Source organism: Meles meles, chromosome 6 (assembly GCF_922984935.1).
Source record: "Meles meles chromosome 6, mMelMel3.1 paternal haplotype, whole genome shotgun sequence".
Classification (NCBI taxonomy): Eukaryota; Metazoa; Chordata; class Mammalia; order Carnivora; family Mustelidae; genus Meles; species Meles meles.
This window is the reverse complement of record NC_060071.1, coordinates 111,502,252-111,574,340: the sequence shown is the minus strand read 5'-3', so window position 1 is coordinate 111,574,340 and position 72,089 is coordinate 111,502,252. Positions and strand designations below refer to the sequence as shown.

Below are 72,089 nucleotides of genomic sequence, written 5' to 3'. Positions count from 1 at the left end.
CAGATTCGAGAACCCAAAGGAAGAAGCAAAACACAGATTGTTTGAGATGAGATGCCTCAAGATCTTGTATTTTGGTCCTCACAGGCCATCTGGAGCTCGTGTGGGAAGATGGACAAAGAGATCTGAGATGAGGAAAAAACACAGATCACAAAAAGAAAGGCAAGGTGAGAAGAAAAGGTGGAGGGGCAAGGCTGGGCTGGGCGAACATACAGAGTGTCCCAGGCTGCCTGCTTCTCAGCCCCCCAGCGCTCTCAAAACCCTCCCAAGCCGTCTGCACACCCAGCTGTATTTGGGCTGCCCTCATCCCTTCTTTCCTCCCCGTCCAAGCCTGTAATTATTGACACCAGGTGCACTGCTTCCCCCCATCTCCTTTATCGTTCACAGAGCTGCGAGTGGTAATTTGCCAACCTCCGTGGAAGTTTCTTTTTGAAAGCAGAATACACTGGGTATAACGTTACATCACCAAGAATCCTTAGACAATAGAAAAGGAAATAGAATTTACCCAGGGAACAAAGGAGTCTGCAGCTCACTTCTCTTTAGGCCTCCACGACACTGGGGGGTTTACAGCAGGGCTCTGGGAGAACGGAGACTGCTCAGAACAGGAAGGGGTTTGTGGCAGGAGGAGCTCCTGGGGTTGGTGCTGAGTAACTCTGAGATGCCAAATCGAGATTAAGGCAAGGAAGTCAAACCCTGTGGTTTATCCACTCAACAGATCGCCAGGGAAGGCCACAGAGTGGTTAGGAGGCTTGACTGAAAGGCAGACTTCCCGGCCTCCAGCCCTGGCTTGACCAGTTAGCAGTGGGCCACCCCGGTACAAGTCAGGCACCCTCTCTAAGCCTCAGCTGTTCGCTGGAGTGAGAGGACAATTATCGTGCCTCTGTCATGTGTTGTTTCAAGGACTGAAAGGAGCTGTGGCCCGGGAAGCACTGAGGCCGCTACCTGACAGAATCCGCACACAGTCGTGTCAGCCATGTGGTGCTGCTAGTTTGATGTGCTTTGTCCAGCTCCATGCAGAGTAGTCCCCAGACAGAGGCCACGTTTTGGGGGGTCATCTGCCTCCAAGCCTGGCATGTTCTGTATCTTAAAGAAGAGAGTGATGCACGCAGCTGGTCTCTGGCTTCTACGGACCTCTGTGTAAGGAAGGCAGACTGACAGAGAATCCTTCCTCCTCTCAGCCCTTTACCTGGCTCAGGAGACTGACTGCTCCAAACTGAGAGGTTGGGGCATGGGCTCCAGTGAACTAAAAGAGATAAGAAAAAGAGCCATTAGTAAATAACTTCCATCTTGGATGACAGAGGGAGGAAGGAATTACAGATTGTGACTCAAATACAAGGGACTCTAAGCTGTGTGTTCAGTGTGCCTCCCTGCTTTGGGGTTTCCCAGGGGCGGGAGAAGGAGGTACAAACCCCAAGGGTCTCGGGTAGCATCTCCAGCCTTTTCCAGACCAATGCATTTTCTAAGGAGCCCATTCTGCAAGATTTTAAAATCTTACTTTGGTAACCAGGTTCCCTTACCACCCCTCCCCGTCAGCTTTTCTGTGAACTAGGTTGTCTTTGAGGGGTCTATGGGAATACCCGTTCTCCAGGCATCTTCATTCCTCTGAGAGAGACTCAGGAAGAGTTTAGCAAGATAAGGATTTAGGAATAAGGTGGAGTAGTGAGGTGGGACATGTGGGAAGGAGCAGCCGAGAGGAAGGAGGAGACGCCGGCTCCCAGAGGAGAAGCAGGGTGGTCACCAGCCCCACCCCTGTTCCTGAACTAGCCTGTGAGACTTCATCTGAACCCCTGGCAACAACCGGAAAGACTGCCTGCCTTCCATTTAAAAAAACAAATGATCCTGGCTCACAAGTTAGAAATTAGGCCAAATTTAGTCACAGGGATACAATTTGTACTCACAGCCCTTGAAGAACTGCCTACAGGGGCAGTCACTTTGGATGGCTGCTAGCCCACCTCCCCTCCCCCGTACCCCCTCACCCCAACCTTCCAGTTCCATCACAGCCGGAGACCACAGTGCTGGCTTCTGTGCTTCCCAAAGGCTGGAACCTGCCAAAATACATTTCGAAGGTGATTTTTCAAAAGTCGTGCTTATGTAGTGATCTTGAGTTTTTGTAGTGAAAGCATTAATACTTGGCCAATTTAAATGTAAGACCCAAATGGACTTTACGAGCAGTGGCTGCCGTGCTCCATAAAATGTTCCTTCTTATTCATTCAACTCAACTCACACCGACCTGGGAAGCATGCATCTAAAACCCAGAGCAAGTCCCGCCTGCGAAGCAGTAGATGGGAACTCCCATGTCAGCCTTCGTCCTGCCAGTGGGGAACCACAGGGCTGGCTCTGTGAGGGCAGGGGACACCCAGGGAGACACAGGCACTTGCTGTTCAGAAGGAACCTCCAGCCAGCTGCTGTGGTTTATGGCTTTGAGGAAGTTGAATGTGGCCCAACAAACCTGGCAGAAATTTATCCCAATACACAAACTCCAAGACAGACCTCGGAGCCGTGCCCACAAGAGGAGGGTGCCCGCTATCGTGCCGACAAACCAGGGGTAGGGTGTGGGGACTACAGAACCGTATGCACTCGAAGCTTCCTCAACTCCCAGGTAAGCATCTCCCATTAGCCCTGTCCAGTGTTCCCCCACCTCAGGACAGCCCTGAGGCAAGAGTTAGGAGCTTTCTGGAACAAGAGTGGCAGCCCCTGTGCTCTCTGCCCCTGTCCAGTTCTCTCCCACATGCAAAAGCAGCTGCGCCCCCACAGACTGCCTGTGCCTGCTCCCCAGCCGTTCCTGGCCCAGCAGAACGGGGTGGGACACAAGAACATGCCCGGGAGGCTCCAGGATAGGGCTGCATCTGCTGGTTCCCTAGTAACAGCTGTCACTTACCAAATTGTCATTGACCTGTGTACCCAGAGATGGCCAACATCACACACCCACGGAATGCTGCATCCTTTCCCTCCCCCCATTCATTCATAAATGTGAGCAGCCTCCATTGCTGTTTCTCAATGACAAGAAGCAAGTCTTTCTCCCATCCTTCTCTCCCACAGAGATCAGCTCAGGGACTGGCATGTACCATTGGAAAGGTTATGTAAAATCCTCCCCTTGTATACTGGATGTCATCTCCTGGGTGCCTGCCGTACTCACAGAAGATCTTGCCTTACCCCCACTCTGCTGCCCTAGGTCAGGGGTTGGCACTGAGTGGAAGGCCTCTAACTCGCAGGCTGGCCGAGGTCTTGGAGGGGCTGGCCCAGAGAAGGGGGGGCCAGCGCGCCCCATCCCTTGAGAACGGATGCTGACTAGCTGCCCATCAGTGCCTCTCCTGGGGAATCTGGAGGAAAGGTCTGTGGAGTTCATCAGTTGGTGGTGGCAAGAGCAGTCGAAATAAGTTGAGTCCCATGTGCGGCGGAATCCTGGAAGGGAATGAGGACGGCTGCCCACGTGTCAGGGGCTGGGGCTGGGATGTCATCGGATGGTGTAACCCTGAGGCTTGGTCTAGCTAAAATTGAATTCCACGCCTGGGAACATGTTGACTCTTCCAGAACCACCATCCCAACGTATAAATACTATAAAAGAGTTTGGGACTATAAGCTGAAATGAAAAATAACCCGAGAGTTTCTTAGCCGAGCCCAATTTCTAGAAATTCAGGATGAGCCCATGCACTGTCCAGTGCCACAGCACCTGCTCTCTTCCTGCCCTTCCTCACACAGCTCCGTGGTCTCACGTGGCTTACTGGAATGGGATTTCTGGGCACACAGGCCACTGTACCCAGACTGTGGGTCACCGCCTTGTTCTCCAGAGGGGCTGTGGGCTGAAAAGTCCAACTGCCTGACTGTTGTATTTCTGGTTGGCCAGGGAGCAGCAGTCCCAGGGTGGGGTAGGTCTAGCTTGGGGTCTACTGTTCCCATGTAGTGCCAAACAATAGGTGCCTTCCAACTGGTAGGTGTTTTTTGTCAATTTCTAGGTGATAATTTTCTCCCAGTGTGCATTGCTTTTTTCTATCCTCATTATAGTGTACTTCTCTCTGGATTAACAGGGGAAATATTATCCATATACATCCACATAGAATGAAACATGTTTACATGATGGGCATTACCAACAAATAGGACATGATAACCAACAATAATAACCACATTCTCAAAAAATAAGCATTGGGTTCAGCTAATAACATGACCAGTTAATAACATAACATGATTTTTTTTTTTGCCATGAAGTGAAATATATTGGTCCAAACACATTGCAAACATGTATTGCCAAATGTCCACAGAAATCATGGCCGTATTAATCTACATTCGAGAGTGTATAAGTTCATATGTTCTCATACACTGACCAACACAGGATCTTATTCTTTCTTGTTTTTGACCATCTGAGAGATGACAAAGAGCACCTGTGTAGCAGCCATTAAGTTGTCCTTTTCTTAATGGGTAGTAGTTTTATCAGTCATTGTCTAGTCAGGAAAACAGAAAATTTACTCCAGCTTTCCAGTCCATCTCCTATAATCAGTATGAAGTAGCATAAAAAGGAAACAAAATCTGCTGACAAAGGAGAAACGTAGTCGAAGGGATTGGAGGCCTAGCATCACAAGGTGGAGTTGGAAAGAACAGATCTGGAGCCGAGACTTGACTTTAGCTTCAAGATCAGCATATTTCTGGGGTGCCTGGGTGGCTCAGTGGGTTAAAGCCTTTGCCTTCGGCTCAGGTCATGATCCCAGGGTCCTGGGATCGAGCCCCAAATTGGACTCTCTGCTCAGCAGGGAGCCTACTTCCTCCTCTCTCTCTGCTTGCCTCTCTGCCTACTTGTGATCTCTGTCTGTCAAAAAAAAAAAAAAATCGGCATTTTCCATCATCACTGGAAGTTCATATTTCTCCTGTGAATATCCTATCCATAGACAATGCATCTATTGCTTTTGCATTGTCTTTTATTTAAAATTCATGTATAATTGACATGCAACATTACGTTAGTTTCAGGAGTACAACACAGGGATTTGGTTATCTATAAAATCTCCTTTCCCAACTCCCTGTGGATCTAAGGACATCCTGCCTGAATGCAGTTAGAGGAAATAAAGTGTCATAGAAGTTCTATTAGGATTTTTTATATAAATATTGCTCAGATGCTCAGTGGTTCCTGAAAGTTCTGATCACAGGTTGATGCATACAGGCTAGGACTCTGAAGTGTCGGGTTGCCAAGAAGCAAAGGACTGCAGGTTCTAGTCAAGATGGAGTATTGGTGACCAGATTTATCGTTCCACGTGAAACAATTAAGGACACTGACAAAATACACGCAACAAAGGTTTTCAGGACATTGGACAATCAGGCAGTAAGTCACGGGGATCCCTGAGAGAAGGGAAACAAAACATGAGCCGTGAACGCCAACTCCAGCTCGTTGCCTGGGCAGAGGGTTCCTCATGCAGAGGGGGATTGGGGCGGAGCCTGGTGATCCCTTCGCATTGGGCAGACAGAGTTTGGGGTCTGGGAACTCAGGCTCCAGAGAACTCTGAGAAAGCTAACAAGAAAGGGCTCTAGAGAGCAGCAGAGGCTCCTGCAAGTCTCCAACCTCCAGTCTCCTGCGAGTCTCACAGACATATAAGGAAAGCACACACAGCACCCAGCACCCCACATTGTGTAAGTGTTCCGCATATCCCACATTTCAGGAACCACTGTCTTCTGAGCAACTGAATTTGACTTCGGTGTAGAGAATTTAAAAAGTATCACCCTCTATTTGATGAATGGAGATGACTAGATCATGATAAAACTCTCTTTTGCACGGGCTTCTAGAAAGTCCCAATCAGAGCAAAGTCCCCATGCCACACATTCTATATAATAGCCTGACTCCAGGCTTCGTCTTATTTTGCTGTTCTTGCTTCCTGTCTTAGTTGGGACCACCATACAAACATACCACACATTGAGGGGCTGATACAGAACAGAACCGTATTGCTCACTGTTGTGGAGCTTGGAAGTCCGAAGCCAAGGTGCCAGTGGTTGGGTTCTGCCAAGGGCCCTCTTGTGGGGTGCAAACTGCCAACTTCCTGTATCTTCACACGGTGGAAAGAGCCAGCCTGCTCTCTAGCCTCTTCTCATGAGGGCATGAATCCTACTCCTGAGGGCTCCACCCTCGTGACCTAATCACCTCTTAAAGGTCCCACCTCCAAATACCATGACATTGGAGATTAGGGTTTCAGCCTATGTATTTTTATATATGAACATATGAGACATTTGAACATTTAGCCCATTGTATTTTCCCTAATCCCCAATCTTCCTCTTAGAGTCATTGGTATATTTCTGGAAACTACCTTTGAGAATAAGGCACAAACAAATAGTCAAATCAGGGCTCATGTTTCGAGAAAAAAATTCTAGTTTTGACTTTTAGAAAAGCCAGTGAGACAAAGATTAGCAATGAAACTCTGTCTAAAATGGTTAGGGTTGATGGAAAACAGTAGAAATCTACAAGATGTAAGAGAAGGAATAAAACACTTAAAAGGAGGTGAAGAATGATGTAATGTGCTCTCTGAGGTAAGTGCTTTTAGCAGCACATAATCAATGTCCAGTCTGCTCTCCAGGGTACATTATCTAGACTCAAGACCAAACACAGGGTGGGGTGAGGGGCAAAGCTTGGGGAAGGGCGACGCTCAGAGATGGAGCAGGTGTCAGTGGGAAGGCCAAGTTCAGGACTGGAGCAGGAGCCCATGATGGGCTGAAGCTCACGATAAGGAACTCGGGGATCTGGTGAGAATATGCTGGGGACATGTATGAATTTTTATTTTTTTATTTTATTATTTTTTAAAGATTTTATTTATTCATTTGACAGAGATCACAACTAGGCAGAGAGAGAGAAAGGGAGAGAGGAAGAAGCAGGCTCCCTGCTGAGCAGAGAGCCCGATGCAGGGCTTGATCCCAGGACCCTGGAATCATGACCTGAGCCGAAGTCAGAGGCTTTAACCCACTGAGCCACCCAGGTGCCCCGTGTGTGAATTTTTAAAAAGCTAGTAGTCGGAAAGGAAAAGGAAAGACTTTCCTCATGGTAAAATATAGAAAGTATGGAGTTATAAAATCAGTTGATGCTAAAACTGTTGGGGGGAGTTAGTTGAGGAATAGACTATTTACACGGTCTCAGATAATGTCCCAACCGATTACACATTCGTTACAAAGGGAAAGACGGGGCCTTCACAGTGGAGAAAACCAACAGATACCACCTTAACTGAATGATCAGAGATAACTTCTAAACCTAGTAATGAGAAAACACCAGAAAAACCCAAGTTGAGGGATATTCTCAGAACAACTGCCTTACTATTCCTCAAAAGTGGCAAAGTCACTCAAGACAAAGGCAGGCTGAGGAACCGTTCCGCAGCGAGGATGTGAAAGCAACAAGACCGTGGACGGCCATGCGGGATCCCGGTTTGAGGCCTGGGGTGGGAAGAGCTAGAAAGACATTTTGGGTTAAGTGATGAAATTTGAATGTGGACTCTGGGTTAGGGAACTGTATTTTAGGAATGTGATATTACCTGGTGGAGAGAACTGGCCTGTGATTCTGTAGGAAAATGTTCTCGTTCTCAGGAAACACACACTGAAGTATTCAGAGGTGGAGAAGTGCAATGTTTGCGACAAATTCTTGGTCGGTTCAGAGAACGGTATTGTCGCTACAACAAAGAGTGATGCCACTGTTTGTCCACAAGCTCTTGCCAGTTGGTTAAATTCACCAGTTAGTATGGCAGCTACTGAAGGCAAGGACTCAAGAGTAGGCATCACAGAGCTTTCCTGCACTTGGTACAGTAACTGATGACACTTTGTATTATCTCCCTCTAGGGAAAAGCTAATGCATTTTTTTTCTTTTCCTTTTTTCTTTTTATTACATTCAATTAGCCAACATATAATACATCATTAGTTTTTGATGTAGTGTTCAATGATTCATTAGTTGTGTATAACACCCAGTGTTCATCACATCCCCTGTCCTCTTTAACACCCATCACCCAGTTACCCCAGTCCCCCAACCTCCTCCCTTCCAGCAACCCTCAGTTTGTTTCCTATAGTTAAGAGTCACTTTTGGGGGCACCTGGGTGGCTCAGTGGGTTAAGCCTCTGCCTTCAGCTCAGGTCACGATCTCGGGGTCCTCGGATTGAGCCCCGCATCGGGCTCTCTGCTCAGCTGGGAACCTGCTTCCCCCTCTCTCTCTGCCTGCCTCTCTGCCTACTTGTGATCTCTTTCTCTCTGTCAAATAAATAAATAAATAAATAAAGAGTCACTTATGGTTTGCCCCCCTCTCTGTTTTTATCTTATTTTCTTTTTCCTTCCCTTCCCATATGTTCATATATGTTTTGTTTCATGTGTTTTGTTTCTTAAATTTCACATATGAGTGAAATCATATGGTATTTGTCTTTCTCTGACTTATTTTGCTTAGCACAATACCCTCTATTTCCATCCATGTCATTGCAAATAGCAAGATTTCATCCTTTTTGATAGCTGAGTAATCTTTTAAACAAATGATTTTGGGAAAACTGGAGGTTCATATGCAAAAGGATGAATTTGGACCCTTATCTTATACCATATATAAAAATAAACTAAAAATGGATCAAAGACCTAAATTTAGTAACTATACAACCCTTAGAATAAAACATAGTTGAAAATCTTCATGGCCTTGAGTTAGGAAGTGATTTCTTAGGTATGACACCAAAAGCACAGGCAATAAAAGAAAAAATAAATCAGGCTTCTCAAAAACTGTGCATCAAAAGACACCATCAACAGAGTAGAGAGACAACTCACAGAATGGGAAGAAATATTTGCAAATTGTCTATCTTATAAGAAGTTAATATCCAGAATACATAAAGAATTGCTTTAACTCAGCACACCAACAAAGCCAAACACCCAGTTAAAAAATGGGCAATGGTTAAACTAGACGTTTCTCCAAAAAAGATACACAGGTAGCTAGTAAGCACAGAGGAAGATGCTCACCATCATTTACTTGCCATCAGGGAAACGCACATCCACAGCAGTGAGATACTGGCAAGCCCATCAGGACAGCTGTTACGCAAACAAAGAGACAAGTGTTGATGAGGGTGTGGAGAGCTGGAACCCTCATACATTGCTGGTGGGGATGTAACATTGTGCAGCTGCTGAGGGGAAACCATCTTTCAGCTCCCCTCAATAAGTTGGACACAGAGTTACAGTATGACCGAGCAATTCTACTTCTAGATATTTACCTGCAAGAATTGAGAACAGGGATTCAAATTTGTACACCTATGCTCAGAGCAGCATTATTCACAATAGCTAAAAGGAGAAAAAAAAAAAAACAACAACAAAAACCTGTCCACCAATGTATAAACAGTTAACCTGTGTATACACATTGTAGGAATAATAGCCATAAAAGGGGGGGGGGTGCCTGGGTGGCTCAGTTGTTAAGTGTCTGTCTTTGGCTCAGGTCATGATCCCAGGGTTCTAGGATTGAGCCCCACATCAGGCTCCCTGCTCAGTGGGGAGCCTGCTTCTCCCTTTCCCACTCCCCCTGCTTGAGTTCCCTCTCTTGCTGTCTCTCTGTCAAATAAATAAATAAAATCTTTTTTAAAAAATCGGTAAAAAGGAATGAAATTCTGATACATGTCAGAACATGGATGAAACATGAAAACATGATGCTAAGTGAAATAAGTCACACACAAATAGATAAGTATTGTATGATTTCATGTATATAAAATACCTAGCTTAGGTAAATTTCTAGAGATAATAAAGTAGAATAGAAGTTGCTAAGGTCTGAGGGGAGGAGACAATGGGAAGTTCTTGCTCAGGATACCAGGTTTCTGTTCAGGGGTGATGAAAACGCTCTGGAGATGGGAGTTGGCCATAGTTCAACAACACTGTGAATGTACTTAATGCACTGAGTTGTACGCTCAAAATGGTAATTTTGTTATGTACATGTTGCAAGAAAGAAATTATGTCAAGATAATAAAGCAGGTGAGATCTTCCCTGAGAAGTTAATTCAGGTGGCTAATGACCAAAGATGTGAGAAAAAAGTTCTCGGTTTTTATAAGAGACTCTTAATCTTGGGAAACAAACGGAGGGTTGCTGGAGGGGAGGTGGGGGAAGGATGGGGTGGCTGGGTGATGGACATTGGGGAGGGTATGTGCTATGGGGAGTGCTGTGAATTGTGTAAGACTGATGAATCACATACCTGTACCCCTGGGGCAAATAATATATGTTAATTTTTTAAAATTCTGGGGTTTTTTCCCTCCAGCTTGAGGTTTGTTTTTGTTTTTGTTTTTTTTACAGGTTGCTATAAATCATGGTTGGAGGTAAGTCAAGTATATCTTAATTATTAATATTCCTCAGTTTATACAATAATCCACACACACTAGAATTTCTACTTGATTTGTCTTTTCCCTGAATCACAAGAAAATGACTGGAAAGATCTTCACCAAAGTCAGAGATTTAAGTTAGTCTAAGTTAAACTAGAGGCTCTGTGGGCAGCCTCAAATTCACTCCGATGCTTCCAGAAGCGCCCTGGAGAGGCGCGGTCATTACCTGCGGGGAGGTTGCCGCGGGGGCAGGGAGGTGCTGGCCGGAAGCGCGCGCTGCGCGCGGTGCGCGCGGGCGGTTTCCCCTGGGACCGCCTACGAGTCTCAGGGCGGAGACTCCAAGGGCAGCTGATGGCAGAGGGGAGGCCGGTGGCCGGGGCGGTGGAGCCTGTCTCGGGGTTAGCGACAGCAGGGGCCTCTTTATTTCATCCCAGCCGGCGACGGAGGACGGGGCTGCTGGCGCCGCGGGAAGGTGAACCCTCCGGGGAGCAGGCAGAGCTCACGTCGGTGGGTTTGGCTTTCGTGTTGTTTTTCCGCTCCCCACTGGGATTCAGAGACTGACTCCTCCGAAGAATCACCTTCACGAAGACGAACAACTTAGGACTGGTGACCCCATGTCCTGGCCACCGCCGGCACGGGTTACTGTCTTCGAGTGGAAGGGAGGGGGCGTGGGGAGGGAAGCCTGCTGACAAAACGGGGACTCTCGCAAGGTGTACCCCCAAGTGATCAAAGTCACGATGAGCGGACCTGGGCAACAGCTTCCGAAGCAGCTCCAAAACACAGAGTGCTTGCACATCTTCAGGGAGTCGCCTCACTTCTGATAAATTGGAGTCCGTCTTTATTTTTTTTTTTTAAGATTTTTAAAAATTTATTTGACAGAGAGATCACAGGTAGTCAGAGAGGCAGAGAGAGTGGGGGGAAGCAGGCTCCCCGCTAAGCGGAGAACTCGATGCGGGACTCGATCCCAGGAGACTGGGATCATGACCTGAGCCGAAGGCAGAGGCTTAACCCACTGAGCCACCCAGGCACCCTGGAGGCTGTTTTAGAAAGTGTTTTTTAAGGAACTGTGCTATCCATTGTTAAAACGTGAAAAATGACAAGCCATCAGATGCTTCCCAGCCCTTCGCCGCCTCCGTGACTCTGGGCTCGGGGTGGCGGTGGCGGAGGCCGTGCAGCTGCGCAAACAGGAAACCTCCAGCAGCCCTTCACGCGGTCCCCGCCTCTCGGCTCCCACGCACTTGCCTCGGAGCGCACAGTTCTAGTTCGCCCCAGGCTCGCGGCCCGCGCTGGCGGCGGAATAGCTAGGCCGCTCGGGGGCGGGGTGGGGGTGGGGGGCTCAGCTCAGGTCGCCGCCGTCGTCACGCGGCCGCAGTCCTGCCAGAGCCGCTCCAAGGCTCCTCTTCGGCCTGTGTCTAATCCGGAGGCTCCAGAACATCCTCGGGGGGAGGACGCACCAGATAAACCTGCCGACTGGGCAGTCAGCCCAAGTGACCGACAGACTGTTAGGTCCGGGGCGGCACCGCGCTGGTGGCCTATGAGGGGGTGGGGGAGCCCCCGCACGTGTGCCTGGGGTGAAGCTGATTTAACATAAGCAATGCCCTATTCATGATGCAGACTTAGTGAAAAGCTCTTCTCAGGAAGCAAAGGACATGGACAGCAGGACTTCATAAGTGACGTCCCTTTAACCCTCTCTCATTCCCCGTCGGGGGTCCGGGCGCGGGAGGTCCCTGCAAACCCGGACCGGCCTCGGCTTACCTTTGCGCTCCGTTGCTCATCGGTTTCCTCTGCTTGGAAACCTTCCTGTTCAGCTCTGGTCTATGCAAATCTGACCTCCCCCTTAAGGCCAGGTGTTCCACTTCATCCCCAAAGATGCAGGAACGTTGACCTCCCATAATTATGAGCACTTAAAACATGGAATCATCCACGTGGTCCCAGCCTCTCTGAGGCCGGTACTGGCCTCGGAGAGCACAGCTCAAAATAAGAACACCTCTCCCTGAGCGTAAAGACCAATCTCATTTTCTGCAGGCGCAGACACACCCACAGGCTTATTTATCCAAGTGCATATTGTGCACCCAACACACCTTTTAGGGTTATTAACGAATATTCTGGTTTGTTCCTTTCAGGTCTCCTAACGTTAGATGTGACTTGCTTTGGCCAATGAAACCAGGGTTTGAATGAGACAGGCATGTTCTGGGGACAGTCAGGAGACCTGTATGGGAGACACCAAGCAAGGGAGGTGTGTCCTAGAGGTTTCAGGGACTGCATCACATAGGGGGCTTTGTAGGCCGCTGTGAAGGACTTTGGCTATTACTGAGTGAAACTGGAGCCATCTCAGGAATTTGAACCAAGGATCTAAGGGGCAAGGGAGAGTGCAGGCTTTCCCTGGGGATGGCGGTGGAGTTAACCCTCCAACTGAGCCTTCCCTGATGAAAGATTTTTTAATTTTCCAGATCATTCTGTCTTGCAGACAAGTTGAGAATCAGTGCTTCAGAGAAGCCAGGGGACCAGTTAATAGAAGGGAAACCTACAATCCTTATCTTAAACTTCATTTTTATTGCTTTCCTAATCGAACCTACAAGTGACAGTTGACAATTGACATTGGGTCATCCCCTGCTTCCCATTACACAGGGCCTTTGGAGGGACATACCGGAGAGAGACCAGAGATGCCTAATCTGCCAACCAGGGATGCATATTGACTGCTATAAGTCATAAGGATTTATGGAGCCTAAATTGATTAATTCTGTTTTTAATTTCATAAAAGTAGAATTCTCTTAACTTAAAAAAAAAACCTGATACCTTGTTTTTCAGTTTAGAACCTCTTTTTCTTGCCCTTAGTATTTATCACCTTTCCTCCCCCTCCTCTGCATTCCCTTTCCTCTTCCTCTCTCTCCAAAAAGAATTCTGCCAATTTCATTAAATGACTTCAAGTTGAAGTCTAAAAAAATCATAGATTCTAAGATTAAAAAGTACAATGATTTTCACATAAAGCAAATTTTTATGTCTGAACAAATGATTTTTGGACAAAAGTGTTTGACTTTCAGCCCAAGAAACTAAAATATCAAAACAGTTCCAACAGATTTAAAGAACCAACTACATGATCTTCAAAAACTGCTACTGCCTTCTCATTTCAAATCATGGAGACTTGCCCTCCAGGAAGTTTCCTTCTTGGAGCCCTGCTCCTCCTGAGATGAAGTTTTACTGACATTGTAGTTCTGTCATATGCCAAATTCATCTGTTCATGAAGCAGCAAACCTCTCTGAAGGTCAAGTTGAAACAGTAACACTAGTGACAGGCACTTGGAGTTGACCTTGAACAAGCTTATTTAAATATGCCTGTGTAACACCCTTAGAACCATATTGTCATTAAAAAGTCCAACCTAGAAATATTGAGGAAATCAGGACAGAGCACAATGCAAACCCTTAGGATAGGAGAAGACAGAGAATTCAACACCCCCAGACTTAAAAAAAAAAAAAAAAAAAAAAAAATTACTTAAGTCCTAAAGCGAATGTAGTCTAGTAACTTACACATTTAAAACAAAACCAAGGGAAAAAACAAGGCAAGCATTCCGATTTCAGACATAAAAGTAAATACTAAGGAAGGACACCAAGCAAAGCTTCCTTTCTGGGATCTAGGCACATAAGCCATTTTGTTGCCCCTATTAAATACTAACACCTCTGTCTTTTCATTTTGTTAAGGATGATTGCGGCAAAGTCTGTTAAAATACATCAAGAAAAGTGGACAGTTATAAAAGTTGAATTTACATCAGCTACATGAAGACTGAATAGCAGGTTAAAAAGTCACTTCTTATGTGCTTCTACTACATCAAATCATTCGAACATTATAGTTGTTTTGTTGGGAATGTTTTGGAGACTTTTAGTTAAAATCAGTTTCGTTAGTAAGCAGTTAAAAGATCAATGGCTAAAATAACTGAAAAAAGCTCTGCTCTTATCATGATATATAGTGAATCGTTGTTTTCTTCATTAAATAGAATCAAATATACACTGAAGACCTTTATACTGAAAATTTAAAAGACAATCCTTAGAATGGTTCCAGTGTGCTAATGCGAGGTGCGCATAGAACCCATTGGACCTACAACAGCCACAAACTCTTCTGGCAAACCTTTGATTTTTTAAACACTAAACAATTTGAGTTGACAGCAAAACAAACACAAATAGCAAAATACAATACAAAAAGGATCTCGAGGAAAGGACAGCATGGCTACAATCAAAGTCAGAATTTGACTGTCACCTAGGTAGAGCCCTCCTCCATCTATAAGAGACTACTTAAAAGAATAATTTTCAAAGACCTCAGCGATGCCTCAGTCAGACTGAGTTGGATCCATAAATCTCAAAACCCTTAGTGTTTGAAAGGAACTCTCCACTCACCTCACTTTGGTGTCATTCAAATCTTAAAAATCATTTTCCCACCTTTTTTTATGTTACATTATAATTCAACATTAACATTTAAGCAATATTATTTCCTTTCTGGGTCGGCTGCTGGAATAACATTTCCCGTACCGATGTCCAAACAAGTTGATCTAATGCTAGAGCATCTCGAGGGGCTTTATGAAGCTGAAATGACAGAGAGTAACTAATTTAAAATAAAAACGTATCTTTAATTTCAAAGTAGGAATTATAAAGTTGGTGTTGTCTATATGTATCAAGCTTCATATATGCAAATTTCCTATATGTATGATTTTTCTTTAAACCTGTCCTCCAGTTCTAGGGGTCCATTCTAAGACACGATTAAACTAAAATAACAAGAGAGGTACTGACTTGCAATCTGATCATTCAAGAACTAGCCTCAGAAACTATGAAATTGAACCAAATAAAACTGCCATTTTTGTAGATCAAAAACGGTCAAATGAGAAACTTGAAATCAGAAGTTTCAATTAGAGGGACGCCCGGGTGGCTCAGCTGGTTAATCGTCCAGCTCTTGATTTCGGCTCAGGTCATGATCTCAGGGCTGTGGGATTGAGCCCCTTGTGTCGGGGCTCTGTGCTCAGCATGGAGTCTGCTTGTCTCTCTCCCTCTGCTCCCTCCACTCTCACTCACTCACTCTCTCTCTCTAAAAAAATAAGTAAAATCTTTAAAAAATAAAAAAAAAGAAATTTCAATTAGAAATTTCACTAGTTCAAATTAACATCTGGAAAAACTCTTTGTACCTATAAGGAAAGCCACAAAGTACCTCGGTCCGGGAGACCCAAGCCAGTACCTAAACTGTAAGCAGAGGAGGACACATATGCAGTATGTTTAGCTAATCTACTATCTAGGTAATGGTATAACTATTACCATGAAACATTGTCTTTAAAGAAGCTTTTTAGATACTCTGCATCACCTTTTATAAGGTATCTGAGAAATTACTATGAATCTCATTTAGACAACAGGCAGCAGGGGAGCACAACTCCCTTCCCTATCTCTGGTAAATGGGTGGTTTTGTGGCAAGTAAATGAAATCCTATGGATGGCAAGCAAACTAAATTTTTCTGGGGTACTTCAATTAAGAATAGATTTTCAACTAGAATAAAAATTTATGGGAATTTCAGTCTAAGCAATATGTGATAAGCAATGAAGTGATAACAAGGGAAGAGTACCCCAACATTAGTTTCTTGGTAAGTAATCACTTAAAGGGAAAAAATAATTGAAATAAACCATTTTTAATTAAAAATAAAAAACCTACTTTCAATGTTTAAAAGAATAATTACAAAAAACAAAAACAGTTCTCCAAGATACAAAACTACACTTTGACAGGTAAACAGGCATTAGTTACATGTAAGCCAAATAAATTCTTATTTGCCTCAACCTTATTTCCAAGACTTGTTACCTTTCATCAATGTTTTCATTACACATTTTATAACAAAAATTGGCTTCTGAGTTCATAGAACTTCACTTAAATCACCAATTCAATGTACTTTAAAATCCCTCTAATTAAATTATGCACGCCTACAAAATAAGTCACACTTTCAGACATGAACACAGGTAATACAACAAAACATTAGAATTAGCAGAAGCAGTATCACACACACGCTCAGACACACCCACACACCCCACTATGAAGTGAGCACTACACCAGGGACATTAAATGGTTAAGTTTGAGACCGCTCCCAATTCCCAATTCTCCAAAGGAGTAAGAAATCTTTATCATAAGAAGACAAATGGAAATGTTCTTGCCGAAGAGGAACGACTTCTGGCTTCTTTGTTTCTGGAATTGCAACTGACTTGCTTTCAGTAATTCTTCCTAGAATCAAGAAGGGACAAGTCTAGTTCAAATTACGACCATCAGTTCTATCTTGTTTAGCCAATAAACCAAACTGAACAAAAATTCTCCTAAGGTATCCTCCTAACTTCAAAATTCCGTTTCTAGGCAGAACACAAATGCTGCCTGCAGTATCAAACAATCACCAACACACACACACATGTTATGCAATTGCCTGTTTATTTAGTGGCACCAGTTTTGCAAACTAGAAATTATTTCTACTTTTCATCTCACATACAATCTGCAATCATTCACAGGCTGAATGCAATTTCTTCAACAGACTTAAAAACAGAAAGTACATTCTTAAAGTTAGAACTGAATCCACATGTTTTCTTTGGACCAGGAAAATGGTACATAATACAAAATATACATTTATGGAATTTCTTTAGAAGTTTGGATCACATCAACGGCAAACAGTGGGTGAGTTAACTGTGGAGAATTTTGTTATACACTGTTTAGGAAAAATATTTCTGCAGTTGTATTAGTTTTACACTTATAGATTTAAAAAACAAATATATATGTGTATATATATATATAATGCAACATGCTTTAACATGTACATGATCTCTCCACTCGTAACATTTATACAAATTAAGTGAAATAAACCAGTTCAACAGTAAAACCAACTACTGTTTGGCGTATTATTACAAACAAGATACTTTCCTGAAGGTATATGCTGTTGCCTTAATCGATGGCTAACCAAGTAAGACAATGGTTTGTGTTTCAAAATTCCCACAAATGGGAATTAAGTAAGCTGTAACTGAACATCCAATTTTGGCAACAAATGCAACAAACCTAATGAATTTTTTCATGGTGGTTATATTTTAGTAGAAATCCCATTAATTCTGTACATTAATGGCTGTATCTTACATCCTATCTTATGATTGAAGTGATCAACATTTAATGAACTCTAAAACAAGGGAGCTCAAAACCTGAGTGAGATCTGACAGTTAAATGTGTTGTGAATATACTTTATTTGTATGACACAGGTCAGAAACATTACCAACAAATTTCCATTTTTTATCTCTTTTCTGTTGAGATTCAAGTGGCAAACTTAGAGTGATGTTATCCTCTAAAACTAGTCTAAGTACTCTATTTTATTCACCTTTAATCACTCACTCTCCCCCAAAATATCATCTTTAAAAACGGTATTTTTGTATCCAGCTCTAGACTAGGCTCCCATTTACCTCTTCCATCTTTTAAAAAGTGAAACACTTTCTTAAAATAGATTCAAATTATTTTGATACCCTCGAAATTTTTATGGGCTTTGCAGGAAAAAGGCTGATGAAACGCTGCAATATTGTCAACTTTGGGGGAAGTAATGTACATTATGTGAATTTTCCTGGGTAAGGAAGTTCCTAGGATTCATCAATTTCAAAGGGCCTGGAAATCTAAAAAGTTAGGAAACAAACAAACAAAAAAAGTTAAGAACCACTGCTAAAATGAGTTTGTACCCACCACTGTACCTAATTATTAGTAATTTTGTTCTGCAGCTACCCTATCCCCTATACAAATCTTACTTCAGATAGTACCATACAAACACAAATGTTACTAAATGTCCTTTACTGGATCAGAAGGAAAAGGGGGGAAGGGGGGAAGGCAAAGAGAGGAAAACATTAAACTTTTCTAAACATTTACTTCAATAAGAAAGCTAACAGAAAACAGAGTTTTGGAGCAATTAAAGAACAAAAAGATAGGGTTTTGTGGTGAATAAACATTGCATTTATTTTTCTTGGTTAAGTTGAAGCAGCAGTAATTTTTACCATTATCTCCCTTGCTGGAAAAATCAAATGATCTGAAGAAGCAAAGGTTGGTTCTTGCTGGTTTATGTGATGCAACAGCTCTTAATAATATACAGCTAGGCTCCAGAAGACCTTCCAATGGCTTTTAAAATAATTAAGAGTAATCTTCTGTGTCTTCCTCACTGGGATCTCCCCACTCCTCCATCTCCCAAATTTTCTTATTTTTGGCTCACTTTTATATAGTGTCTATTGGCCTTGGTGAGGTAATGCACCCAAGAAAATGGAATTGGCCTGCTTAAAGAGAGTGAGAGAAAGAGACAGAACCATCACCAGGAGGGTAGCAGAGGAAATCAAGCAACATTTCGTGCTAGGTGAGGGGGGAAAAAAAGCCACTTTTTGTTTATCAATTCAAGCAATATTTTCCCCCATCTAATAGGTTGTCAACTTCTGTTTAAATATATCTAAGTTTTTCTAGTCGGTGCCTTCCTACACGCTGGTAATATAATCAGGAAAATTTAAGAGCAGAGGCCCGTAGGTTAACATAAAAAGCAGGTAAAAGGGAAAGAGTCTATGTAAAGGTGAACAGAAGTAGAAATGTTCATTTGACAACAAAGTGGAACCAAATGGCTCTCTTCACTTCTGTATGGCATTCTGATTATCAGTAATAACACTTGAGACTTATTATTCTGACCAACAAAATAATACAGTATTTTAGTCCCAACACTTAGAAAATGTATTCTTAAATATTTCAAGCATATTCTAAAGTAATGTATAACTTAAAATACAATCCAAAACTCATGGCACATTATTGAAAGAAATAAAGTAAAATTAGGCTTCTAAAGTTTTAAACTATAGAGAAGTCGTCCTATGACTAAAAGAAAAACTAGTAAGACTCAATTACACTCAATTACAAAATGGTCATCTCACCAGCAATATCTGCAAGCAAAGTATGAAACTCTTTAAGATTCCTTCAAAGAAAAGCCTCAAAAGAGGAACATTTATGTCCTGGAATATTTACATATTTTCTACTACCAAATCCTAACATAATACTGTACAAATAACAAAACATCATAGGCTTACACCTCTAATTCAAACTTTATGAATTAGAAGTATACACCATGAAATTCAAAATGAAAAAAAAAAGAGAAAACCTGTAACCAATTTTGTCAGTTCTTTCAGAAATCACACACTGAATTCCCATATGAATTTCTTCAATAAAGATGGGTAGTGAAATTATTTATAAAAAAAACACACAGTAATCATTTGGCTAAAACTAGTTATTAACACTGGCAGTGTTTTCAAAAAACAATTTTTCCTTAAATAAGATAAATTTAGCTATATATATATATATTTTCTTTTAAATGCCTTAAACTCAAACTCCACCAGTATTTCCTGGGTTGGAGAATTCTAAGAACTCCATGACCTATTTCTCTGACTGCTGTCAGCAGGAGGAATAAAGGCCATTTGTTGAAGGTAGTCAAGCATAATGAACAGAATTGAGCCTCCTCCGTCCAACTTTATTACTATGCTAACCAAAATTTTCTTCTGAATGAGATTTCTAATTTTGTTTGAAGAAAATAACGGAAAAGTTTTCAAGTGAATAATGGAAGTACAAATGAGCTGGTTAGGGCAGAGGCCTGCCTGATTGAGGAAAATTAGCTGGCAGAGAGTAGGAGGGCTGTAGCTATTTTTTTGGATGTGTGATTCAGTTACAATATTAACATACATTACATTATAAACTGTACTCAAATGTAAACTCCTTGAGGGCAAGGACCTCTTCATGTCTTTATAGTTCCAAGATACTTGGCCTAGAACAATGTTTTACAGATAACACTCAATACATCTTGTGGAAAAGCTGGACTAGCGGAACCAATATGTGGCCAAATGGATGGTCACTAAAAGTGTTGGTATAATTCGGATTATTTGAATTACATACTTGATGTATGTAATACATTGTACATACATTGATTTCTTAATGTGGTTAAAAAAAATAAGTGGCTGGAGCAGTACACCAATTGCATAGTACTTTAGAAGCAAGCATTGTAATAAAAAATGTTTGAAATAGTTCTAAAGCTAAATAAGAAAAATACCACTAGGATTTTTTGAAAGTTAATGCTAATACTGAGAACTGCTTCTGTTATCTGTAAAAGTATATTCCTGAAGAAAGTGGAAATTAAGAGAGTTTACTTTGCTAAAATAATAAGAGATCAGTGAAATTTTTTAATGTTAGGGTAACGAGTCTGCTACACAAAATGAATTTCCTATTAAAAGCAGCAAATTGAGTTCATCCTATGAAAACACTTAAACGAAAGTACATTTTGAATGGTATATTATCATACAAGAACTTTCACCCTCCAAAGGAAATAACATACAACATATCAAAAACTTTTGAGGCATTGCCCTGAGATGCTAATTAGCACACAAAAGGGGGTTGGGAGGGCAAGAACTTAAGTGGTACAAAGATGAAGTGCACAACAGAGGTGCCAAAGTGCCTTTTTAAAAGTGTGGTTGGTTCCCACCCCCCCCCTTACCCCCAAGAATCAAGAACACACACAGTCTGCAATTATAATGTACACTTCCTTTTTTACAATGAAAAATTATATATAGTATGGCAATGCTGACTCATGTGGAAAAGATTTAGTCTTCTCAGAGAACACTTCATAGTTTTCTCTCACTTCCAAGCTTCAGCTCAGTACTATTAACTTTAACAAGGAATATCTTAACCTCCTCTCTATTTAAAAACTCCCAAATAAAAAAACAACTCTAAATATGCTGTTATGGTTTGAAATATAGCTTTCCATCACATATTTTTATACTCGTGACTTACAATTTTGCATCTCAAAAGCTAATTCACGGTTTTGAAATTTCTAGAACTAAAAAACTCAGTCTACTTTAAATACTACGGAGCTGGCTTCTTACACTAGGAATTTAGTTGTCAGCGCTAGTAGGTCTAGGAATCACTCTCCACCAGCAGCAGCACTGCGATCCACTGGCGGCACACGGAGGTGGCCTCCCAAGCCGTAACAGAACATCTCATACTTCGCACTTTACCACAGATTTAGACACTGAGCATTTATTTGTAAGTTTGGAACTGGTTCTATAATTCCAACTGTTACGAATTTCTAAAGATAAATAGTATGTGTTTTTCTTCATTCATGCTGGATTGAGTTATAAATTAAATACAATTAAATTACATTGAATCGCCTCACAAATAAGAGGGATAATGGAAAGGTTTTGCTGGTATGTAACTACTTAAATCTGAGACATTTCACATTACCTTGCTCACTACTCCCCTAACTTTACATTAGTTTTAAGGCTATATATACAAGTATGTATATTTCCAAGTTAGGGAAAAAAACCAAATATAACAAAACTGATTATACTACCTTTTATACACAGTTTCAATTTTGTGTTCAATATTGTACTGTAATCTTACATGTTAATAGTTTTCTAGTGGAGAATCTGCCTACTGAATGATTAAATTACACGGCAATAAATACAATATCCAACCTAGACAGACAAAAATACAGAAGGGCACAAAACAGTAGTCTTTTCTGTGTGACAGATTTAAAAACTTACTTTCACATGCTTAATCAGAGGAATTTAAGCCTAAATTAAATTAGGTTATTTTTATATCTACAATTCTTTAAGCTTTGAAAGTTATTTTTAAAGGCCAACAGCTAAATATTAGCAACATGCTATATTTCAAATCACAAATACATCTTAACTACTTGGATTCTAAAGACGGGCCAGTTAAGAATCACAGGCAAACACACTCACACACACACACACACACACACACACCCCTACACACACCCCCACTACAGAGTGTTAGATTGTCAAGCTCTGACAATTATTTTAATTAAACAGTAGGCAAATTCAAGCTGATCCACATCTTAACGAAAAATAAGCAGCCAGAAAGAAATCCATTAAAAAACACATTAAGAAACAACCACAGATTTAAATCTTGTAGTCTTTGTAACGGAAGGGAAACAGTTCCATCCGTGCCTTGAGTAACAGTTATTTCCCAATTAAAAGAGACTAACATCTTTCCCCATGAGAAACTTCTCATTTACAATGGCATGGTGTTTTAAAAGGGCGGGGTAAAGGAGGAATTACACATACATGATTAAATTTCTTGTTTGTTAAATCAAGCTTTATTGATAAATGGAATTCAGAATACCTTACTAGGAACAGCAGCAGGCCCAGCCAATCATGATAGCAAAAACGTGGCAGTCTCCTACGAGGTGTAGGAAGCTGCTGCTTATCAATTAGTAATTCAACGTAAGGACTTTTAAAAGAGGTGCAAAGAATCAAGGCATTTTAGCCCCAAGATTGATATTCTTATGAATATACTGTATTACCTGCAATACTCCTGGCAACAAGGCGAGAACAACCTAGAAGACAGTAAAATGAAGGGACCAGCTTATCAACAGTGCCAACCCCACTGCCAAGACAGTTTTCAGTTAACACCCTGGATGTCCGGCTTTGTAGGATTTTGGAATTCTTCTCCATAATCGTGTGCACATTTGAGCATCTAGCTGACATGGCTGCTGCTCTCCCTGTCCCGACCCCAAGTCCAAACACAACATGACTTGAAAGGACTACGTATCTGTTGCATCACACAACAAGCCAAACATTTTTTGCAACTTTGATAGTGATTTAAAGCAGTTCATAATTAAATATGAGCATTTTGTACAAGGACAATTACACTTTACAAAAAACAAAATCATACAACAAAAATTGCTGGAGTCTGATTTACAACATGAATTATGGTTTGAAATCACGTTTACATAAGTCTCAAATTTACAAAAAAAAAAAAAAAAAAAAAAAATCAGTCCTGGGCTAGCTGTTGTACTGCTGAGTTCTCCGGTGTGGTCCATTCTCACCCACGTCATACGTCCTTCTTTAAAGTTGAGGATGGATGTTTAAAAGGTTCAGGGAAGTTGAGCTGTACTCTCCTTTGGAGGTGAAGGTAAACTCCATGGCTAAATGAGCAGTTTTACCACATGTCATCAGTTGACGTAGAGTCCTTTATAAAAGGAAACAGAGCAGAACAAGGAACTACATTAAAGCTGAAAGGTGCCAAAATACATTACTTTCCGGATAATGCAGAAAGGTAAACTTTTGTAAAGTTCACATTTAGACTGCAAGTGCTTTTAAAGTATGTGTGTCTGGGTATATGAAATATCAGTATTCAATCTGCTCAAAAAACCGTTAGCCCTTTGTTTTGTTTTGGAATAAAATATTTTAAATACAATTTTACCATGAGGTTGACCAAATGTATTTCTAAACCAGTATAATTACTAAAAAAAAATTTATTTTCTTCAATTAAAACCCAATTTACCTCCAGAACACTACTTTATAAACTTTTACTACATAAGACATTAAGGCTTCAAGTAATATGAGATTTGAGGAGGTGTCATAATGCCATTTCTATCTCAGAGCTGTGCCCAAATGATGGTAAGTTAGCACTGTTCTCTGTAAACACCACACTACAACCGAATTCTAACCCGGAAACTTAACTGGAGAATAGGACATTCTAATGTCTTTTTATAGTAGAGTTCTCTACTTCAGCATTTAAATGAAGTATGCGTTTCAGGGTTCTGAAAGTATTTCCAAACATAAAAACTACGTAGTGGAGCTGAGCATTCTGAAGTTCCACTGCGGCTGTTTATAAAACTCAGAATAATTCAAGATTCTGAGCAGAGGTATCATTTCCACCTTCAAAAAAGTCACTTCGTGGAGGCAAACCTTCTGAAGCTGATTGCTTATAGAGGCTTCAAGAAACAAGAAGAATTCAAAAGGACTTTCTTCTTTTCTGAGAGAGGTGGCCATTCACCATGATTATGTCCCCAGTCACTAGAAGTGTGGTGCAGCCAGAGCTCAGAGCAATCGATCAGGGGTGTGTGTAAGAGAATGGGTATAGTGAACAGCTCTGCAGAAACTGGTAGGCAGGATATGTATTTAGAGTGGAGGGGAAGGGAAAGCAGACGGAGCCAAAATGTTACTTACAGTGTCATCATTTTTGTAAGGATTCAGTCTATTGTAAACGGCTTCAATTACATTCCGCCTAAATTTAAAAAAAAATGCAGAAAGTTAATTCTTTAGAACACAGAACTTTAAGAATTCAAAGTTAGGTCCTCATTAAAATGTCAAAGATCATCTTATACTTAGAATTATTTTAATTCTGTTTCTTACTGTCACAACAGGTATCCTCACTTTATTATATATAATAAATTATTATAAGGTATTTGAGACCCAGTGTTAAACGAGAGGTTTAACAGAATTAACAGAAGACTAAAAGTCATGGTTAAAAAAAAAAAAATCAATCTATATATGGTCTACTTCATTTGAACTGGCTTATGTGGTTATGAGTCAGCAATGACGATGCAGTTTTAAGATCTAATACTAATCTATATTCTTCTTAAGAACTGAACGTTAGTTTTGAAGTAGAAGTTTATTTCAAGATCTGCTGTGGTAAAATAATTTAGATAAAGTTTACACTTAAATTTGTTTTTTTGTAATGCCCCCTTTAAAAAACTCTATTAAAGCTAAAATGTCAAATATGACATTTCCCTGCCAAGTCTAGGACATTCTGAATAACATTTTATTAAAACAATCTGTAGTGGTATTTGTAAGTTATAGCCTCCCCTACTTCCAGAATAGATTTGAAGCAATTTCATAGACAGTCATTTCACAGAAAGTCATACTGATGAAAAGGTTTCCAAGAAATAAAACCTTCAAATAGGAATTTTAACAATTACTAGAGAAATGATTATAAAGAACATGGCTACATTTAAAGAACATAGTAGGGAATCAAGGAAATTGTCAATATTATCTTTGTAGGTCCATTATACGGATATCAGAGGTAAAAATGTTTGAATTATAAAAATTTTTTTTGAATTATAAAATTTCTTAAAGTCTCCACTTTAGTTTATAAAGATGTAAAGCTTAATATCTGACAAAAATTAGTTCAGTTCTATGAACTGAAATGCACACATAAAAAGGCAAAAAATGCATCCTCCTATCTTCCCTCTTAACAAAATCCAATCAACCAGGAATCAACAACCAAAAACACTGGGAAAATCAGAGATGTAGAAAAATGGCCTAGATGGAGGAATAGAAAGATGCTCATCCCTGGGGTACTCAAATTTGACTGACAAAATCAAATTAAAATAGTAGCAATAAAAACAACAATCAGAATTTCGTAGTGCTGCGTAATTTAGCTTCAAAAATTGTTTCACTGTATTAATTTACTTTTCCTATAACCCAAGCCTTCACTAAAGACAGCCTTCGGTATAATGAGTTACACATAATGACATTCTGACACCTATTCTAAACGAGCATCATGTATCATTAATAGTGAAAAACACTGAACCACAGGTTAAACATTTTGAACATACGGGTAACTGAATCACTTTAGAAATTAGGTAAGTACATATCTGATCAATTAACACCTTACATTTTTATGTACATTTTATGTACATTTTATGAGATAAATTATTAAGAGTACTCAGAATGTAACTTACTTGCTTGCCAATTCACCCCCTGGTGGGAGGCTGGGGATGTTCTCACTTGCTAATGTGCGCATCACATGGACTAAGTCAGGGACGCCTTCCCCCTGCTTCTTTATGATTTCTGGGGATCAGAAGTACTTTTTTTGTAAGTGTTGTCCAAATTTAATTTAAAAAAAACTGAAACAAAGATAACTTAGGTTTTTAAAGATGGCATTTACCACATCTGAGATTTTCTAAGCTGGTATTAGAAAAAAAAATTAAGTTGACCTTTGAAAATTTATGACAAAGGGATGTACAAAATGATACAACAAAACGAGATACTTTCCAGATTAACTTCAAAGAATGAAAATAAAAGGATAAAAATGTGAAAAAATTTTCATGTTAAAATCAATGTATTACATGATCAAGGATATGGGTATACAAATGAGAATATTCTTAAAATGCCAAACTAGTTACTTCTGAGGAGGTCAATTCCTCTCTTTAGACTAAAAAGAAACATGTCTCCTGAATTTTACACAGATTTAAAAAAAAATAACCAATTTCAAAATTTGAATGGAAAAAAAAACTCTAAGTATATGGGAATTTTTTAATTATATACTAACCAAATCATTTTTAAGTATGTTTATATTCGCAAAGTGATACTTAAGTAGCATGTGCAGGTTAGGTTATATAACTGAATACCACTCACAGCTTAATTTTTGTTTGAAATATCTTTAAACAGTAAATAGATACATAACACTTAAAATTAATTTCAAAACATCCAGTTATTAAATGGGTATAGTGATATGATCTGCAGTGTTGCCACAGAGATGCATACTGTCATTCATACCACAGAACACCAACAATTATGTACAACCAACTTAAATAATTCTCAAACTGTCAAGTATAAGAAGTCTTTACTTGGAGTTTTAGCATATTTCTTCTAAATGCAAGATCATAACAAAGGTATTTGTAATTTAAAAGTTCAAGTTTTGTTTATCTGTTTTAAAGTATTTATACTAAGAAATAAATGCTCTTTGTCATCATTAGGGCAAGAAAATTATCATTCTAGTTCTCAAACTGTAAATACCTTTGAAAATTACAATGCATATAAAGATCCTCCATCCTTCGATCAAGTCTCAAAATACAATTCCTCATTAAAGCCACATATTAAAAGACAGACATTGCTACCCATGTTTCTTTAAATGGCTCAAACTGTCCTTTTGGAATTAAGGCCAAATTTTACCATGATTTTTTTTTTTGGTATTTTTTTTTTTTAAAAAAAAAACAGTCTTAAATCCGAACAAAAAGCAAGGATCTCAGATTTGGTTTGCCAAGTTCCTTTATTGTATAATCTTTAACATCTAGTATTCTACATGGTTCTAATGCTGGAAATCTGCTGTACAAAAATAAAGGGTTTTGATGTTTACCTGAGCTGCACAATTTCACAATCTAAAGCTGTAATACACTTAACATACAGTCTCTGCTAAACCAATACAATTACTGGATAGATAACTAACACAACAGAAATGAACACTGATGAGAAATTTAATCAATGAGAGTATCAGGTCTAAAAAACATTACCTTGATTCATCTATATTTGATGTATCTTACATCTCCTTTATTAAAATATATATTAGGGTATTTTAATTGTGAAGAAATTTACAGGAAAACAAACTCTTTAAAAAAATTAATGTAAGGCTTTAAAAACAGTTAATATCTCCTATTCCACACGGGACAACACATTTAAACTATCTTACCATTAACACTACACTAGCATTGCTTCTTCTGCTTTTAAAAAGGAAAACGATGAATTTTATGAAATATTTCTTAATTGCTCTTGGACTATACATTAATTAGAACTGTAAAAAGACTGAATGCTTTTACTAAAGAATATATGTATAGAAGATATGTTTCCCATACTCACATATAAACACACTCTGCTCTTCCCTACTCCCCTCCACACCACGTCTGAGGGATCCTATCAGTTATCTCCAAATTAGCAACTTTAAAGCTTGGGTAGTCAACAGAAAAGATTTAAAAAGTATGTATGTACAAGTACAATCTTAAATTGGCTTAGATGGACCACAACCTTAAGTGATATAGTTTAAATTATGAGCTGAGTCTTTTAATCACAACCCTAGAGAGTCAAGTATTTTGAAGGGCACAGGTAATAGGAGAGCTAAAAAGGCTTTCCTCTTTTCTATGGCGTGGACAGAGAAGCCAGAAGTATTCAAAGCAAATAAAAGGAGGTTTAGTAGGTCACAGCAATTCTGAAGCCAGGTATTTAAACAAATAAAGAAAGAAAAAAATGTTCAGTGCCTGTTCTGGAAGCTGAATGTAGTATTTTTTACTTAGAACAACTTTTGCAATTAAATAGTTACATTCTACGTTTTAAAATATAGTAGCAATTTTAATTAACATAGTATTTATTTTCTAGTTGCAGTCTTATCAAACCTACCTCAATAAAGAATATGAAATTTGATTTGTGACATAATCTCAAATTGAATGATACAAGTATAATATTTCAATATATGAAAAATATTGAGATTGATGTAAACTGTTCAGGTAGCAATTCTTCCTTGATAAAAAGCAATATAAAACTTAATACTGTAACATAAAATTATATATCTAAAGTAATTATTTAGAACTGCACCAAAAACTTCAAGAGTGTACACTAAAGAGAAAAGTTATAATTCTACAATTCTAAAATGTGATCCTGTTTCATAGTAAATAAAACTAAAGTACTTATTCATTAAATCAATAAGAAAACATATACCCAAGTTACTTTTTTTTTTTAACCCAAGTTACTTTAAAGTGCCAATAAACCACATACCAATTTATCCCAATACATATTCTTACTGTTTCATTTTTCCACTAGCCAGCAGTCTGAACCAATGTGATATGACCTGGTAGCATTCTAAATATTTTACTGCATTATGAATAGTATGTCCAATGAGTGAAATACTAAACAGTACATACACATACTAGATATATTACTACCAAGTGGGGGAGAGCAATAAAAACAAAATAGCAGCTCTAGATAGTACTGAAAGTCAAACCCAATCATGATTCTAATAGCAGACTGATTATAATTGATATCAAACAGTAAAAAGGGAGAAAACAAAATTAAAGTGCATGTTAATTTTAATAATGCAGGCACAGCAGGATATAATAGTGTGTAGGTCAATGCTTACATGCTATTAGATCTTCAACGTGCAAATTCATGACATTAGGAGCCCCAAATGCATTTTAACGCTATCATAGACATGTCAAGTTTTTCTACTTAAAAGAAACTGCAAAATCTACAAGCTTATTGCATATATGCAGCCAAATGGAATTCTCTGGGGAGACTTAGCATTTAAAGCAGTAGCTTCGTAAAAGGTCATTTATATTTTTTCAAGTATTTAAAGGCATTACACTTGAGAGTTACAAACACCTTTCTAGTTGTCTCAAAGTAATCTGCAGAATTATGACAAATATATTCCTGAAATTCCCAACTTATTTCTTGCTTTTATTCAGCATTTGCATTTCTGCCAAGTAGAAACCTAGTGTATCTTCTATTCACGTCTATGTTGTCTTGGTGAGGAAGTTTATGGCTTAGTCAAGAAGCCTTGTAAACAGTTTAAATAAATTTTTAAAAGCTGTGGCAAATGGAAGTTCCTAATAACCAGAATGTAATCTTCAAGTTATTAAAAAAAAAATCCTAAAGACCTTAAATTCATACACATAGCTTTACACAAAAAGATGGTATTCAGATTATCACCATCATAAATAAACTGTTTATAATTAAATAAACCACAAATCAGACTTTCCTGGCATGAAACTACACATGCCAGTGAATTCATCAAGAATTTTAAAGCATACAAACACTTTTTAGCCTTTTTAAACAAAAGTATCCTGAACAGAATATACAGGGTCACACTAGTTCTTATTTCTAATATAACTGTAATAGGACAATCAAAAACATCTGAACAGTTACTACAGAAATGCCCTTTCCCACTTTTGTACACTAAACACTAGATGTCAAAGGCATGTAAAGATCTAAAAGCTAAAATACTAAAGTTTGATTGTGTTGAGGTTTTTCTTTAATAAAGCTACTTATTTTTTGTTAAATGATCCACCTTCTACTCTGCTTTCCAGGTACTTGTCCAATTCTGCCTCCTTCTTCACTGCTTCTGGTGATACTTTGGGTGCATTTGGAAAACAGATCAGTATCACACTCATGTTGTCTCGACTTCCCTGGAAAGAAAAAAGTTGGAGAAATATTACGCTTTCTTCTTGCTCTTTAAAGCCTTGAAAACTTTTACAGCCATGACAATTTCAATTATACTTGTTCTAGTAATGTCATATATACATATATACATATATATATATATATGTTGTGTATATATATATATATATGTTGTGTATATATATATATATATATATATATGTTGTTTTTAAGGAGGAAAAAATATGCATATGTGGAGAGGCACCCCCCTCCCCCAAACACATACAGTGTATATGGTATACAGTATAACCAACACTCCAAAAAATAGGAGAAGCACTACAGGTTAATCTCCATTTTAACAATCATTTTATTTTTAAATGCTATAAAACAAAAATACTACCAAACATTTACTGGTGGCCTACTTAATTTGAAGATACCTAACACAAATACACACACATACACACACACACACACACTCTCTCTCTATCAACAAAACAGAGAATTCCAGAGGATTTGACCTATAGTTACATGTTTACTCAACAAATTTATATTTAAAATAAATCTGGAAGCCAATTAATTTGCTTCATAATAAATATAAATATGGAATTAGTAGTAAAACTAAATATATATAATTTAAAAATCAGTTTAACTTTCATAATTTTAAAAAAATGGCTTAACTTTTAGGAAGTACATTCATTTTCAAAGATACCTATTCAAAATGCTGTAATTAAAATACTTGAATCAATGTCAGCCTCCTCATATTCCCCTCCCTATTAAGAATTAGAGTTAACTTTTACATATTATGTATTTGATTCCTCAATATGGGAAAACTGACCTTATACCGTAAGTTTAAGCAAAGAAATTTAATATCAAAGAAATTTAGTATCAAAAAGAATCTTGGGGGCGCCTGGGTGGCTCAGTGGGTTAAAGCCTCTGCCTTCGGCTCAGGTCATGATCTCGGGGTCCTGGGATCGAGCCCCACATCGGGCTCTCTACTCAGCAGGGAGCCTGCTTCCTCCTTCTCTCTCTGCCTGCCTCTCTGCCTACTTGTGATCTCTGTCTGTCAGATAAATAAATAAAATCTTAAAAAAAAAAAAAGAATCTTGGAGAAAAACAGTATAAAATGTGGCAAGTGATAGGGTACTGAATAATTTTTTAAAATGGAGAATGCAAACAAGATAAATATTAGCTGAGTCAAAACTGACTAGTGTCTGAATGTGACAATTCTCTCCAAGAAAACAGCTTTTAATCCAGCCAACAACTATTTAATTCTCAAGAGCTACAGAGTAAGGCCAATAAATAGATACTACTTTCATGCACACTAAAGGCGACAAAGAGCACAGGCACCACTGTTCAGCTCTCCTCAAATTCAGCAATCAAGAGTTTGCACTATTAAGTCATTGCTTTATTGGTTTTTTTAAACCTATGTGCTGGATGTTACATAAACTTGATTTGTTACATAAACTTGATTTCTAAGTATGATCAGATTTTTAATTAAGATTTTAAGTAGAGCTGGCAGTATGCTTAAAACACCACAAAAAACAGTAAGATGACTTTCTATTTCTGCATGTTGAGAGAAAATCAAATATGCAGTCTCAGAAGAGTTTTACAAAATCAACATTTGTTAGAGGAAAAGAAAGAAAATCAAAGAACAAGTTAATGAAGAGTACAGACAAAAAGTTTAATATCTCAGTAGTCCTATGAGTTAGCTACTACTAGCTCCATTCGATAGCTGAGAGAGGTCAAACAATTTGCCTGAGACTGTGGAGTACAAAAGAGACAGAGGTAAGCCTGACTCAAGGCCTGCCTCTTCAGTCTGCTTCCTCTTGCTTCAGCTTCCACATCGGTAAGATAAAGGGGCTGAGCTGGCTCATCTCCGTACATGACCCCTTTGATCATCCCAACAACCCCATGAGACAGGGGGATAACATCTCTTACCTTTTTTACAGTTAAAGAAACTGATTTTCCAGACAGCTCAAACAGCTTACCTGAAGTCATACTCAGTCTCATACCAAGTTCTTCTGACTCCACGTTCAAGGCTATTTTTATTATATCAAACCAAGTAATCACTAAATTCTCTTTGTTGCTGCTACAGATTGATTAGACTATAGTCTCAAAGTACTTCCATGAATGTATGGCAATATCATATGATAAAAATAAAATATTAAAATTCTAAAATGCTTTTCATTTATTAGACACAAAGGCCTAACCCTCCCCCATGCCTTTCCTTTTAAGACATGCACTCTGATACAGTCTTTTTGCCTTTGATAATCTCCCACAATATTAAAAAGCTGAGGTAGTCCTGGTTACTAAAAGACCATTTAGATTATAATTCTTGCATATTGGGTAATTTCTTTCTTAAAAAAAAATGTCCCTAAATTTTCATAATTGGTAAAGAGTATCCTACAGTTTTGTGCCAAGAATTTATTTCTGAGAACTACAGTTTCTATAAAGATTAAATACTAGAGTAACAGTTAAGATGACATAAAACCATTTTTATCTCTTAAAAGAAAGTCTAACTACCTTATACAAACAGGTGTCGACTACTTCATTGCAAACTTTCTCAAGGTCATCAGTGACTTCAAGTCTGGATCTTACAAAATCACAGAGCTCTTCATTTCCCATAACATCCCAAATACCATCACATGCAAGGATAATGAATTGATCATCTTCTTCAGATCTTTCAATATCATGGACTTCAGGCTCTGGTGAGACAAGCTGCTCTGTAGGACCTTTTCCATGGACACACTTGTAATCAAAGTCCCCAAGGGCCCTCGATACAGCCAGAGAGCCATTCACACGCTGAATCATGACAGAACCACCTGCATTCTGAATTCGTTCTTTTTCCAATGGATTACTTGGTTTGTGATCTTGTGTGAAGAAGTGAACTTTCCTGTTTCTACAAAGTAAACCTCTCGAGTCTCCACAGTTAATGAAATAAGTATGTTGAGGAGAAATTAAGACACCCACAGCTGTTGACCCACTTCTATCTGCACCATGTTTCTTCTCTGACATAACTCTCATGTGTTCATCAATCTCCAGAAAACCTGTTCTGATTCCATTCTTTACATTTTCCACAGAAGGTGCTCCTGCAGACCCTTTAAAATCCTGGTTATTGGTGATGTGATCTAACAAATGCTCACAGCAGTATTTGGCAACCTGAGAACCAGCATGCCCATCATACACAGCAAAGAATGACCATGTTTCAAGTCCACTTGGCAAACCGATCACAGCCGTATGTGCATCCTCCATTTCAACTCGCCAACCTTGCATGCTGCTTAGCCCATACCGCAACCCATTACCCTGCCCCTGGGCATTATGTTTTTCCATCTTTGGCTTGTCTAAAAATGCTCCCATTATGTCTTGATATTCTAGGTCTGCAAAAGAAGAGAAACAGGAAAGTTAATAACTATCTTATATACAAAATACAGATCCAACAATCTTTTTAAGAGTGAAAAAGATACAAAGAAGGCTTCAAATAAGAAGTCACAACTCTTATAAGCAGACACTCCTTGTGTTGCTGACTTGGAACCTAGAGATTGAAGAGGCCATCAGGCACAGGTTAGAATGAACAACAGGCAGAGAAACCTAAGCATCAGAATAAAAGTAGCTGACCTGACACTCCCCCACCAGGCACAACCACTTGAGGTGGAAAGGAGACTGGCAGTGGTCATCAGCTTACAGGAACCAGGCCAAGTGTTTCAAGATGCAATGAGTATGTGAATCTCTTAGGGAATCTCAGACCTAAATTATATGTGTATGTTAATCCAGAAAAAGCCCAATGAATTCATAACATACCAAAAGCCTACTAATTCAAACATCTTGGTTGAACATTTAGGATTTTCCAGTTTTATTCTAAACTACCTAGAGTTTTATTGCTACTATATGAACCGTCTGAAAAAGTAAAAAATGACCTACTCACAATGATCCAAATTCACACACTCATTCCTTTAAGCCTTTGCTCATGTCACTCCCCTTAACTGGAATCCCCTGCCCCTCCTCCCTACTTAGAGAAAAATGTATATCCATCTCTTAAAGTCTAGATGAAATTCTACCTTCTCCACAGGTTTTTCAGTCTCTGACAAAGCCATTACGTTATTAAATTATCACAAGGAGTACAACCTCAATTATCAAGTTGCAAAGCAATTATACACAAATACAACATTGCTTATTACATATAACAAAACCAGCCTATTGTGATCTGCTGACGCCCTATTACTTTAGCAGTAATAACATGAATCATTATTATTAGTATATGCTATGACCATTAGGTATTAACAGTAAAGGAGACTAGAAGGCCTAGAAGCAGCCATGTGGACAAGGATTAGCTAATGTAATCCTTTCCCAATAATCAAAAGCTAAAAACTCTGGTCTGAAATGGGCCCACACAATGCAGGGGGATGGACAGTTGGTTAGAACTTAGGTTGACCTTTACTTGAGCAAAACCCAGGAATGTAGAGACGTGGGGTACAAATCATCAAATAAGTCACAACTGAACTCAAACCAAATTGAAAGAAGGCTAGAATTAAATTTAATGGAGGTAAAACGGGGAGGCAAAACAGGGCTTAGGTAAAAGTACCTAAGCATGCAGTTATGAGACTAAGGGATTGATGATATTAGTAAGGCTAAGCTTTGAGAAGAAGTTGGGAGAGAAAAGGTTAAGAAAAATTCCTTAGGAAGGTCACAGTATCCCAGTAGCCTTTCCCCCCCTTCTTCTCCTACCAGGGCCAAACCTATATACAGGAAGAGAAGTCTGGCTGATTAGTGTGATAAAATAATCTCCTGCCTACTCCTCTGTCCCCTATTACAATTCCACCAATGAAGGTAAATAATGAAAACTAGTCATCATTTACTCCTTATGGCAGTATTCATCAGATTACCAGATACCAAGCTGATATATATTATTATGACAAGAGTGCTTTGACAGGACAAAGGAATAACATAATGATGGTAACACAATAGCAGAAAATGTTTAAGAATAAGTCTAAATCATTCATTCTGAACAACCCTCTAAAGTGAGTAATAGTATCTTCAATTTGTAGATGAATCTCAGTGAGACTAAAGAACTTGGCCAAGGTAACTCAACTGATAAATTTAGAGGAATCAAGACTCTAATTCAAGCCTCTCTGAATCTAAAGCACCATTTACTACTAAGGCAACCGTCTTGATCATGGATATACAAAAGAATTATTTATGGACTTTTTGAAAAATTACAATTAACAAATCAGAATTTCCAGGGTAGGGTTGGAACCAAGGCACCTGCATATCTATAAAAAAGATTAGATGAGATGCCTAGATAGTACATGTAGATGGCTAGATGATGACTGAGCCATTGTGAAGTTAAGTCATCTGCTGAAGGTCAACAGCAATTTGCCTCATCTCTGTACCTCAATTCCTTTAGCTAGGCTAAAGGGAAGGAGAGAGATATAGTTAAGATGCTTGATAATCTAGCATTCCTTGTCTGTACAATGAACATATTTATACTTACCTCTGAATGTTGCTTCAAGATTTAAATGAGGTAGGCAAAAATAAGGTATTCAGCGAACTATTTAATTATTACTACATTCCTACATATATAGTCACATTAGATTCTGGTATTACCTAACATGGAATTTACTTTCTTTTTTTAAATAAGAGAATAAACTTTTTTTTTTTTTTTTAAAGATTTTATTTACTTATTTAACAGACAGAGATCACAAGTAGGCAGAGAGGCAGGCAGAGAGAGAGGCAGGCAGAGAGAGCCCTGCTGAGCAGAGAGCCCAATGCGGGGCTGGATCCCAGGACCCTGAGATCATGACCTGAGCTGAGGGCAGAGGCTTAACCCACTGAGGCACCCAGGCACCCCTGGAATTTACTTTCTTTTGCAGAAAAGCCCATTAGCTATTTTCCAGATGTACATATAAAACTAACAAATAAATAATTATTTGAAGACAGGGTAAAATTTCTAAAAACAAAACCCGAACTTTTGAAAAATATGTATTAGAGATGTGAAAATGTAACAAACCAAGCCAGCCATCTGATAAAATTTTAGGTCCAGCCCATAGCAACTATAAAAATATACATCAAGGACAAATTAGTAATTTAGTGGTTGGACTTTCACATAGTGAAAATAGACAATTCAGAAATCTTACCTCCTGGGATTCTGAGTAATTTGTAGAATCCTAGTGAAGCAGCCAACAATAGCTACATAAATACAGCAGATGGTTATGTAAATATAATACCAGAAATTACTTACTTATAAATAATATGTTTACATAGTCATCTTTCAGAAGTGGACTACTAATTATGTAGTCAAATTATTAAATTGGCATCTGTCTATAAATAGTAAATCCCAAGGGGTTTAATTTGCCCAAGAAAGCTTAATCTAGTTTCTGAGAGAAATTCTAGTTCTTGCATTGTCTAAAATCTCCTCTGAGCACATGCTGGATGGATCTCACCACAACACTAGCTTATCAGTTGATCTGAACTTTTCAAAACAAAATACTATGATAATCACAAGACTGAACTCCTCTTTGATATAACCAGAAATTTTGGTGAACATTTTTTGTCTTTGAAAACCAAACTAACTCTTAAATTGAAAAATTCTAAGGCTGGGCCAGGAAGTCATTCATTAAAACTCAGTCATTGGCTTTTATTGAGCAAAATGATCTCATAATCATAGCAGAAAGTCTTAAACCTGTTATTTGGTTTACTCTGCTTATAAATCCCCCGAATAAAAGATCTATATATTCAACAAATTAGCCCAGAAATAAGAGTTACTCAAGTGACAGTTTGAGCAGTCTCCTAGTAAAAAAAACCTGAGGAATAAAACCATATAAGGCTTTTTTCTGTTTACCTATGGGGACACAAACTAATATAGAACTCCTCCAGGGTCCACAAACAGAGGACAAAATAAGACATGTAAACAATGTGGAGAAATTATATTTTAAAGATTAGGGGAAATGGGGGGGTTATATACAAGAGAGACTAGGAGCTCCTTGGGAAAGAGGGGAAAAATGGAACAATACACAACAGTGTACACAATATGGCAAAATTCAAGTCATTTGCAGTGGGGATGTGAGATGTAAACTCTCCATTGCTACCAAATATTTAGCGTATTCTACATTGCCCACTAATGCTTATGTGTGAAGAGACTTTGTCAAACGTGAAGACAAATGTTCACCTGACCTCTAAAATGCACATTTACTGAACGATAGGATTTATAAGTTGTTTTGTTTTTTTTTTAAAGATTTGTTTATTTGATACAGAGAGAGAGCTAGCAAGAGAGACAGCTAGCAAGAGAGCACAAGCAGAGGGAGAAGCAGGCTCCCTGCCAAGCAAGGAGCTCCATGCAGGCTGGAGTCCTGGGATCAGGTGGTGAGCTGAAGGCAGACTGACTGAGCCACCCAGGTGCCCCCTGAATGATAGGATTTAACCAATACACTGCAGAGCTGGGGTTCAGTGAAAAAACACAGACCCCTTGTGGCTGTATCTCTGCAAAGGATAATTTAGAATACACAAACTACTTTTAACTTCCCAAGTTTTATGATATGGTAATTCATAAATTGTATTTTGTAATCCAAGGCAGCCACATCAAAGTTATTTATGGTAATGACAAATAAGTGCATTGACAAAACTTTATACCAATTTGAGAAAGGAAAAAGGCTAATCTTTGGGTAATTTTTCTCTCATTTGAGTCTGAAATTTCTCATTGACCTTTATTTAAAAAAAAAAAAAAATGATTATAGAGGGGTACTTGGGTAGCGTAAATGGTGAAGCATCTGACTCGATTTCGGCTCAGGTCATGATCTCAGAGTCCTGACATTGAGCCCTGCGCTTAAGATGCTCTCTCCCCCTCTCCCCTTGCCCTCCTCTCTCTCTCTCAAAAGGAAAAGAAAAAGAAAAAGATTACACGTATTTATATTTACAATTAATTTTGATTAACTTGTAAAACACATCAGAGCCAAAATGTAGAAATGGTCTAAATCTATTTTACAAATGAGAAAGCACACATTCGCTGAAGGTCACAAAGCTGGTTCAACAGTAAAAGCTGAGAATAGGAACTTATGTTTCTGGAACTTTACTGCAATTCTATAAATCCTGCCCTGTGTACTTACTTGCAAATGAAGTTAATGGGAATCTAAAAACAGGCTTTTTAAAGGCCACACATAAGTAGGGAAGATTGTCACAGAACAATGCTGAAACTCCCTTAAGTGCCATTTTTTCCTCTGCCTACTCTAACTTCTTTTCTAAATTTCTATACTGCCAAAGATAAAGCATGAAAAAAAGGAAAGGTAAAGAGAAAAGGGAATAAAGCAATAAATCTAAACTTTGTTTTTTTGCCTGGGACTGAGGGAAAACCAGAGTGAATAATTTCTGGCAAAGCTAATCTCAAATACTCAGGGGCTAAATAAAATGTAGTAATGAGCAAAGAAAAATAAGAGGATATATTTTTAAAAGTTCAGAAGTTATAGGGGAGAAGGGGACACACACCTCAATATTCATTATCTCCAAACTAAAAACAACCCATTAAGATATGAGATGACACTAGGGACACCTGGGTGGCTCAGTTGGTTAAGCATCTGCCTTTGCTCAGGTCATGATTCCAGCATCCTGGGATTGAGTCCCACATCCGGCTCCTTGCTCCGCAGGGAGCCTGCTTCTCCCTCTGCCTCTGCCTGCCTCTCTGTCTGCCTGTGCTTGCTCTTGCTCCTCTCTCTCTCTGACAAATAAATAAATAAAAATATTTTAAAAAAAGATATGAGATGATACTCAATGAATGAAACTACAGGCTGTCAACTTTAAATAAGTAAATAAATAAATAAATAAAGGCACTCTAAAGGTAGGTACATGGAAATGAAAAACAATTACTGAACTAAAAATTACAACAGAGAGAATGAATAGCCAACTGGATACCATGGTGGGGGGGATCAAACCAACAAATGAGATCACCTTAAGGTATTCTTTTAGAACTCAGGTCTTTCTTCATCTTGTTAATTCCAACATACAAACCCACCCACATCCGTACCCATCCTATCGCCATACCTTTCTGTTATAAAAGAGGGCTCTGTGCTCTCACTTAACATAAATCCCTCTACTAGAGCTTTGAGGCCCATGCTTCAAAGGAATCTTATACTACTTACATGTCTTCTCTGGAACCTTACACTATTATCCTCTTCTTCTTTATATTTAACCTCTCCTTTTCAACTGGAGTACAATTTTTAAAGACACTCAGATGTCAACCATTACTAATTAAGTCTTTATGTAACTCCTTCTCCTATAGCTACCCTTCTGTTTTTCCCTTCCCTTTGGAGTTTAACTTCTTAAACACACGTGTTTATGCTCCACACTGCTGCATGGCCATCCCACCAAAATAAGCTCCTCCAAGTTGCTTAATCCAGTGGACAATTTTAGTCCTTGTTTCATTGCTTACAACAGCATTCGACATTCCCTCTTCCAACTTCCCACTGGCTTTTCAAGATGCTACACACTCTCAGCTTTCCTCCTGCCCCTGGCTTTTCCATCCTTGTTCCCTTTGCAGGCCCATCTTCATCTTCCAAGCCATTAAATACTGACATTCAAGGCTTAGACCTAAGCCCTTTTCTCACTTTATGTTGGCTTCCAAACTACTATTCATGTGTATGGGGGAAAGGGAACTGGATGATATTTTAAAATACACAAGTATTTACAAGTGTATACAAGTATACACTCATAATTTTTTAATGAGAAATCCAGCCAAGCAAACATTTACTCACTGTGTTTTAAAACTAAGTTCATCTCTATGACTTGTCATTTGTTTAACTCTTAAATAACCTGCTTCTTAAAAATAATCTAAAAAACAAAATCCCATATATAAAGTAAAAAGAAGTTGGGAAATTGCCCACTTATCCAATTTAATACTACGGAGACACCCCCTTTATGTGTATAAATACAAATACCTTTCATAAGATTAAACTTAAAAAGTTAGAGATGTATCCAATATATGACTTTGGACAAATCCTAATTTAGCTTAACTTCTAACTCTGGAGACAAGAATGATTAGCCACTTTCAGAACAATTACCTTGTTCTGAGAAATGCAAAAGCAAGAAGCCCAAAGTTCTGGGCACCTGGGTGGCTGAGTAGGTTAAGCAGCTGCCTTCGGCTCAGGTCAAGATCTCAGGGTCCTGGGATCCAGTCCCTCATCGGGCTCTCTGCTCAGCGGGGACCCTGCTTCCTCCGCTCTCTCTCTCTCTGCCTGCCTCTCTGCCTACTTGTGATCTCTGTCTCTGTGTCAAATAAATAAATAAAATCTTTAAAAAAAAAAAAAAAAGAAGCCTAAAGTTCTAAGAGTACCTAGGTAAATGGCATCAGTAAATAATACTTCAGTCTAAAATCATGCTGATGAATTCCACTTAAAAATATTTATTCTTAATACCAAGATAAAGATTATGAGATAAAATTATTTTACAACAGAAGAGTCAACTTGCAGAGAATGAAAAAAGAAAAAACCAGTTACCAACTAGGACTACAAGCTGGTAGCCTGAATTTGATCTTCACATACATTTTTAGCCCTTGCCCCTAAACAGGAGCATTCTCCAGTGCCGCGACTACTCCTTACAGACCATGTGGCATCTGAGTTTGCATCATTTGAGAAAGAGGACAATACATACAATCCATGAGAATTTACTCTAATCTGGTTTTTCATGAAGTGGCCACCTCATCTCAAAGTAGCAAAACAAAATGATACCTGTAAAAGGCTGAATAATGGCTTCAAAGGTACCAGGTCCGAATCCTATAAATATCACCTTATTTGGAAAGAGTCTTTGCAGGCATGGTTAGGTAAGAAACTTGCAATGAGGGGATTATTTTGGGTTATATATTGGGGCCCTTAAATGCAATCTCAAGCACCCTTGAAAAAGAGGCAGAGGAAGAATTCTCACAGAGAAGTGTAGAGCAAAGAGAGATTTGAAGATGCTAGCCCTTGAAGATCACAGTGACATATAGCTACAACCCAAAGAATATTGCATTCTTCCTAAAGCCTCCAGAGTGAACACACTCCCACCAATACCTTGACTTTGGCCCAGTGAAACTAATTTTGGACTTATGCTCTCTAGAATGGTCAGAGAATAAATGCATATGACAAATAAGAAACTAGAATATAAGAAGTATTAATAGAGCTAAGGAAAGAAATTTTAAGAGATTAAAAATTACTGGAATGTTTTAAAATGGCATGAAAAACAATTAACGAGCAAAGAACCTATAGAAAACAATCTGCAAGGGGTAAAATTTAAAATAAGAGAAAAATCATCCTATATGCAGGTAGGAATAAAGAGATACGAGTGGATTAAAGATAAAAACAATGCAGATGCAACAATTTAATTAGTATACTGTAAAAAGAAAATCAAATAATGGAGAAAAAATAGAACTTCAAAGAAAAAAGAAATTAATCCAAAACTGAGTGAAAAACTGAACTGATGATTGAAAGTGTTCATCAAGTTGTAATTTTAGTAGAAAATGATCAATACCAAAGTACCGATAATGAATTTCAAGAATATAAGAATTTAGGAAAATGAAGCATGCCAAAAAATAAAAACAAAAACAAATCAGCCTGGCCTCAAACTTCTTTGTCACAGGATATGCAATAATGAAGTAATGGCTATAGATGTTGAGAGAAAAGAGGGATATTCCCAGAATTCCATACCCAGCAGAGCTGGCATATACATGTGAAGGTAACAGAAAAGACAACATCAACTATGCCAACACTAAAAAAGTATCATCCAGGGGGCCTGGGTGGCTCAGTCAGTTAAGTGGCCAACTCTTGATTTCGGCTCAGGTCATGATCTTGGGGTCCTGGGATAAAGCCCGACGTCAGGCTACATGATCAGTCGAGGAGTCTGCTTGTGGATTCTCTCTCCTTCTCCCTCTGCCCCTCCCCGTGCTCAAGCTCTCCTTCTCTCCCTCTCTCTCAAACAGATCTTTAAAAAAAAAAAAAGGTATCATCCATGTACCATTCATGGAAAACCTATTTAAAGGAAGATTAATGCCGGGGTGCCAGGGTGCCAGGGTGGCTCAGCTGGTAAAGTGGCTGCCTTGCCCCACATCCGGCTCCCTGCTCAGCGGAGAGTCTGCTTCTCCCTCTGCCTCCCGCCTGCTGCTCCCCCTGCTCAGGCTCTTGCAGGTGTGTTCTCTCTCTCTCTCAACTAAATAAAATCTTAAAAAAAAAAAAAAGATTAATCCAGTATTGTCAAAGGAGTAAAAAAAAATATGCTTCTCATAGGTAGGAGACTAAACTGCCACCTTTCTAAAGGATATGTAGGACATACATTAATTTTAAATGTTGACTTCCACTTAAATAATTTTCTATACTCACATTCTGAAGTGCCCTTCTATTCCAAAAGTATTTTTAAAATAAATGGACTATAAAACAAAATTAAGAAGACCAAACCACCTGCTAAAGATAAACTCTTAAAATACAAAGCTTTTTGTGAAGCTAAAACTATACGAGCCTCCTGGGTTCAACTAACAGAGATGGATAAAAGTCTACATCCTACAGGGATAGTAACAGAAATTAAAAATGCCCTGTGCAAAGCTGGGATAGAACTCAAACTCACTGAAACTCATGCCTGGAGTGAAGGGGGTCTGCTGCCTATAAAAGGAGCTGGAAAAAGCTACTTGTTAACCATAACCTGGAGCTATAGTTTAGATGAAATTAGGTGCCAGTGAGCAGAAGAGTATAGCTCTTTTAGTTTGTGTCTTTTCTTGGAGCGATAAACCTGAACTTGATCTTATCAAGAATCAGGAACCACACCTCCAATGTAAGACACAGTTTCAGACTGGGCATCCCAGGGCCAAGATGTAGACACATGCAAAAACATGGATAAGAAGGGTGAAAACAAAGAAAACAAAACAAAAAACTTCCATTTAATGAGCGAACACAAAACCAAAGTCCAAAACACATGAGGAAAAAAAAAACTGTGATGGAGAGCCAACAAAATCAACGACCGTAGGAATTCAAACTAGAAGGAAAAAACAACAATCTGAAAATAAAATGTGTGTTTAGGATCCTTCCAAAATTAAAAAAGACAATAGACTTGAAGAGGAAAAAAATTTAAAACAGTTAGAAATCAAACCAGAATAGGTGGCTATTAGAGACAGCGAGAACCTGAAAATGAGAAAAATATTCACTGAGAAATAAAAACTGAGACACATGAACTCTAGCTGGATAAAGTCAAGGGGTTAATTAGTAAATTGAAAAATGATACTGAGGAACTGCCTAGAAAATAACACAGAGATTAAAAAGGAATACTGGAAAAGCAATATTACAAAATACAGGGGTGCCTGGCTGGCTCAGTGGGTAGAGATTATGACTCTTGATCTTGGGGTTGTATGTTCAAATCCCACATAGGAGGTAGAGATTACTTAAAAATAAAATCTTTAAAAAAAAAACAAAGAATAATATAAAAGTTAAATTATTTCTAGAATTGAAGATAATGCATCTTTAGATCAACAATATATTTCAAAGAGTACTTCCACATAGCACAACATACGCATACCTCCTGGGCATAGAGGAATGTGCTCAAGATACCAAGTATGGTAGAACAAATACTAATATTTATTCCACGATTAAAAAACAGAGCTCTGGGGCGCCTGGGTGGCTCAGCCCTTAAGCGGCTGCCTTGATTCCCGTCCCTGGGATTGAGCCTGCATCATGCTCCTTGCTCAGCAGGAAGCCTGCTTCTCCCTCTCCAACTCCCCCAGCTCCTGTTCTTTCCGGCTCTGTCTGTCAAATAAATAAATAAATAAATAAAACCTTAAAAAAAAACATACACAAAAAAGCAGGGCTCTGTCCTGCACATTATTTTACATATATTAACGTAATCACTGCTACAAACCCATACAATACAGATACTATCTCACTATGTCTGCTTAGAACTTGTCCAAGGTCACAAGTAAATAGTGGTGACAGGACACAGAAAAGGAATCTTTTTAAAAAAACTGGTAGGGAGAAAAATTATATACAAAGGCCTAACAACTAGGTAGAAACCAAACTTCTCAGAGATCCAAATTTCATAATACAATGAAATATACTGAAGGTACTAATAGGAAGCAGGGGGTTACCTATTAACCAAAACTTCTTTATTCGCTTAAGAAAAAACGAAAGTAATGTATAAAATATACTTTCAGATAAAAATTACAGACATTACAGGCCATCCTGTAAAGATTACTAAAAGATATACCTTAGCAAGAAGAAAGGTAATTCCAGGAGTGAGATACAAGGAACAGTAAGGACAGTGAAATATTTGGCTGATTAAAGTAGGTATTAAATATAAAAAAGAAAATGAAATCTTTAGGCTACAAAATGAGTAATTGTACAGAGTTATACAGATGATGAAGGAATGTTGTGTTTAATCAAATGTGAGCACATAGGAAAAAAATCACCATATATACAAGGACACAGGCTGCAGTGAATAGGAATAACATAACAAATACAAGATATAAAATAACTATGAAATGTTTAACAAGATTTTTCACACAAACACACACACCAGGAAAATGAGAAGAAATTATTTAAAAATTTATTTCGGAGAAAACTGGGAAAGAATTAATGCCACCTTTGGAAATTAAAAACATTGATATTAAAATTTCAAAGGATGACAACAGATTAGAAACAAATGCAATAAATGTAGTTCACTGAGTTGAAGAAAAAAAAAATAAAATTATGTTCACTTCAAAAAACTTACAACCAAAGGATGAGGGGGGTTAGGAGAAAAAGAAAATCAAATTTTCCAACAAAAGTTAAGTAGTATCAATAGTCCACAGAAATAGCTCTAAGAAATGTTAAGAGTTGGACTTTGTAGTGCTTCTGAAAGTCCAAGAACTATTAACTTATCTCTCTGCTGATGACAACTCCCTAGAACATGGCTCTGGTAGTACAAGAATTCTTTTTTTTTTTTTTTTTTTAAATATTTTATTCATTTGACAGAGAGAAATCACAAGCAGGCAGAGAGGCAGGCAGAGAGAGAGGAGGAAGCAGGCTCCCTGCAGAGCAGAGAGCCCGATGCGGGGCTCGATCCCAGGACCCTGAGATCATGACCTGAGCCGAAGGCAGAGGCTTTAACCCACTGAGCCACCCAGGCGCCCCAAGTAGTACAAGAATTCTTTACACATTTATTTCACTGAGAGAATCAGAAAACACCAGTGAAACAATGGCACCTTACTCTATAAGGTACAGCTTCATCTCATTTAACAAATGCTCCTCTGGTATCTCATTTTCTAAATATGCCTAAATCATAGCAATCTTTAAATTCGTATCTTTGGTTAGAGGTAGATGTTTCTTTCCTATGGGGTCTATTAGTTTGCAGCTCATAGGGCTAAGGCCTCTGGAATGTTGTTCCAATCTCCCTCAGGCCTAAAATATTTTCACAGGTTTCTCTAGTTAAATATTCTTGTAATAAAGCTCAATTTTATAGATGAGTCAGTTAAATCAACAACTACTCTTAAATTTCTCCTCCAAATATAAGTAACCTATAAGTTATGAAGATTTTTTAGGGCTCTTTTTTTTTTTTTTTTTCAAGATTTTATTTATTTGACAGAGACAGAGAAAGCGAGAGAACACACAAGCAGGGGAAGTGGCAAGCAGAGGGAGAAGCAGGCTCCCACTGAGCAAGGAGCCCAATTAAGGGGCTTGATCCCAGAACCCTGGGATCATGAACTGACCTGAAGGCAGACACTTAACTGACTGAGCCACCCCAATGCCCCTATAAAGTTCTTTTGAATAGAAATACTTATTAAAAAACCAACCAAACAAAAAACACATTTTGTAAACTTGGGTTCTAATACTAAAAACATTCACCTAAATCACATGATATTTTAAATGTTAAATAACTAATCTCATTGTTCGAAAGAAATTATCTTCATCAACTGCTACTTTAGAAAGTTATATACAAAATATTATAGGCAATATTTCTGATAAGGGACTGATTATGGGGTTTAAACCTATTATCCAAGATATAAAATACAAGTACAAACAGTTCCCATTAGGTTACATTCCCCTTCTCACAAATTTTGAGTTGGCACTTTTACTGATTGTACCTAAAATCCCACTAACAATTCTAGTCCAACCAGAAGGCTCTGATCTATCAAATTGAATTAGATTTTCTTAGGCAGCGGCATCTCTCAATTAGCGCCATTCCCCTTGGCTAATTCTAGATCCCTGAAGTAGTCCACTGAGTTATGGAGGCACCCGAATAGGTAGGATTCTACCCCTACAATTTGAAAACCTCATTGCTATTTAAATCTCTGTCCAAAATATTCCAAGGTGATAAGGGTTTCCCATGCTACCCTGGTTCAAACCTGAAGATCTTCAAATAAACACCCCCCCACCCCAAAAAACAATAGATGACTATAGTTCAGCTTAAAAATTCCTATACATAGTTCTGGAAAGAACTATGTTAAGGGTACCAAACCTCCTTCATTGACATTATGACTAAAATCTGAAGTTCAGAACGGAGAATTTAAAAAAAAAAAAATTCTTATCTTCTACTACAAGGTAACATCTCTGCCTTTTCTTTCTTCCCTCTAGGTCTTATTCTCCCCTAAGCAACCTCCAAGTTTCATTCTTCTGTTCACAAATTCGGTCTCCTTGCAAATTTTATACCATTTCTATTCCTGTTCTCACCTAGAGAACTTTGTCCCTCCCCAACCTGATCAATCTCTTCTATTTTCCTGTTCTTGCCTTTCTCATTCTTGGGTTTAGGAGAGGTAAGAAGGTAGAGTTCAGGCAAATCAGCTGCTAGGGGAAACATTTCAGTTAACTCATGCAAGCCTGAGTTTGAAAGGTTAGCTACTAGAGCAACACATCAGGGGAAGTTGAGGGACTAATGAGCAACCCACAGTAAAAAGCACTTCTGGATGAGGACTAATGGTACATATTCTTTGAACCTGTAATACCAGTGAAGAGACTGATTCTTGGTTTAAATTTGGATAGTCTTCCAATTACGAATTAATTTTTCCTGCTCAGAGGAGGAGGAAACAACCATTATTTAAGCTATATAAGGAGGCCACATTATTCATCGTTGGTTATCTCATAAGATATACAAGAAGTTTATAATGGCTAGAAATCACCTGATCAAAAAGTTATTTAGATTGCATTTATATGAAATATCAAAAAATGTACAGAGACAGAAAGTAGATGAGTGGCTAACAAGGGCTGGGGGACAGGAGAATGGGGAATGACTGCTAATGAGTATAAGGTTTCTCTGGAGGTGATGTAAATGTTCTAAAATTAAATTGTGGTTAATGGTTGCACAATTCTGTGAACACACTAAAAATTACTAAGCAGCAAACTTAAAATGGATGAATTTTATACTATGTGAGTTTTATCTCAATAAAGTCATTTAAAAAGACTGCTATGGGGCGCCTGGGTGGCTCAGTGGGTTAAGCCGCTGCCTTCGGCTCAGGTCATGATCTCAGGGTCCTGGGATCGAGTCCCGCATCGGGCTCTCTGCTCAGCGGCGAGCCTGCTTCCCTCTCTCTCTCTCTGCCTGCCTCTCTGCCTCTCTGTCTACCTCTCTGCCTCTCTGTCTACTTGTGATCTCTCTCTGTCAAATAAATAAATAAAATCTTTAAAAAAATAAATAAATAAATAAATAAAATAAATTAAAAAATAAATAAAAAGACTGCTATGGTTTTCTGTATCTATATTTATTTTGCATAAAAAGATTTTATTTTTTAAAGATTGTATTTAGTATTTATTTATTTGACAGAGAGAGACACAGTGAGAGAGGGAATACCAAGCAGGGAGCCCAAAGTGGGGCTCGATTCCAGGACCCCGAGATCGTGACCTGAGCCAAAGGCAGAGCCACTTAACCACGGAGCCACCCAAGTGCCCCCATAAAAAGATTTCAAAAGATGACTACAGAATATATGGACCAACATGTAAAATACTATATTAAATTTTTTCAAAGATTACTGGAAAACTTCCTCTGCTGCCCAATATTTCTTCACCTTATAGCTTCAACCAAATACTGACTTCACTCTTCAAATTAAATATTTCTTCCAAATAATCAAACGAATTATAATGCAAAAGACTGTTACTGAGTTTAAAAATACCTAAATTTAAATGCCCTAAATTCAAACCTCAAAAATGAAATTTCAAAAAGCAAACCAAAGGCGACCAAGCAAACCAACCAAAATAAGTCAGATACAGCTCTTCTATGCTAAATAGTATTTCCATGAAGTCCATGACAAAAGTCACTTTTTTCTACAAAATATCATTCAAAAATAGTCTTTGCTGAATTAGGTAAAAACTTAACAACTACCCAAACCATAGTCACCTTGTGCAATAGTCTCAATTTCACATACTAAGTGTAGACAGAGCTTGCCACTTTTGATGTTTCCTTCATGTTTAATGTATCATATTTTCTAGACATGTACTGTGATATGAATTACATGCTCTATAAGGTAGTCTTCTTAAGTTTTTAAAAAGGTATGTACCGCACAATTTTTTAAAAGTAAACTTCAGGATGCCTGGGTTGCCCAGTTGGTTGGGTGACTGCCTTCGGCTCAGGTCATGATTCCGGAGTCTGGGGATTGAGTCCCCAGTCTGTTTTCTCCCTCTGAGCTTCTCCCCTCCTCTCATGCTTTCTCTCACCGTCTCTCTGTCAATAAATAAATAAAATCTTAAAAAAAAAAAAAAAAAACCACACTTCAGAAGGACATAATTGCCTGAGGAATATTTAAACTCAGGGGTGTTTTGGTGGCTTTGTGAGTTAAAGCCTCTGCCTTCAGCTCAGGTCATGATCTCAGGGTCCTGGGATGGAGCCCCACACGGGGCTGAGCTGCTCATGCTGCTTCCCCCCCTCTCTCTGCCTGCCTCTCTGCCTACTTGTGATCTCTGACTGTCAAATAAATAAAATCCTTAAAAAAAATTACTAAGCTAAATTTAGTTGGTGGGTTCTACTGACTATAAAAATTAGATACTGACCTATTATCACTAACCACTACAGTGTGAGCAAAACATTGAAAAGATGGGGAAAGCACAGAGCTATTTAGTTTTCAAAGTTTTCTAAGAATGTTCTATAGTATTCACAGTCTCAATTTGCCTCATCTGTTAACTATTTCAAATTTCTGGGGTTTTTTTTTGGTTTTGTTTTGTTTTTAAAGATTTTTATTTATCTAACAGAGATCTCAAGTAGGCAGAGAAAGGTGGAAGCAGAGAAGCCCGATGGCGGGACTTGATCCCAGAATCCTGGGATCATGACCCGAGCAGAAGGCAGAGGCTTTAATCCACTGAGCCATCCAGGGGCCCCTCAAGTTTCTGTTTTGAATAACTCGTCTAAAGAAGTGGATTCAATTTCCAGTTTGCTATTTTTTAAACCTTGCATATTTGAGGATTCAGACTCAGACTGACCTAGAAAATAATAACTGACTCCCTTAGCCAATCCATTCTTTTTCCTTTTGCTTAAAACAAACAAAATCCCCTGTGTGACAGCACATTTTAAAATGTATGCTGGTAACCTGAAAGAGGGGGAAAAATAAAACTTATTAAATATTTAAGATGACAAAAGGTTTATTCACAAACAAAATATGCAGCGGTTTTAAGTATTTTACACATATGAAATGTCACTGCTAGGAAAAAAAAAAAAATCAAGAAGTATTTGCCCCTAAGAGAAAGACTTCTGTCCATACAATCTAACATTTTTCCAAAACAGATTCATTAACTGAGTCCACAAGTTTTGATGAGATGCTTTGTGTATATGGAAAAGGGTATTGGGAAAGTAAGAGAAAAAAGTTTTTTTTTTTTAAGTGAAAATTCCATCTTTTTGATAGCTTAAAATATATATATATATACACATATATGTGTGTGTTAGATATATATATATATATCTAACTACCTCCTGTACTTGATTAGCCATACCTCAAATGACAAATGACACCTCAAATGACATGACCTAAAATGAATTTCTTAATTCCCTGCTACTTCTCCTACCCAGTTCCCTGTCTCAGGAAATAGATCTACCATTAGTCATAAGCTCGCAGAATCCTGTATTTCACCCTTATCACAGTATATAAGACCCTGTGAATTCTTCCAATTTTAGATTTTCAGATTCATGAGGGAAGGAATCATGTCTTTTCTATTCATACTAACTTTGCATATAGGGAGTAGGACAAAGGAATGATAGTAGGACAAAGGAAATGATAGTCATCATCATGACTTCTCTCTTGTCAACAGACTCAGGAATTCTTTTCTACCCAGGAAAAAGTACTCCCATAGAAGACGACCTGCAGACTAACTCTATCCTACCATTTCCATTTTGTTATTCTACAGAATGCATAGTTCTAATTTTTAAGATTTCTACAGAAATAGGGGCACCTGGGTGGCTCAGTGGATTAAGCCGCTGCCTTCAGCTCAGGTCATGATCTCAGGGTCCTGGGATTGAGCCCCTCTCTCTGCCTGCCTCTCTGCCTACTTGTGATCTCTCTGCCAAATAAATAAATAAAATCTTTAAAAAAAAAAAAAAAGAAATAAGATTTCTACAGAAATATAATTGATTTCTAATAAGAAAACATTAGACTCTAAAGCAAATATGCAGCTTACCAATTAAAAATCTGATGTTCAGATTGTGTTTAATGACTTTTAAAAGTTTCTTGACATCATTAGTTGACGCTCTCATTACTGAAAAATGCCACATAAGATATATTAGAGATGACAACAGAGAAAGATGTAGTTTTCACCAGAAGTTAGAGCCTATACATTTTCTTTCCCTGAGCTATTTATTTATTCATCTGATCATCTAATCAATAGTCATGAATGGGTAAATTTCTTAAAGTGTTTTCTATATGGGAAGCAAGGTATAAAGTAATTTAGGAATAATTTCTGAGAGCTAGGAAACCCACTTTCAATGTATTTTAACAAAAACATCTTTAACTTAGTCTGGGAGTTTTACTATATAAAAAATGAATTGATCCCATAAGCACTTAAGGAGCTCCTTATTCTACTGACTGTAGCAAACTAGTACAAGATCACACCAGATGGCTGACTAGTTGTTACAGTACTTGCTTATATCATCAGGAAGCATTTACACAGAGAAAAACGAAGATGAAATATGGAGTAATAGAGGTGTTAAGGTGTGGGCTGACAGCAGAAAAAACCTGCCACTTCTAAGATCAGCCCCTAACATCCAAAACAGCCTTATAGGCTCTCAGCAAGGATAATAATCTAGTGCTTTGTAAAAAATGAAAATTTTATTTACCATCTATTTATATCTGAAGCATGATGACATACTGCAGAGATAGTTTTCTAAAGCCTGGTAAGTTTTGTAATTGTTTGCAAAACAAAAACAGCAACAACAAAAACAACGCAGAGCCACTCCTTATCCTTATCATTAATATTTTCATTTCTGGAATTTGATAAAGGAAGCTGTAACTTCTGCAGACATAATATCAAATTAAATGCAATTTTCTACCACTCATGCTAAAGAAAAGGAGAAGTGCTACGAAAAAAAAAAAAAAAAGCCAAGGCATTTATTCAAAATCAGTAATGAATTACAGTCTTAAAAATAGCACAACAGTTCTTGAATAACATATTCTTTAAACAAAATAACTAAGCTACATACAGCCTGACTCAAAACAAAATACACACCAAAAAAAACCCATTTATCTATATCCCTGCCCGAATGGTCATATCAAAGATGAGTAGAAAGAACTAGGTTAAATATAAAATAGATAACCCATGACCTATGCTCTCATAATTTGCTATACTTCTGGTTCACATTCAATTTTCTTTGTCATGTGTTCATTAGAAAATAAGCAAGGAGACAAGATTAAACATGGGCTACTAAAAACAAATAAAACCCTATCCCTGCTTTCAAGCACTTTATTTTTAATAAATCTTAATATTGAAGTATTCCATTTATAGTATAAATTCTATTTTAAACCCAACTAGGTAGCCTGTATTTAAGACCATCTTCTTAAATTCACTAAAAATATAATTTGAATAAAGGACCGATGAAAGCAGTTGTCAGTGGGTTGCCAAGTAATGAATAAGCCTTAAGGCAAAACTGTATATGACTTGTGGTAATAGTTGCATTATGCCCATATCTTATATTTTTCTGATATTACAAAATTTAATAGTTCTTGGTAAAAAGTACTAAAGTGAACGGACATAACACATGACACTATACTTTTCAAATTTAGTATACCCTTCCACCTCAGAACTCAACTCAATCACAAGATTCACTCAAAGGGTACAATGGAAATGTAGTCATAACCTTCATAACCAAAGATTTTCTAAACCATCATAACTGCCAATAGTTTCGCTCAGCAGGAGCAATAAAACTGCAATGATCCATATATATAATAACAATGAAAAATCCAAGGACTGGAGTTCACTTTCTATTACCAGCTGTGAAGCTTCAGACAAGTAACTTAACCTTTGTCTCAATTTCCTCATCTGCTAAGATCCAAGTGGTAATAGTATCTATCTCATATATAGAGATAGGAAGATTTAAGGAGACAGTAATTAAAATTTTTCTACAGTAATGCCTGGCCTACTGCTCAATGTCAGCTATCATTGTTAGTAGCTAATGTTAAGGCTAGAAAAACTTAAAAGGTGCACCAAGAATCAAATTTATGATTCTGGCCTCCTTAGTATCATACTCCAATAAATGGATCTCAGCAACCAGACTGTTCATACAAAATTATCCATTTAAAAAGTTAATAAAGGAGGGGCGCCTGGGTGGCTCAGTGGGTTAAGCCGCTGCCTTCCGCTCAGGTCATGATCTCAGGGTCCTGGGATCAAGTCCCACGTCAGGCTCTCTGCTCAGCAGGGAGCCTGCTTCCCTCTCTGTCTCTCTCTGCCTGCTTCTCTCTGTATACTTGTGATCTCTCTCTGTCAAATAACTAAATAAAAAATCTTTTAAAAAATAAATAAAAAATAAAAAGTCAATAAAGGAAATTTTACCATGCATTTTCCAAATACTGGAATCAGTTTTAACAGTTTGATATGGCTTAAAATTTAGCTTTAAGGTTTATATGAACAGGGACTACTCATACATTGGATACTTGTTTTGGTTCAAATAAAATCAGGTGAGCATATCTCCCTTCTTTAACTAATACAACGTCTCATTTCTGTGACTCCACAACTCCCATTTAAAAGGTTGTCTAGTTCATAGTATCTGCAAATATAACTCTGGAAAGAGATGAAAGTCTATGGAATGTCCTATTAACCCTCGAAGTGAAAACACTGGAAATTAAAATGAAACCTTTAGGTCTAGAATCAATCAACCTAATTTTCTATACCAGCATTAAGAACTCTGCCACATTTCTGATATGTATTAACCTTCACACTTAAATATCTAGGTTCAGCCAAACTAATATACAGGAAGAAAAGTCAGAAATGTCTGCTACCTGAAAGCTCTGAACTTTTTCTACCACTTCCTACAACAATCACTGCCACTTGCAGGTAGATTTTGTCTAATATTTACAAAATACCTGATTATCTACTATCCACAAGGCACTGTGGTAAGTTTTGAGAATAATAAAAAGCTACTGTATTTTCCCCTTCAGAATTTTATAAGTTGAACACACAGTTATAATTAGAACACAAATACCTAGCAATAAAGCATACAACTAAAGCCATACAAGTAATACAATAGATACTGCCATAGAAGTACAGATGAAACACTATGATCAGAGAAGGCACTGTGAAAGAAAAAATATTATAAATGAGCTTTGATAGAGGGGAAAGCAAAAGCTAGAAAAAGAAGGGCAAGAATTCCAACCTACCAATTAGCATGAACAACAATCCACTGAGATAAAAGGACAAGATATGTTCCAGACTGAGATGGCAAAGTGTACTGGTTTGGTTGAAAGTGATCTGTCCTGGGACGCCTGAGTGGCTCGGCTGGCTAAGCATCTGCCTTGTGATTTTGGTTCAGGTCATGATCTAATGGGTCCCAAGACTAAGTCCCACCTCTGGCTCCCCCCTCGGGTATCTGCTTGAAATCCTCTCCCTCTGCCCCTCCCCCATACACTCTCCTCACTCTCTCCAATGCAAATAAACAAATCTTTAAAAAAAGAGAGGGGTGCCTGGGTTGCTCAGTGGGTTAAGCCTCTGCCCTTGGCTCAGGTCATGATCTCAAGGTCCTGGGATGGAGCCCCAAGTTAGGCTCTCTGGTTGGCGGGGAGCCTGCTTCCCCCCCCCCCACCCCCCACCCCCGCTCTCTGCCTGCTTGTGAACTCTCTGTCAAATAAATAAATAAAATCTTAAAAAATAGAGAGCAAGAAATAGATCAATCTTCAAGTTCAATTATGGAAAGTATCAAAACTGCAGCAAAGAATTCTAAACTTTATCCTAGATGAAAAGGGAATCACAAGTATATCAAGCAGAGAAATACTATGATACAAATAGTTTTTTTAGGAGGAGTCTGTGATGGTTTATTGAGTGGGGAAGGGAGATGCGTACAAAATAAAAGTGGAAAGACCACTTTTGGGTATGAAGTGATTAAGATCTGTACTATTCTAATACAATTTTTCAAACTTAAATAACACAGGACCCACCTGCAAAGCCTTAATACTTTCTATATAAAGACTATTTTTTATAAGATCTGAATTAACTACAATTTAGTTTTCTCACTTTCTCTTCCCTTTTTTCCATAACAGTATCTTCCTGCCCATTTCTAATCACAAACTGTTAACTTCTCTTCAAAATACCAACCCTTGTCTTTCCTCACTCATCATTCTAGTCTGAACATTCACCTTTGCTTTTATTACTCTTTATCCTCTATTTAACCATCTATTCCCACCTAACAATTAACTACAAACCAATCACCTCTCTAGCTTCATACAGTCAAATTAAGCTGCTCAAACTCAACTTTCTCTTCCACTACCTCTTAATGTTTAACTTTTATTTATAAATTCTATATGCCTACAACCTTTGTAACTTCTAAAGTCTCTACCCAATCTCTTACAGTATGATTTCCAGGCTCACTGCTAAAACTGTACTCAAAGACTCACACTCTGTTGTTTCTATTCCTGTATCTCAAGATTTCACAAACTCAATAGCAGCTACTATTTATTTAGTACTTTCTTCATGGTAGAAAACGTCAAGTATTTTACACAATCATTTAACTTAATCTTCAAGAATACCTTACAAGGGGCGCCTGGGGGGCTCAGTTGATTAAGCAACTGCCTTTGGCCCAGGTCATGATCCTGGAGTTTCAGGATCTAAGCCTGCATAGATCTCCCTGCTCAGCGGGGAGTCTGCTTCTCTCTCTCATCCTCCCCCCTTTCATGCCGTTTCCAATAAATAAACAAAATCTTAAAAAAAAAAAATGAGAAAGGCTTTCCCATAAGACAGATAAATATGAGGCTTAGAGAAATCAAGGAGCTTGTCCAAAATCACCCCACTAGGAAATTTTATCACCTCCTCTCTAAAGCTATAATATATGTACTTAGAAACATTACTCTTAGTCCTTCATTAAGGACGTCAATCATCTGAGAATTTAATATTGATTCCACTCCTCAATTTAAACAATGATAGTTGAAGACATAAAACTGTTTAGCTCTGCTGACCTCGGAAACTTAGGGAATGAGAAAATGGAACTCCCGGAACTTCTTAAATCTTTTTGGAATGTTTCAGAAGAGACTGAAACATTGGAAGACTTAATTTAACATAAATTATATATAAAGACTTAATTTATACATAAATTTATAAGGTGTCTTTTAATTCTAGGAATCTGAATCTTAGTGTTAACATTCAGATTCTCAATTTTTGATTCCTAGGAACAAGAAGGATCATCTATTTGGGAAAAATTCACTCAGGAATATTTTGAAAATAATTTCATTATCTACACAGTTCTGATCTTGGCATTTTATTTATTTTTTTTTTTTAAGATTTTATTTATTTATTTGACAGATAGAGATCACAAGTAGGGAGAGAGGCAGGCAGAGAGAGAGAGAGGGAGGAGGAAGCAGGCTCCCTGCCAAGCAGAGAGCCTGATGCGGGGCTCCATCCCAGGACACTGGGATCATGACCTGAGCTGAAGGCAGAGGCTTTAACCCACTGAGCCACCCAGGCGCCCCGATCTTGGCATTTTAACTTAGATTCTCTGAGTCTATATTTCTTCACTTGTAAAACAGAAATAACATCATATACTTTAGAGGGTTGTGGGGAAAATTAAAGCCTGACAAATGGTTAATACACTGTGACTCTGGGGTGCCTGGGTGGCTCAGTTGCCTAGGTGGCTCCGTCGTTAAGTGTCTGCCTTCGGCTCTGGTCATGATCGCAGCATCCTGAGACTGAGCCCCATACTGGCTCCCTGCTTCAAGGGAAGCTGCTTTTCCCTCTCCTATTCCCCCTGCTTGTGTTCCCTCTCTTGCTCTGTCTGTAAAGTAAATAAAACCTTAAAAAAAAAAATACACTGTGACTTTCACTATATCTTTATTCTGTATCTAGAAGTAGTTTGTTCTCATAGGATTTTAATTCAAATCATATCACCTACAAAAATTCTTTCAACCCAGATCCTAAATACGAATAGTACATAAACTTGGTCAATGGATTCCAAATAAACATATTTAGAATTATAAAAACTCAAGCTCCCTCCTTTATTACTCAAGGAATGTTTAAGACACCTCTAATTTCATAAACACAGTATCAGTAGTCTACTTTCCTAATACACATTAAGATCTAGCACTTTTTTTTTTTTAAAGATATTATTTATTTATTTGACAGACAGAGATCTCAAGTAGATGGAGAGGCAGGCAAAGAGAGAAAGAGGAGGAAGCAGACTCCCCACTGAGCAGAGAGCCCGATGTGGGGCTCGATCCCAGGACCCTGAGATCATGACCTGAGCAGAAGGCAAGAGGTTTAACCCACTGAGCCATCCAGGTGCCCCTTTTCTCGGTTTTTAAAAAAAAATTCTAAAGTCTATTACATTTTAGATAAAGGTATTCAGAAGCTCACCTCTCTTAATCGGTTCCTTTCTCTAGCTCCTCCTACCTGCCTCAGCAAAAGAAAAGCTAGGTAAAGAGATTATCTAGGTAGTACAGAGATAGCTAGGACATGCAAAGGTCAAAATCATCAAGGAATAAATTCTGTAGATTCAATAAAATATAAAATTGTTACTTGTGTAATATGAAGTACATTTGAGAGCAAAAGAGGGACTCCTGGGTGGCTCAGTGGGTTAGGCCTCTGCCTTTGGGCTCGGGATCAAGCCCTGGGGGCTCTCCGCTCAAGAGGGAGCCTGCTTTCCCTTCTCTCTCTCTGCCTGCCTCTCTGCCTACTTGTAATCCCTCGCTGTCAGATAAATAAAACCTTAAAAAAAAAAAAAGCAAAAGAAGAATATAATCAACCTTTTGATTTTTATATAAATTTAACCCAAGCTTCTTTTATATAAGGGTGGTTAATAATCCCAGCTAGAAATTCAGGGAATTTCTTGGCTAATAGTGCAATAATAAATGAAGCAACTGAATTTTAAAAATTTGTCACCAACATTATTCGAAATGAAAGAACACATTCTGGCATAAAGTTACCACCAAAGGTACCGGAGGGTGCAAATTTTACCTAGTTGCCTCACACCTTCCCCTCACCCAAGGTCCACATATTTCACAGGCCACACCTTGTTTTATCTTCTTGCTTAACTTTTTTTTTTTTTTAAAGATTTTATTTATTTATTTGACAGAGAGAGACACAGTGGGAGAGGGAGAAGCAGGCTCACCACTGAGCAGGACCACCCATGCAGGACTCTATCCTGGAACCCTGGGATTATGACCTGTGCTGAAGGCAGACCCTTAACCGACACAGCCACCCAGGAGGCCTACTTCTTGTTTAACTCTTATAGGACTCCACTTCAGCGGACTTTCTTACTTGGTTGCCTCCCTTCTTTGATCTATGGATGGAAAGTAATCCTTGGATTACTTTACAGTACCATCAAGAGTCAGGTGCCCAGGCAAGAGTTAGATAATCATGGGGGGAGGTCTAATTATCACAGACTTACACTTTAAGAAATTAATTCAGCTCTCATGGGTGAGCATTTCGGGGACAACAAGCTCCCTGTGGACATATGTCAGTTTTCAGTTTTAAATTATTAAATAAATCAGCATTCACAGCTGAGCCAAAATCAGCTACACATTCTATTAGCTACTATAATAGTGTAAGTATAATCTGAACAAATTCAAAGATTGTTGTAAGTTTTTGGTAACTGCTTAGCAATGTTTACCATGTGACAACATGATGTTGCTATAGAGTTCTTTGAAAAAAATTAGGCATTAGGAAACAAATTTTCAGACAAAGGTTTATTAACAAGTCAAGATAAGCAAGACCCAGCTTGAACTTACAGAAACATCTTCATAATGTGTTCTTATAATGCCCTTCACATCAAACTACGAAGGGTCCTGTGCTTGTTCAAACCTGCAGTTTCATCCACCCTTTATTTCTTGTGGAATCCCCATCCTTCTTCCTCCCAAGAGTATTTCTAGACTTCCCAATCCCAACAGAAAAATCAATAAAGCCTACCTACAGGAGTATCATCTCTAAAGATCAATTATCAACTTAAAATTCTTTTAAAGAAGACACTTACTTTTAAATAACATGCAGATTTAGAATACTGAAACATCTAAGTGCCTGACATATACTAGGAATTTGGTCAAGGCATACTGAATATCAGTGTTAACTGAGTAAGAAAATTTAGTAACTGGCCATGCATTTGATAATACAGTATACCACTATGCTTTACTGATTTGTAAACTGAGACTCAAACAGTTAAAAAGGACTTGTCCATGGACACAGATATTTTGGAGCACAGCCATGACTAAACAATTCTTATCTCCGAGTACAATGTTCCCTTCAACAGGTTATACTGTAATTACGGTCATCACTCTAGCCCTTCAAACTGAAATATAAAAAGATACAACCGGTGTTTAAAAAAAAAAAAAAAAAGAATGTCTAAAGAAATTTAGGTAAATTTCCACCAAAAAAGAAAAGAACACTTTCTTAAAGCAGGCTCCAGGCCCAGCATAGCCTCCAAGGAGGGGCTTGAACTCACAGCCCTGGGACAAAGACGTGAGCTGAGACCAAAGAGTCAGAAGCTTATCCAACTGAGCCACTCAGGTGCCCCTAAAAAAGACATTTTAATGACGAGCATTCAACCCTGTTACTTTGCAAATATATACTGAGGTAGCTAGCCAAACTTCCTGCTCTTATATACCTCTCCCATAACAAATTACTTCACTAATGTGAAAAATGTTTGATGGTATCAAATCAAAAATGTCTTCAGTAACTTCCATGTGCACTTCTCATTACAGTTTCAATAATGTGTCACTGCAGTAACTTGCAACTTGCAGCTTAAAAGTAATCATCTCTACAGGATTCAATGTTTATTCAGATACACAAGAGTCACACATAAGAACAGAACTACAACATCAGGCAAGGAACATTACTTTGTGCCTCAACTTATTTACTGACAAAGAAACATTAAATCAAGGGTAACATCTATGATTAGAAAATAGGCAATGGGGTGGGTCACCACCTTCCTAATCAATTTTCTCATCTGTAAAGTGTTACAGAAATACAGTATTTGTAAAAGACCCAATATGTCAAAATATAAAAGTTATAATAGTGAAATTGTTCCCGTTTAAGAGGAATTGAGGAGTAAACCCTGCTGAACTCCTATGAGCTCTGGAACCCCTATGGCTCAGCAGAGTACCATTTAAATAAATAAATACCCCCTCACTCTTCAGAGCTCTTTGCATCTAAAAACTCATTGTGTTTAAAATCCCACCATGCAACTCTGAAAAGATTAAGCCCTCTTCCTCCAGAACAATTTTTGAAATTTTTAACTTCTTTCAATACTGTCAAAATCACCTACTCTGGGAAAATAATACCTATATCCCATTGATTTTTACACCTCCCATCGCTTTTCCAATCACTTCTTAAAATTCATTACGCTCATTAGAGCAACTTGCAGAAAATTCAGGGGTGGGGATGGGGGCGGCGCATGTATTTCTTGGCTTGGACAACTTAAGTATGACCTTTGTGGATTTGTAAGTACCATGCGGTGCTTGAGAAGGGAGAAGGAAAAATACCTCAGGTGATGAAATTTTCAAAACGTATCTAAACTGCGGTTGGTAGAAGGCTCTCCACAGCCAGCTGTCTTTCAAGAGAATATTTAAATTTACAAGCAGAACAGAACCATACCTCAACCACCAAACTCCAAGAACTTCATCACACAATTCACACAGTTAAAAATACAAGAAATCAGTGTGATTTACTTCAATGGATTTGTTCGATGCCTTAATAATGAATGAACTGGAGGTATCACCGACTTGAGTTCTTAGGAGCCTCACTCTCAGCTCAGACCCCTGAAGCAAATCCTCCAGAATTTGGAGCCTCGAGGCCAAGTCCGGTCCAAAGGAAGCCTACCCCCTTCTTCCTCCAGGCCTCCCTCCCAGGGGTTGGAGCCCTGGGCGGCACTGCGGGAGGGGGCGCCGCGACGCCCCACTCCTCGCTGGGGAAAAGTTCCGCCCGCCGTTCTCGGGCCAGGCTGCCCTGGGGCCCTCGCCCGCGCCGCGGCCACAAACACTCGCCGGGCGTCGGCGGCGGGAGGGTCGCGCCCCCTCCCCGCGCCGCCGCCGCCACCAACACCCCGCCCCCGCCTCTCCGCCGCCACCGCCCTCGCTGAGCGTTAACCCCTTGCGGCCCGCCGCCCGGCTTCGGGGAGGAGGCCGGGCTAGGGGGTGGAGTTGTCGTGTCTCCTCCCGGGAGCGCCCGGGCAGACGCCCGGCTTGTTTACAGGCCCCAGGCCCAGGCCTGGCCGCCACCGCCGCCGCGCAGGCCCGCCCGCCCGCCCGCCCGCCCGCCCTCGGCCCGAGCGTCGCGCTTACCCGGAGCAGCCGCGGGCGGGCAGGTCCCTGGTCGGCCAAGGCAGCGGCGGCGACGGCGGCCGGGGAGGGGGCTGGAAGGGGGTCACCGCGGCGGCTGCCGGCCAGGTCGGGCCGGGGGAGGGGGCGGAGGAGGGGAGGAGCCGGGCTGCGTCCGGGCCCCCGGCTCTCGGCGCCCTCGCGGCTCAGATCATCCGGGCGTTGGAGCGGGAGGCGGAGAGCGGGTCCCGGAGGAGGAGGAGGAAGAGCCGAAGACTCATCGCTTTCGCGCCCCACCTGCCTGGCGCCCCCCCACCCCCCCCCTCCCCAACTACCCGTTCCGGCGCTGCAGCCGCCCGAGCACGCGAAGCTGCGGGCCGGGCCGGCGCCGAGACCACTGCTCCCTTGCTCCCGCGCGCGCTCCCGCCCCTAGCGCCGCCGCCGCCGCCGCCTCGAGCGCGTCCCCGCGCAGGCGCGCTCATGAAGGCGCCGTGCGGCCCCTCCCCGACTCCTCTGTCCGCTCCGCCCAGCGGGCTCGGCGGCCGCTACAGCTGCGGCGCCGCGGAGCAGCTGCAGAGACCCGGATGTCGTTGGGCAGGAACTGCGGCGAGGGCCAGCAGGCGGGGGAGGGGCAGCCGCAGATGACATCACTGCCCTACCCAGCTTCTCTCGCCGCAGCCCCCTCGGCCCAAGGCCGAGGCCGAAGGGAGCATCCGAATCCCGGATCGGAACCAGGACTGGAGCTTTTATGTCCCCGGCCCCGGGGCTGGACAGAGTGCGTGAGTGTAAGGAGTCCCGGACATCGAGAGCTTCTCCAAACCCGGCAGTCTGTCGAGCCGGGACTCCGGAGCTCCCCCTAGGGCGTCGGCTCCTCCCACCCCGGCGCTTCCACTTGTCTTAAATACACACCCCACTCCCTGCAAAGACGCCGTTCTCAGAACTCGGAGGATCGACCCCGTGCTTTCGACTTCTCTCGGACGCAGTTGCGGCCTAGTTGCCGTCCGGCTGCCGAGGCTAGAACGCACTGTTGCACCAGGCAGCTGCCAGACCCCCTCTCTTCCGGGGCCCCAGGCCTCTGGAGCCACCCTAGCAGGTGCCCCTACCACACACCTCTCGGCCCGAAGGGCAGCAACACCTACTACCACCCACCCACACGCGAGTGCAACTGATACACGCACGGGGCACATGTTCTGATTTCTGGCACGTTTTCCATTTGTAGCTCATGGGATTCCACATTGTACTTATTTGCACATGTTAGCCACGTGATTCTGCCACAGGGGACCTCCAACGACCTGCAAGGTTTAAGGAACGCAAGATTTTTCTTGAGAATAATCAGAAACGTAACAGCTGCTTCTATCAAGAGTTAGTGATCAAGTGAACCTAATTGAAACTGCACATGCAGGCGGCCAAAATCCAGTTTAGCTAGCTGGACTACAGAAAACCGACCCACGCTGTTTGCAGACGCAGGGATAGAATGACAACCCTAGGCGGCCAATGAATCAGAAGTGGGAGCAGTACATCACCAGCACGATTTCCCATTGGCTGGGGTGTCTTTCCCTCTCTCGTCAGAGACTTAACCTGTTCACGGATTTGACCTATACCACACTGGCTGGGAAAGAAGTTTAAAAGAAAAATCCGTGTTTTAAAAAATGGTCGCGTATATATAAAGAAAAACCCAAATAGTTCAGTGTAGGAGGCAAGTAATTTAAAAAGAACACCTGAAAATATTAGTCAAGTTGGGTTCTGGCCAATAAAGAGGTAAACTTGCGATGAGGCCTCTCCATTTTATCTCAGGAACTCACTGTAGCAATTTGTACCCTGTTACTTTGTATATCCTAAAAGCACTTTGTTGCCCCAACTCTTAGATCAAAAGCAATCTGTTTATTCTTTCTGTCATTCAGCGAACACTTAGCTGTTTTTGAAGCTGTGAAAGCTATCTCCAATTTTTTCTGCATGACTTTTTTTTGGAAGATTCTGTTCCTTTCACATTTAGGCCTGGAATCTGACAGCAGGATAAAATAGTTTCACCAAACAGTCACTGGCTGGCCAATTCTTCAAGAAACCCAAAAATCACTCTACCCAATATCTATGGCGTTAGAATTTCTTAGAGTAAGAGGAAGATGGATCTTTTCCAGGTATACAACGTGAAAATAAAATTCACTTATGCACTTGGTCCCAGTATCATCTGAGGACACATTTCCTAATTACTTCTCCCTACGCTTGCCAAAATGGGGGAAATTAGATCAAAGATCTTTGAAACTGTGCGGTATTGAAATCCTTAATACTTAAGACAAGTAACAGCATGATTAGCATGCTGGTGGACTCATTACAGTTGTGAGATTAAAAAGCCCATTTGGCAACCACTATTTGAAGTGCCCCTGGAAAGCAAACTTTCTTATTCCTAAGGCAGAGCCTGGGTAGCCAATGACAGTTGAAGGACTAGCTTATCTTTCTGCTTCCTTCCTTTAGGCTTCCATATCTTTGTCTCTCTGTTCTATACTTGTAAGAGAATCTGGGTCAATTATAGCAGAAAAGGCAGAAGGATAGAAAATAAGAGCATAAAGAGATTTTTTTAAGGAGGCCGCACAGTGTGCCACAGACTACTGATAAAGCTGTACCTTCTGGGACGCCTGGGTGGCTCAGTGGGTTAAGCCACTACCTTCGGCTCAGGTCATGATCCCGGGGTCCTGGGATTGAGTCCCGCATCGGGTTCCTTGCTCAGCAGGGAGCCTGCTCTCTCCCTGCCTGCCCCTCTCTCTGCCTCTGCCTGCTTGTGTGCTTTCTCTCTCTCTCTCTCTGACAAATAAATAAATAAAATCTTAAAAAAAAAAAAAAAAGGCTGTACCTTCCTACTATTTCTCATTTCTAGATACAATTTGCAGGGACATTTTGTTATGAGCTAGGAAATTTGTGGGTTATAAGGTAACATTTTCAAGTTGGGGATGAAGTTATCTTAATATTGTCTGAATAAATATGCTTGATATTATAATATTCCCTTCCTTATTATTATATTAAGTATTATGTTCCCGAAATGTTATACTGTAGACAAAACCCAACTATTTAGAAAGGAGGAAAGGACATTGAAAAAAGAGCGTTAAAATTTTTTTTGTTTGAACTACCGGGGGCCTCCTACGTGTATTTGGGTTGTTCATAGTGAGTTTCTGTGAAACCTCAGTGAGAACACATTCTCATAATTGTATTTCAGTAATTCTTATAGGTATATTGTAAAACTATCACGCTCTGCTTTGGAAATCTGTTTACATTTCAATTACCAAAGAGGAGGAGGATTTTCTGATAGATTGGCTTTCAAGTCCTGAATTTAACTGTGTGCTATCAGCTTAGTAATTGGGAGGCCTGGCGTGAGGAGGGGACTGAGGTGAGGAGTCTGAAGCTTAATCTGGTTAGCCGTACTCTCTCCTCTTTTCCTCGATAATCGCAGTTAAAAGTGAAGGTTACATTACTTGTTACCAAATTGCTATGGTGAATCAATCCAGGAGGGTCACTCTTAAGACAGCCTGGCTTAGGCCTCTCAAAATAAATGTCAACAATTTAAGTGACCCCTCCAGGGAGTACTGGAGAATTCCCCTCACCTGAGCCATCCACCCTTTCTCACTGAGGTCAGTCATTACTCAAGAGTCACAGAGCCAAGCAGAACAGAGTTTCAACTCTGCCTTCCTCCTCCACCTTCACTACCTGTTCCACGTGTCTTCTTCCCAAATATCCTCTTCATATGTCTTCCTCTTCTCTCTTTTCTCCTTATCACTCTTCTCCCTTTCTTCTGTTCTTTCTTAGTCCCCTTTGTTCTTCTTTTCCCCATTCTTCTCATTTTTTCCTAGCTTAGTCCAAATTACAGCCTCTGCTACCCACTTTCTCCTGAAGGAGTACATTTCAGTGGATAGAGCCCCAAATTAATTTTGTTGGTGGGGGGTGTGCCCCCCACCCTGGCTCTCTTTCCTCCATCCTTCCCCTCCCCCCCAACCACATAGGATCACGAGAAACTTAGGTCTTTAAAGTTCTGTCACAGAATGAAAAGGATTAGAAAATCCTGTCCTGTGTGACATCACTGAGGCAGCGCTCCTCAGGTGGAGCAGATGGGAACTAGCAGTCTTGTATTGTCCCTGTGACTCCTCCTGGACCTTTTAAGAGAGGTGTGAGTCACCATGAACCCCACAGGCCAAGTCCTAGGGAGTCTTCAGAGTAGGTCTCACCTCAAGAGAACTGTATATGGACAGACCCAAGACATTGGTGCAGGTCCTTTCAGGCAAATTCACTTGTTCAGCGGATAGTTATTGGATGCTAGGCTGGTAGTAGATAAGGACATGACTAGGCAAAAAGTCCCACCCTCAAGGATAATATTTCTCATTGTTGAAGCCACTTTTATTTTTGTAGTCAGTTATTTGTAGCTAAAAGCAACCAAATACAGAAGAACTGGTACATCCTTGACACCCAGTGAGTGCTCAGGAAGGTTAGCTAATTACCAAATTAGATCTTTTGCCTTTAGAAAATCTGCATGGTGAGGTGTATATTTACCTTATCCCTTGATATTTGAAGGATTTGTTCAGTATGCAGATTCACTTTTAATCTTTATCTTGATTCTTTCTTAGAAGTGTTTTTAAGTGGGTAGTAAAAACAGCAATTGAAAAATGAAGTCATTTTAGGTTTGAGAGCAATTGATTCTGAGACGTTGCTACGCATTTTCTTTTCTTGAAAGCTCTAGGCAGACTGGAGCTTTGTCACATGAAAAAGGTGATAGAATCCCATCAGGTTCTGCAGAGTAGAACAAGAACCAATTCATGGGGATTACAGAGAGCACAATTCTAGCTCAATATGAGGGAAAGGGAATGAAGAGGGACTAGAATATGCCAGGCTCCATACCAGGCCCCTTATGGGTGTTATTTAATTCTCACAACAACTTTGCAAAGGAAGATCCTTCCCTTCTCTCTCTCTTACCCCCCATTTTACAGAAAAGGAAACTAAGGCTGAGAAAAAGAGCTCTTTTGCAGACCTGAGACCATGAGTCCAAAGTCACTGCTTTTTCAGTCCCAGAAGCTGACTGGGCCTTCTTGCGCTCTCTTTCTCTCTTCTTGAGGAAGTTTCCCATCCACAAAAAAAAAGACCAAGTCCAAAAATGGTACCCTTGTTGAAGATGTCTTGGAAAAGGAGGTACACGGCGCATCGAACAGCAAAATATTTCTCAAGCTCCATATAAAATCATCACTTATCTTAGAATTTTGTTTCCAGCTGTCACCAACTCCATTCTCCTGCTCTCTCCACTCAAGGAAAACTTCTCTCCTTCTGTTTCCTAAAACTCTGTCCTTTCTTTTTGGCTGATTCTCTACAAATCCTACTTAGCAAGACAAAAGCCAGCATAACAGCCATTGACGGCCACCCCAGGGGTACTTGGAAAGCACCCCGCCATTGGTACAAACGTGGTAGAGGCCTCTTTGTAGAGAAGTAGCAGGTAGGAGGAAGAATTCAGGTTAGCTCAAAGACTGACAACTATAGAGCCTGGGGTCCAGGCAGGTCCATGGTAAGTGTGAGACCAGGCTTGGTATGACGATAGGCAGTAACGAAAACTTCATTTTGTTTGAAGATATTCATAACAATCATTTTTAATATTTTAAACATGTTAAAGCCAAAGAGGATATTCCAAAGCCTATCTCTGCTGTTCATCCTGTGCACAAGTCATTAACCTCTCTCAGCCTTCGTTTCTTCATCAGGAACACAGGAATAATCATCTTGCAGAAACAGATGAGATCTTGCACACAAAGAACCTGCCACATGGCCCAATACCAGTGGCACAAGAAAATGTAACTGTTACTTTAAAGCATATCATGTGATATTTTTAATAATAACACATTGTAAATGATTGGACACCTTCCATGCAATATTTTGTCTCTTCTCTAGGCCTACATAGGCATAGGTACAGCTAAAATTATTCTTTTTTTTTAAGATTTTATTTATTTATTTGACAGATCACAAGTAGATGTGGGGGGGGGGCGGGGAGGAAGCAGGCTCCCTGCTGGGCAGAGAGCCCAATGTGGGGCTTGATCCCAGGACTCTAAGATCATGACCTGAGCAGAAGGCAGAGGCTTAACCCACTGAGCCACCCAGGCACCCCTAAAATTATTCTTTTCAAGACTTGTTTTGACATCTAGCCCATTGGCTTACTGAGGGCCTGTGGGAATATATGTGTGACCTATGACAAGGGTCCTATCCTGGAGGATTCTGTCACCCCCTCCACTGCCGACCCTTTTTACGTGAATTTCCACTTCATGCTGTCTACACCAGAGGTGAGCATTTGGTTCTGAACCTAAACTCTAAATTGTTCTTCCTATACTGCTTTAAAAGAAGGACTTCAAACTCTATGTTTTATGTGTTATAGTATTTATAATTTCCAAACCCAATGTTTTATGTGTTGTAATATTTGTAATTTTTATATTACAGACTTGAGTCACCATCATGCATTTTATCTAATCAATAAAGATAAAGGTATTGAGTACTTCAAAAATGCCAGACAGTGCTCTAGAGGCTGGGGATACTATGGTGAAGAAGAAAGGCAGTTTTCATAGAGCTTACTTGGGGTTAACAGAAAACAAACGAGATTCTTACAGAGGAATAAATACTCTAAAAAATGTAGAGCAAAGTATGATGCGAGCCAGCAGGATGGGAGAGGGAACAAAGGGAAGGTTACTTTACAGCAGCTGGTCCGAGAAAGCCTGTTATAGGGGTGGCAGCTGGGCAGGCCTGGATGACAGAGGAAACCACCATGTGAACATCTAACGGAAGACCCAGGTAAGAGCAAAGGCCCTGGGGTGGGAGTGCTCTTGACATGTCAAGAAACGGAGAGAACTCTAGAATGTCCGGAGCACGGTCAAGGTGGGACAGAGTGCTATGTAGGCAGGGTGCCTACAGACCACAGCAAGCATTTTGGGATTTTTGTTTTGTTTTTTTTTAAGTGTGATGGAAAGCCACTGGAGGTTTTCATGCAGGGGAATGATGTGATCTGATTTATGTTTTGCTCTTGCTGCAATATGGAGAAGAGATTTTAGAAAAGTAAAAGTGGAAGTAGAAAAATCCTTTCATGTCAGCTTCATAAATCCTTAAAGAGGAAGTGAAATTAGTTTTCAGCTTTAAATGGCATAAAATGATTACATATTGGTGGTAGGAATGAGGTCTTCTAGAGAGCTCTTATTCCTGGAGTTTCTGTTTTCATTTTCTGAGAAGGATGCTTAGATATTTTTGCCAATGAGTCATTATGTAACCTTTCTTGGTTAGTATAGTAAAATGTAGCAAGAAGTACCTTGTAGGAAAGGCTAAACTAAGAGTAGATAAGATAGACACACATTCAAGTGGTTCAATTTCAGGTGAATACCTCCCTCAAAAATACTCTCCAAGAACCTTATTATCCCCTCCCTCCCTACTTAATGCTCTCCACACACATCTGAAGGCGGAAGACCAAAATTCTACTAGTTATTTAGATCTTGTGCTATCCAGTGAGAACGGTTGTTTAAGTGTCCTTACCTAAGGCAGAGATTTTTAATATGAAAATCTTTAGATCTTTTGACAGTTAAATTTTAATACGTGGGAAGCAAGTTGCATTGACATGCATTAGTGGGATAGGGTAAAGCAAATTTAACAAGGTACTCGGTAAAGACCTCAAGAAATCAAAGATGAATTCTACTTCTTCCACCGCCATATCTAGGTTCAATCTCAGTCACAGACCAATGAAAGAAAGACAAATACTTCACATGTTTAGTCTTCTTACTTGCTCCTGAGATTTCTTCCTTTAATTTAAAGGTCATATATTGGTAATCTTCAAGGTCTTTTCTAAAGGCCAGAATAGGCCTTTAAAAAAGAACCATGACTAATTTTATGTTTAATCTTATAATTAGTACATTGTAGATACCCAAGAAATGTTTCATAATAAAAATTATTATGGTTATTGTATTATACCTGTAGAATCTATGATCTCTGCATTGGTGAACGAAATAACAATTTCTGCCAGTAGTGACAGATTCAGCCTGTGCACTAGCTGATATAAATCATAAGCACCTATCATTGGGAAAAATAATCCATCATTCAAAACTAAGTACTGATTATGAACCTACAATGTGTCAAATGACATTAAATATGGAGAAGGATGCAAATAATAGTTGCTATAGCATATCGCAAACCTCCTGTTTACCGGACTCTGATATATGTATATCAATTCTATTAAAAATATCTTTTAGGACACCTGGGTGGCTCAATCAGTTAGGTGTCGGCCTTCAGCTCAGGTGATGATCTGGGAGTCCTGGGATCAAGTCCCATGTCAGGCTCCTTGTTCAGCAGGGAACCTGCTTCTCCAGTTCCCCCTGCTTGTTCTCTCTTCATCAAATAAATAATAAAATCTTTAAAAAAAAATCAGTTAGAAATAATTTGTTGTTTAAATTACATTTATGGCCACCAAAGTTCTTGAAAAGAGTATTTAATAAAATATATGGATCTGTACTTTTAAAGAACCATATGTACATCTTGAGGTGGGTGGGGGTCAGTAAAATTACTGACCCTTGTCCAAGTAGGCAAGAGATACAAAGCTCTTTTGTGTTGTCAATCACAACAAAAGCATGGGAAGGTTAAAGGGAACAATGTGAGTACTTGAAACATGGGAGGCCCCCAAAAATCTTGGCTTGATATAAAATACCAGTGATTTATATGGCCTGTGAGTCATGTGTGTCATATCTGGGTTATGTACCCATAAACATTGCCTTAAAGGCAGTCAGACTATTTGGACTGTCATCACTAAACACACCATCACATGTCAGTCCTGCCTGAATTCAAAAGCAAAAACTAAAATACAGAAACACATGGAACTGACAACTAAAATTTCTGCCGTCCTGTACTTAGATTCCCAAAGGCAGCATTACAAAAGGGTGTTTAAAAGTCCATGAAATGCTCCTTGTAACTATTGAATTTGGATTAGAAAAGTCCTTTTTGGTATTAATATTTGTTTGAAGCTGTTAAGGGGTGAGAAATTTCATTGACTTAATAAAATGCTCTAGATGATGTAAATCACAACCCCCACACCTATGAAAAGAATTGTTAGTCAAATACCAAGTTGGATTTGTGTTAAATCCCATTAAACATGGCAAGAGACACAAAGGATGGCTACCATTTATTGAGTGCTTCCTTTTTTGTTAGAATCGTTATTTCCACAGTATCTAATTTAACCCCAACAATATCCCTTCAAGGTAGCTGTGATTACTATATTTCACGAATGAGACATGGAAGCTCAGAAGGGTTCAGTCACTTGTCCAAATTCATAGAACAAGTGAGTGGATAGAATTTGAACACCATGGGACTCCAAGCTTTGCTGGTTTTTAAAACGCAAATTTGAAGTTTAAAACATAACCCTAGCTCTATTATGACATCAGGTTATTCATAGACCCTGTGGCCTGGGGAGTCAGAACACAGGGTTTTAGTTTTGGCACTGATGCTATGCCACTGTATGCAATATAGGCAAATCATCTCATCTTTCTGAATTTTGAGTTTCCACATATGTAAAATGAAGGGATTGAGTCAAATAATCCTTGCAGTTCCTTCCATCTTCAACATTCCACTACTCTAGCAATGAAAAAACCATGACTCTGGAACAGAACTTCTTTTTCTTCCACATTCTGGTAACAGTAATGTACATTTCTTTAGGAACCACTACCTCTTCCTTTCAATAGAATTCCTTCCTCTGACCCCAGAATCTGATGCAAGTTTAGGCACATGACCTACGTGGACCAATTAGAGTAAATCCTAGGAATCATTTGGGAGTCATTAGAAGAAAGACATCCTGTTCCTCTATGGTTGTTAGCAGCAAGGATGGTGAGAGTTTGGAGCTTCTTGGGGCATGTGCAAAGATAGCGTCTCCTCTGGAGTGTTTAGTTCCTTGAGGCAATACATTCTCTATTTGGTTAAGCCAGTTTAAATTGGGGTTTCTCTCTGGTTCATAGAGTCACAATAGGGGTACTCCTTGAAGGATAGGTTGAATTTGCATTAGGTTGGATTTCAGTGGGGAGAAAGCTCTGCCCAGAATCTTTGAAATGGGCATGACTCTCTCTTTTTTTTTTAAAAAATATTTTATTTATTTATTTGACAGAGAGAGATCACAAGTAGATAGAGAGGCAGGCAGAGAGAGAGAGAGGGATGCGGGACTCGATCCCAGGACCCTGAGATCATGACTTGAGCCGAAGGCAGCGGCTTAACCCACTGAGCCACCCAGGCGCCCCTGGGCATGACTCTCTTAACTGGATTAGAAGCAAAGTATGAGGAGGTAGTTAGATATACCAGTGATGAAAAGCAGTATGAGACCAAATTGTTAAAGATGATGTAAGTGTCCAGGAGGACTTTAGACTTGGATGATTATGTCAGATTTTATTTTTCAAAAAAGACCCCTATGATATTTTGAGTTCTACCTCTCCTTTTCCAAACCTTACCATTGTTGTATCAAAAGGTGGGAGAAGATATATCTCTTTACCCATTGATCCTAGGTAGGTCTTTAAAACTGCCTCAACAAATAGAATGTGATTGAAGCAACACTGCATTATTTCCAAGGCTAGGTCATATAGGCAATATGGTTTCCAGATGGGTTCTCTCTCTTTCAGAACATTTGCCCTTGAAACCATACTACCATGTTGTAAGCAGAGACTGTGTGTAGGTATTTTAGTCGACAACCTGTGTAATAGGAATTGGCCTTTCTCCTTAGTTCCCGGGAAGTAGCCTTTAGAACCTTGGAACATCCCAAGTGATAGGAGTATCTTTGTTATTCATCACGTTCCTGATAGTTTATGCTAATGAGTTGACTAACAGTGGGACCTTTCATAATTTAAACAAACGTGATGACTCAGGATCGAAGCTGCCCATGCCAGAAAGACCAATCATGAGACTAGAGGTTTGGCGTTTGGAAGTGGGCGAGATTAGCCCAACCTATAGGAAGGGGTGGGGGATGGCTGGAGATTGAGTCACATGCCAATGATTTACGGAAGGCAGTGATCATGGAGGTTTAACATTATGCGCAGAGTTGGAAGTCATTGTAGGGTTTGTCAGCATCAAAAAACATATTAGAAATGACAGGATCATTTCAAAGAGCTTGTTGCATCCATTCCCATAGTAATAATGACAAACCCAGTGTGACTAGCAGCCACAGTTAAGGGAAAAGGGGTTGGGGAAATCACAAAGAAATAGAAGGGGAGGATCCCAGATCCATCTAACGTAGACAGCCTTCTAAGATGGTTACAACGATCTCCATCTCCTGCTACTCACATGGTTTTGT

At 39.4% G+C, this 72,089-nt stretch overlaps 1 protein-coding gene across 2 annotated transcripts; it reads right to left on the bottom strand.

Moving 5' to 3' along the window:
* Positions 1-19,608: 19,608 nt before the first annotated feature.
* Positions 19,609-60,943, bottom strand: PPM1A (protein phosphatase, Mg2+/Mn2+ dependent 1A). Of its 2 annotated transcripts, none has more exons than XM_046007353.1 (6): positions 60,812-60,943; positions 32,494-33,347; positions 29,882-29,999; positions 25,791-25,899; positions 24,274-24,331; positions 19,609-23,290 (listed from the first exon to the last, which is right to left on the bottom strand). In XM_046007353.1, the coding sequence occupies exons 2-6, from the start codon at positions 33,325-33,327 to the stop codon at positions 23,261-23,263; spliced, it is 1,149 nt and encodes a 382-aa protein (XP_045863309.1). In that variant the 5' UTR covers positions 33,328-33,347; positions 60,812-60,943; the 3' UTR covers positions 19,609-23,260. The 2 variants fall into 2 exon arrangements, with proteins under 2 accessions (XP_045863309.1, XP_045863310.1); XM_046007354.1 differs by lacking the exon at positions 60,812-60,943 and adding an exon at positions 60,126-60,249.
* Positions 60,944-72,089: the final 11,146 nt, after the last annotated feature.

Coding starts and splice junctions, on each gene's coding strand:
- PPM1A (XM_046007353.1), bottom strand. CDS start 33,327: ATGGGAGCATTTTTAGACAAGCCAAAGATGGAAAAACATAATGCCCAG. Junction 24,332..25,790: donor GGGGGTGAATTGGCAAGCAA/GTAAGTTACATT, acceptor TTTTAAATTTAG/GCGGAATGTAATTGAAGCCG. Junction 23,291..24,273: donor CTTACAAAAATGATGACACT/GTAAGTAACATT, acceptor CCTTTTATAAAG/GACTCTACGTCAACTGATGA.